The 72089-nt window shown below is 37.3% G+C and overlaps 2 protein-coding genes across 5 annotated transcripts; both read right to left on the bottom strand.

The window, feature by feature from the left end:
- Nucleotides 1-36686: 36686 nt before the first annotated feature.
- On the bottom strand, nucleotides 36687-65637 carry LOC307153514 (uncharacterized protein). 3 transcript variants are annotated; one of them, XR_013820168.1, is made up of 3 exons: nucleotides 65510-65622; nucleotides 39729-39961; nucleotides 36687-38880 (listed from the first exon to the last, which is right to left on the bottom strand). XR_013820168.1 is itself a non-coding variant. In XM_079863005.1 (3 exons), the coding sequence occupies exons 1-3, from the start codon at nucleotides 65550-65552 to the stop codon at nucleotides 39799-39801; spliced, it is 345 nt and encodes a 114-aa protein (XP_079719131.1). In that variant the 5' UTR covers nucleotides 65553-65619; the 3' UTR covers nucleotides 39734-39798. The 3 variants fall into 3 exon arrangements, 1 of the variants encoding a protein (XP_079719131.1); XM_079863005.1 differs by lacking the exon at nucleotides 36687-38880 and adding an exon at nucleotides 61897-62035 and having other exon boundaries at nucleotides 39734-39961; nucleotides 65510-65619; XR_013820167.1 differs by lacking the exon at nucleotides 36687-38880 and having other exon boundaries at nucleotides 39293-39961; nucleotides 65510-65637.
- A 2987-nt stretch (nucleotides 65638-68624) lies between these two features.
- myca (MYC proto-oncogene, bHLH transcription factor a) lies at nucleotides 68625-71550 on the bottom strand. 2 transcript variants are annotated; one of them, XM_079862690.1, is made up of 3 exons: nucleotides 71314-71518; nucleotides 70334-70959; nucleotides 68625-69890 (listed from the first exon to the last, which is right to left on the bottom strand). In XM_079862690.1, exons 2-3 carry the CDS (start codon nucleotides 70950-70952, stop codon nucleotides 69292-69294), a joined length of 1218 nt encoding a protein of 405 aa, XP_079718816.1. In that variant the 5' UTR covers nucleotides 70953-70959; nucleotides 71314-71518; the 3' UTR covers nucleotides 68625-69291. The 2 variants fall into 2 exon arrangements, with proteins under 2 accessions (XP_079718816.1, XP_079718815.1); XM_079862689.1 differs by having other exon boundaries at nucleotides 68869-69893; nucleotides 71314-71550.
- Between the last annotated feature and the right edge of the window lie 539 nt (nucleotides 71551-72089).

Raw genomic sequence — 72089 nt, 5'->3', positions numbered from 1 at the left:
GAGTTATGGGTCAGAGCTGTTCCATCTGTTTGGAAAATTTACTTCACACTTATTATCAAACCTTTGAATTAAACTCTCTTGAGAGTTTTATTTTTCAAATCCAGTAAGTGAATCTTATCAATGTCACTGAGAATTTGAATTGATCACATGATCAATTTTGGCATCAATTCAGTTCAATTCCCATCCAAGATCTGCACTGTCCACTGTGGGTCACTGCAACACTGAAGCTACATATAAACAACATCAACATCAAAAGAGAGCAGCACAAACAGAGTGGAGCAGAGGTCAAGGAGGTTCTCGTCACACACACACACATATCGATTCCCCATTACCTCATGTCTGCTGCTATTGCCGGCTGAGGCACACCATACAACCAATCTGGTGCAGTTTTATTTTATTTCAATGAAATTAATGTACAATATTTTAGTTCAATAATGTTTTTTATTTTATTTAATATTGTATTTTTAGGGGATTTTATGGCACTAAATTATATTTCTAAAACAGTTATTATCCCTTTACTACCAGTTAATCACTTTTTGACTTGGCAAGACTTGGCAGATTATTGCTGAAATGCAAAAATGTATTTTTATTAAAAATGCATAAAAATACTTTTTTTTAAAATTTTATATTTACATTTAATCATAAATTAATCATAGTCAAAGCGACTATGTTTGAATCATAGTCAAAGTGACTTACAAATGAGGAAAGCAATAGAAGATATCAAGCTAACAATAGGACAACAAAAAAAATGCAAGTGCTGTGACCCTTCCGAGTTTAGTCTAACGCAGGATAGATAGATAGATAGATAGATAGATAGATAGATAGATAGATAGATAGATAGATAGATAGATAGATAGATAGATAGATAGATAGATAGATAGATAGATAGATAGATAGATAGAAAAGAAAAGAAAAGAAAAGAAAAGAAAAGAAAAGAAAAGAAAGTGTTAGTATTATTGGATCAAGTGTTGCTGAAAAAGATGAGTTTTCAGCCGTTTGTTGAAAATGGCTACGGTCTCAGCAGCTCGGGTTGAATTAGGCAGGTCATTCCACCAGCAGGGCACAGTCCAGGTGAAGGTCCATGAAAGTGATTTTGTGCCTCTTTGAGGCGGCGTTCACTTGCAGAACGCAAGCTTCTGAATGGCATGTGAGTCTAGAGTAATGAGTTTAGGTAAAAGGGAGCAGAGCCAGTGGGTGTTCTGTAGGCAAGCATCAGTGCCTTGAATTTGATGCGAGTGACAATTGTCAACCAGTGCGATTTTGTGAGGAGAGGTGTGACGTGCGCTCTCTTCGGCTTGTTAAAGTGCACTCTAGCTGCAGTACTCTGGATCAGTTGCAGAGGTTTGACAGTGCATGCTGGAAGGCTTGCCAAGAGAGCATTACAATAGTCCAGTCTGGATAGAACAAGCGCTTGGACAAGGAGTTGTGTAGCATGCTCTGATAGGAAGGGCCTGATCCTCCTAATGTTGTATAAGGCAAATATGCAGGACCAGGCAATTCTAGCAATGTGGTCTGTGAAGTTCAATTGATCATCAATCACAACTCCAAGGTTCCTGGCTGACCTTGATGTAGTTTGGGATTGGCTGGGATCACAAGCAGCTCAGTCTTCGCAAAGTTTAGTTGAAGGTGGTGGTTTTGAAGATGGTTTTGAAGGTGGATTAAGTTTAGTTCATCCAGCAAGAAATGTCTGTCAGGCAGGTTGAGATGCGGGCAGCTACCGTCTGATCCTCTGGTTGGAATGAGAGGTAGAGTGTGTCGTCAGCATAACAGGGATAGGAAAAACTATGTTTCTGAATGACAGATCCTGGTGATGTCATGTAGATGGAGAAGAAAAGTGGTCCAAGCACTGAGCCCTGAGGCACCCCAGTAGCTAGATGTTGAACTTAGACACCATAAAGGACCTATCTTAGAGGTTTCTGTGTTTCTGTGCAATTGCTTAAGGTGTTCTAGGTGGTTTTTAACATGTTACTCTGCAGCTGCTAAGATGGTATTTTTTTAGGAATTAGATTGTTGCTTTATTGTTTCTATAGTGTTCTGAGTGGGTTTTAAAATGTTACTATGCAGCTGCTAAGGTGGTCTAAATGTTAGAAGTTATGCTGTGAAGATGTTAAGGTGTTTGGAGCTTGTTGAATCAGTTGTTAAGGCATTTTGAGTGGTTTTAGCTTGTTGCTTTTTGGTTGCTTAGTTGTTCTGGGTGTTCTTTAGCATGTTGATATGCAGCTGAAACTGTTGGAGTGTTTTTTTAATTATTATTATTTAGCATGTTGTTATGTGGTTTCTAAAATGTTTTGCGTGTTTTAGCATGTTGCTAATACGTTGGTTAAGCCATGCTACAGTATTCAATAGCCCTAGTTGGACAGGATTAACTTCACAAGGGTAGATGGAGTAATGTAGTTTTACCACAGGACATCTGTTATACTAATGGCCAATTCGTATCAAGATATTCGTAATAAGATATCTCAGTAAAACTAGCAGGAGGGGTAACTCGATTTGCGCATTGCCGTCACCCTCATGTCGTCATGTGTGTATTGCATTGCTTCCTGATATCACTATATTTATATATATAAAACAGTTATGTCTGGTCGAATGATGTATAACTTCAGTTTGGATTGTATTGGTAATAGGCACTTACCTAACGCCAAAAGATGTTTCGTGCCTCTAACAAGTGCTTTCAATCTTCTTTCTGATATGAATGGTATGTGGAAAACACTTGAGGTTTGCCAGAGACTTCTCCCAGTGCCTAGAACGCAACTGAATGCTTTTTCAAGCGTCTCCATACTTGAAAAAAACGCAGAAAACTACTTTTAAACAGGAAATGACGAAATATTTACGTACATATTTACAGCGGGTCTATTCACACTGGATTAGTATTACCTGAGGTAATTTTTCTGGACATTTTTACTGAAGGTAAAAGTCGCCGTAATCTTGACTGACATTGTCTTTAATGATTACTGAGATGGCACATTCAGACGGACTAAAATCACCGAGAAGCTCTGGTAATTGTTACTTTACCCTAGCCTGACTACGTCAGACTTCGTACTTCCGCTCAATTTCATTTCGCTTCTGTACTCAGTCTGAGACAGCGTAATAGCTTTCCGTTTTCCTCCAGCCTGAAAACAGCCGGCCAATCAACGAACAGAGGGCGGGCTGAGAGCCGTGACGACATAGACACTGATTGTACCGTGGATGCGTAGATTTACTTCACATAATCTGCAAAAGTCGTTCACAGCCATGTTCACTCCGGTATTTTGCTCGATGGTTTTGTTTTCGCATCATACATGTGCTTACAGTGGAAGTTAGATGCGGCTGAGCATGCACATAACACACGCCATAACCAAACGTTATGTGATTGGCTTCGGGTAACCAATGATTTTAAACTTCAGACAAGCGCCCCCCCCCCCCCCCCCCCCCCCCTCGAGAAAGAAAACGCTTTTCTATTATGCCCTTCCAGACTCTGTCTACGAAGGAAAGCGAAGTAGCAGAGTTTGGTATTACCAGGCAAACTTTACCCCACCTCTCCATGTTAAACTAGTCCCGTCCGAATAGGGCTTAAGTGGTTGCTCTTCTCAGAGAAATGCTATATTAACATCTTAGCAAACAACACTAATAATATTTATAAATTAAGTTTTAATTGAACTTCAAATGAAAAAAAAAAAAGCTTATGGGTGGCTTACAATGAACAAAACACATTATTTGATAGCAAGTAAGTTATCTAATAGCAAGTAAATCCTTTTTTTAAAGTTATCAAATGAAAAATTGAGGCATTATGTAGTTTGGTTGTAAGTTGGTATTTGCTGATGGAAATTCATCATTGAAATAAATCACAAGGAAACTCAAGTTTGCATGTGCAAATGTAAATCTGGATAAATCCGGTTTATCCATATTATTTCCATAAACTTCTGCATATGTGCATGTCAATATGTGCTTGTGTGTGGTGCGTCATCTGACATTTCTGACCTCTCAAAGCCAGATTCTGTGGTTTACCTCCGTGTGATATGATATATCTGAATGTGTGAAAGTATGTATGTATCTGCATGCATTAGCTAACTATCCTCACTAGATCCATTCATAGTTCTGGACTCTGGAAACGCTTGTGTGGAATCTACGGAATGTGCCACATCTCTCGCTCTCCTCTCCCTCCCCTTTCTCTCCCGCTTATGTGTGGAGCTTGTTGAATATTAACCTTGTGGACCCAATGACCAGACTCCTAAGGGCTCATTCGCCAAGTTCAAGGGTTTCCAGGAACACCACTAAGGTCACACTGAGTGGTTACACGTGAGCGTCTCAAACATTAGAACGCTGAACTTTCTTTAAAAAAATAAAAATAAAATGGAGATTTTCCATCAAACACGATACACACATTAGCATGATCTCTCATTCACACAGCAATTTGCTTTCACTTTATAATGGCAATAAGCTAAAAGAGGCCGAAATTACAGTGCTTCTTCCACAGAGCACAAAGTGGAAAGCTATAGAATCCTGTTTCTGCCTCATATCTCATAACTGCAGCTCTATTTTTCATAGTTGTGACTTTATATTTCAGAATTGCAACTATTTCTTGTTGCAGCTCATTATCTCTGAATGAGTCTCAAGTCCAGCAGTTTTGCAAAGTTTCATTCACTTACAGCATATCTCAAGAGAACAATGGACAAGTGTCTGTACTGAGAGATAATTAGAATTGCATGTTCTAATCATGTTAACTGTGTTCTAAACATTGGAACTTTGAATTATCAGCTTTCTGTAACATTTATCAGCATAACTCAGGTGATACAGTCAGGACCAACCCCTTCAAATTTGTTAGTTTTATCAAGATTACTGCCAGTTCTGCTTACTATGCTGAAAACTTTCTGACTGATTGAATAGCAGTGTGTGAGTTTGTATGTGTCTAAAAGAATTATACAGCAGCTGTGCGTGTCTGTCAGCGAACATAGACAGCTTCCTGGTAAGACACACAGCAGATTTACAGCAAAGTCAGGGCAGGATGCCCTACAAGGACTGCCGGAAGTGTTTGTGTGTGAGAGTGTGTGTTTGAGTGTGTATGTGTGTGTAAGTGTGTGTTTGAGTGTGTGCTCTCATCCCAGGAGCTTCTACAATGATGTCATTGTTAGACTTGCTACTGTTTCTTTAATGAAACGGGCTGTGTGTGTGTTTCTGTATGTGTGCAGTCCTGAACTATAAGAGAGATGACATCATCCCAGAGTACTGACTGTCCATCAGCTGTTTGATTTCCTGTTTAATACAATGAACAATGAGAAGTGGTGCAGTGAGTCCTCTTCTCCTACTACACTGAACAAAATTATAAATGCAACACTTTTGTTTTGCCCCCATTTTTCATGAGCTGAACTCAAAGATCTAAGACTTTTTCTATGTACACAAAAAGCCTATTTCTCTCAAATATTGTTCACAAATCTGTCTAAATCTGTGTTAGTGAGCACTTCTCCTTTGCCGAGATAATCCATCCTCCTCACAGGTGTGGCATATCAAGATGCTGATTAGACAGCATGATTATTGCACAGGTGTGCCTTAGGTTGGCCACAATAAAAGGCCACTCTAAAATGTGCAGCTTTACTGTATTGGGGGGGTCTGGGGGCCATGCAAGAACTGGGATGTTTTCAGCTTCCAAGAATTGAGTTCAGATCCTTGCAACATGGGGCCGTGCATTATCATGCTGCAACATGAGGTGATGGTCGTGGATGAATGGCACAACAGTGGGCCTCAGGATCTCGTCACGGTATCTCTGTGCATTCAAAATGCCATCAATAAAATGCACCTGTGTTCTTTGTCCATAACATATGCCTGTCCATACCATAACCCCACCGCCACCATGGGCCACTTGATCCACAACGTTGACATCAGCAAACCGCTCACCCAAACGACGCCATACACGCTGTCTGCCATCTGCCCTGTACAGTGAAAACTGGGATTAATCCGTGAAGAGAACACCTCTCCAAAGTGCCAGATGAGCATTTGCTCACTCAAGACGGTTTTGACGACGAACTGCAGTCAGATCGAGTCCCCGATGAGGACGACGGGCATGCAGACGAGCTTCCCTGAGACAGTTTCTGACAGTTTGTGCAGAAATTCTTTGGTTATGCAAACCGATTGTTGCAGCAGCTGTCCAGATGGCTGGTCTCAGACAATCTTGGAGGTGAATATGCTGGATGTGGAGGTCCTGGGCTGGTGTGGTTACACGTGGTTTGCAGTTGTGAGGCCGGTTGGATGTACTGCCAAATTCTCTGAAACACATTTGGAGACGGCTTATGGTAGAAAAATGAACATTCAATTCACGGGCAACCGCTCTGGTGGACATTCCTACAGTCAGCATGCCAATTGCACGCTCCCTAAAAATTTGCGTCATCTTTGGCATTGTGCTGTGTGATAAAACTGCACATTTTAGAGTGGCCTTTTATTGTGGCCAGCCTAAGGCACACCTGTGCAATAATCATGCTGTCTAATCAGCATCTTGATATGCCACACCTGTGAGGTGGATGGATTATCTCGGCAAAGGAGAAGTGCTCACTAACACAGATGTGATTTTTATTTTTTATTTTTTTTTAAGGCAGACGAAAGTTTCAGAGGCACTGTGTAAACGTAATTGACACAACGTGAGGTCGTATTTATTTTTTAACATGCGAAAATTTCGGACTCAGTGTGCAAGGAACTTTAGGCTACTGTGAGGAAAAATATATCAAGTTGAAACTCTGAAGACGTTTTCCAGTCAGTGGGTTGTATTTTAATGCTGTATAAAGAGGACCTTTCCCGTAATTAAAAATTATAGTTGGGTATATGTGAGGTTTGGATGTTTCAGCTTCTACGAAGCTGACAGACTTCTCTTGTTCACTGTAATAGTGGAAGACCCCTAGTCTACTAATCTTCCACCTCCTTCCATTCCTCCTTCCTTTCCTTACAGAGCTGCTCTTTCACAGTAAAGAGAGTCAGTCATTCAGTGGCCGTCGTGGCGCGTGATTATGACCCACAACCTCAATAATCGCTAACTCATGGAAACAAACAAACAAAGAGTTACAACCGCACTGCTGGAGACAAAGACAGAAGCCTTCAATCTGCTCATAGTTCCACTCTGAATGAGGTTTTCTTTTCTTTTTTTCAGAGAAGAAGAAACACATGAGCATTGATTCCAAGAGCCTGCGCCAGGTTTTAAAAAGTTTATATTTTTGTTAGTTAGTTTTACAGTTATACACAGTCTATGGTGCAAGGCAATTCATCAGGTTAAACATTAAAGTACATTTTTGTCTTTTTAAGTGTTAAGTAAATCCAGTACTCAATAATTTTCAAATGATATGTTCAAAGATACCAGAAAGGGACTGTTTACATGAATTTATAGAACCAAAAGTTATAACCAGAAGTAACCAGACACAAAACCAGAAGTCCATCCATCTTAAACAGTAGTTCCCCTGAAAAAAGGGTGATTTAAACTCCTTTACAAATCAAATAACATATTTTCGTGCACAAACACACACACACACAAAAATAATAATTTTATATATATATATATATATATATATATATATTATAATAATAATTATAATAATTATAATTATATATAACTTTTGAGCAGCACATTTCTGCTTTCAAACCCTCTAGGAATGTCTTATATGTAGTATTTAATTACAATGAGATTTATTTTCACTCTATTCTGTTTGTGAAGTTAACATGAAGCAAATTAACTCATTGACCTCTAACATTCAAAGTGGTTATGACCAATTTAAGGCTTTTTTTTATGGTCTGGATTTTTCAGTCTTCTGTGAGGAAAGAATAGGAGGCAGAAGTGCGAACGTCACAGAGCCTCAGAGCTACGTGACTCTGAACCCACAGGTATTCCACAGCACCATAGAGCAGCTCGTGGGCGGGCAGCCAGCCCAACACACACAAGCACATACTTCTGGCTTTCCAGACCTCTGTGTTTGTGTGCTCTTTTACCAGTTTGGAAGTGTTTATAGTGATGAATATAAAAAAGACTTGCATTAAAAGGACTCCGCCATACTGCTTGAAGGATAAACATTTTAAAAAAGTAACTCATTGAAACACTTAAATCACTCTTAAAGGGACATTACACCCGAGAAAAAAAAAATATCCTTAAAGGGATAGTTCACCCAAAAATGAAAATTAGCCCATGATTTACTCACCCTGAAGCCATCCTAGATGTATATGACATTCTTCTTTCAGACGAATACAATCGGAGTTAAATTAAAAAATGTCCTGGCTCTTGCAAGCCTGATAAAGGGAATGAAGTAACAGTAACAGTAACCTAGAATACTGTCTAACACTTGATGGCTGCTCTGTTAAGTCATTTACATTTACATTTATTCATTTAGCTGACGCTTTTATCCAAAGCGACTTACAATTGCTATATATGTCAGAGGTCGCACGCCTCTGGAGCAACTAGGGGTTAAGTGTCTTGCTCAGGGACACATTGGTGTCTCACAGTGGATTCGAACCCGGGTCTCTCACACCAAAGGCATGTGTCTTATCCACTGCGCCATCACCACCCGCTCTTCGTCGTCGGTTAGGAACCTGGGTGTGCTCTTTGATACCAATCTTTCATTTGAAAGTCATGTGTCTAGTATCTGTAAAACTGCATTTTTCCATCTTAAAAATATATCTAAATTATGTCATATGCTCTCATTGACAAATGCGGAACAATTAGTTCATGCGTTCATGTCATCAAGGCTAGATTATTGTAATGCTCTACTGGGTGGTTGCCCCGCACGCTTAATAAACAAACTACAGCTAGTTCAAAACGCAGCAGTTCGAGTTCTTACCAGAACCAGGAAGTATGACCATATTAGCCCGATTCTGTCAAAACTTCACTGGCTCCCTATTAAACATCACATCAATTTTTAAATATTGCTGATTACTTACAAAGCACTAAATGGTTTAGCTCCGCAGTACTTGAGCGAGCTCTTAATGCATTATAGTCGTTCACGTCTATTGCAATCTCAAAATTCCGGCCAGTTGGTAATACCTAGAATATCAAAATCGACTGCTGGCGGTAGATCCTTCTCCTATTTAGCAGCAAAACTTTAGAACAGTCTTCCTACCATTGTCCGGGAAGCAGACACACTCTGTCAGTTCAAAGCTAGACTAAAGACACATCTCTTTGATCTAGCATTCACATAATACATTATAGACTTCTATAATTCAGTGTTAGGCTGCATAGATTAGGTCAGATGGAACCGGGAACACTTCCCATAAATCCTGATGTACTCGTTACATCATAAGAAGAATGGCATCTACGCTAATTTTAGTGTCTTTTGTTTATCCCGAGGTTTTCCCGCAGCCTGCCGGATCCAGGCCGTATCCAGATCTGATGAAGGACCTGCGCCTGGACCCGATAACAACGCAGTGCTGAAGTGCCAACTAGTCTCTCCCTATGGAGGATCCCTTTACCACTATACAGATAAAGCGTCGTCGGGAAACTCAATTTGCGTATCTACCCCGAATTGATAAAATAAAATAAAATTCTGTATCAAAAATTATAAGGAAACACCAGTACTTTGTTTAGGCTTGGTTTGTAGGGAATTCCAAACCTGCGCACATATATTCAAACGCACATAACTATAGAACCAATTCTTAATGCGCATGTGACCACCATCAGCGTTTCTCACAGGTTTGCGTTTAAAGTCTGTGTAGAGAGAATGGTGTCGTCTTAGCGGCCCCTAATTTAATAACAAATGATTGTTGCGACGGAAGCGAATCAATCAAAACTAACTTTAGCTGGAAAATAACTTTATTAAAGAACCGCTATAAAGCCAAAACAATCTAAATTATACGTTTGTCTCTGTAAAGCTGCTTTGAAACAATCTACATTGTTAAAAGCGCTATATAAATGAAGATGACTTGAGATGACTCGTGAATGGCTGTTTGACTTTAGAAGTCCATTAAAGTGCATCTATTCATGATTAAAGTACTCGACACAGCTCTGCGGGGGTTAATAAAGGCCTTCTGAAGTGAAGCGATGCGTTCGTGTAAGAAAAATATCCATATTTAAAACTTTATCGACTAAAATAACTAGCTTCCGGCAGACGGCCGTACGCGTGGATTTACGCCAAAAGAGTAACACTTGAACTTGACGCACAACGTAATGATGAACACGGTTGCCCAGCCCTGTTTGTTTGAACCGCGAGTGGTGTCAATTGCTGTCATTACATTACAGGTGTGTGTCTCGAAATGTCCCGTTCACACAGCAACTTTCTCGAATACTGTCTGTATGAACGTGAAATGGGAGTCAAACCTGTATTCTCTTACCAGTAACCATTGTGACAGTGACCAAAGTAATATCAAAGATGGCGACTGGATCTAAAACCTCCAGATGACACACAGCTTATATCTCCATTACCGTAAGTTACCGAAACCACACATGAAAACCCGCAACACACAGTAGACACGCGTTTGTGCATTGCAGAGCAGCTTTCTCCCATTCTTCCATTCCTGTTCTGTTCACATAGTGCGGGGTTTTCGGTGAATGCAGTTGTGAGTCTTGAAAATGTAGTTTGGTTAATGCGGTTGTCACTCTCGTAAATAATGGAACTGTGTGTGAACACTGAACATAACTGTATTAAGGACTCAAATACAGAACTGACAACCGTATTCTGTTTCTGTGTAAAAGTGGCCTTACTCATCTTCATTCCAAACCTAGCCTATATAACTTTATTTTATCAACACAAAAAAACAAGAGAAGTATTCAGAAAAATGCCTGTTTTTTTGTTTGTTTGTGTAACGTATAGGCAAGGATGAAGCGGAGAGAGAATCCACATGCAAGCACGACTTTAATAAAACAAACAGGTAATCCAGGGCAAACAACGGAACTCAGGACAGGAACATGAAACAGGTACAACGACCGACAACCAACAACTGAAGCACAGAGGTTTAAATACACAGGCAAACAAGCTAAACAAGCTAACAAGGGGGCGTGGCTAATCAGACACACCTGGGGAGACTAATAAACAAGAAAAACTACAAAGGACTACAAAACTTGGCACAAAACAGGAAATAACATAAAAGTCCACACAAGACAAGGGGAACACAAGACCGGAATCATGACAGTTTGTTTGTTTGTTTGTTTGTTTGTGCAGTTAAAGTTAATTGGAGCCAATGTTATTTTGGACCCCACTGACTTTTATTGTATGGACAAAAAAATAATGTGTGTTGTTCCATAGAACAAAGAAAGTCATACAGGTTTAAGATGACGCGATGAAAGATTTTTTTTTTTATTTTTTTTTTTTTATTTTTTTTTTTTAGATGAACTATACATTTATAAATATCAGGTGCCTCTCTGTTTGGTAAGAAATTATACTTCTTATTTTCTCATGACCAACTTTTTTTTCAGTGACTTTTAACCAGCTGGTCTGAAGGTAATTTGAAGGGAATGTTCACTAAAGTTTGACCACATGTGTCCTTCTTTTAAACAGTTTTATAATTTCAAGTTTAACAAACTTCCTTTCATAAAAAGTTTTGCTTGAAAAGTGTGCTTGTGATTTCTGTCTTTAAAAAAATAATAATAAATAAATAATAATAATAATAAAAAAAAAAATATATATATATATATATATATATATATATATATATATATATATATATATATATATATATATATATATATATATATATATATATATATATATATATATTAGGGCTGTCATAAGATTAATCGCGATTAATCGCATCCAAAATAAAAGTTTTAAAAGTTTGTGTTTACATAATATATGTGTGTGTACTGTGTATAATTATTTTGTATATATAAATACACACACATGCATGTTGTATATATTTAAGAAAAATGTTGATTTTTGTATAATTTATATATAAAAAAAATACAATTATTTTTAACAATTAACAATTATACACAGTACACACACATATATTATGCAAACACAAACTTTTATTTTGGATGCGATTAATCGCGATGAATCTTTTGACAGCCCTAATATATATTATTATTATTTTTTATTTTTTTATTTTTTTTATATATTACTTGTTTGATATTGTATATGTAATACAGTGATCTTCATACATTTGAAGTGTGCATGGCTTAATGTTGTACAGGAGATCCATATCCATGATCATAACATTGTAATATTCATCATACTGTACTCTATATTGCTAAATCTACCCGATTTTTGATATCAACAGAAAAAAAATATTGGGATAGCATGGCTTCTCTTGAGACTACCTTGCTTCACGGCATAGTAATGATATGCTAAAGCCCGTCCCCCTCGTGGCGTGATTGGTTACAAGGTAGTTTGTGACGTCAGAAACACCAGCGATTTCAAACTGCGTTTTTGAGACTGTCTTTAGATCACTGCAGTTTTAAACAGAAATACTCAGCAATGCTGTTGACTTATGAATTTGCACATGGTTTGTCTTAAAGTATATTAAAAACACTGCATAGATATATAAACAACAATAAAAACTTGATTTTCACTACAGGGGGACTTCAAGGAAACTAATGAGGTTTTATCAGCAATGTATTCAAATCATTTGCCAGAAGTTTCACCCACTTGAGAGTTTGGGATTTCCCTAAAACATGCATCACATTTTTGTGCTAGCTTCTATAACTTTCAACTTCTTAAAAATGATTACGACTCAGTGGGTATCAAAACTATCTAATCAGCTGATCTCACAGGGACACCTTTGAGTTCCTGCCTCTCAGTGGCTTAAGTTTAACTAATTAACTCCTGTGTTCTTTATGTAAATGAAACCAGCTTGAAGCATCCTTTGATGACCACTTACGCCCAGTTTAACTAGTAGGGTAAATCCCCCAAAGCTCAGCTCAAACCACAGGTGATTTCTCCTCAAAGAGTCTCTGAGAAACTCTGCCCTGCAAATATTAATTATCACTTTAAAAAAATATATACAATTTTTGAGTTGATAGCTCAGCAAATAACAGCATGGAGATTATGCGGCCTGTTCCTTTCCTTGTGTTATCATCCAAAACTCACTCTCATTCACACTTTCTCTCTCTTCCTCACCTCCAAGTAAGCCACATGGGCGTCTGGCTCAGCCAAAAAAGCTGAGGGACAACAGACACGAGAAAACGCACCCCAGGCTCCGCTTACAAAATCATCTCATAGACACGCACACAGCTTCACAGCTTTTCTATTACTCAAAAAGTCTTTGAGATATGCCTTGCAGCTTGAAGCGACTCAAAAAAAGTTTGCCAAGTGACAAACCTCACGCTGTGAGACTCGCAAGTACTGCACAATCTCTCACTCACACCTGCACACCTTTATTCAGCATGATGCCAACCTCAAGAATGACTATTTTCGGCTTTTCCTATATGTAACATCATTGTAGCAGTGACTTTTGCATGGGCAAGACCCGCATTCTTATAAAAAAGCTTACATTTATTGCACAACTCAAATGATGTCACTTGCATAATGTAAAGCAGTGATGCAAAACGAGTCTGAAGTTCTGGCAAAGCTCCAGTGAACTCTATCTCTACATCTTATCTCAGTTCTGATTACTGATTACATACGCTCATGACACAGGCAACCGTGAGCCTCAGCTGACAGCACTGCTGATGTCCTGATGTGTGCACAGTGCTTTCAAAGTCTGTTTTATTGAGGACACTCTGATGTAGACACACAAACGGCAGCGCTATTTTAGGTGAGGCTGTGGTTCGGTCTTATAGCTATAGTGCGCTGGATTCTTAGAAACTGACACAGTTACTACACTCACTACACGTGCAAACGTCGTTGCTGAGAGGCACCATGGCTGGTTGTAACCGCTGTTTTGAGACGGTCTGTTGGGTTTACTATAATGAGATAAAAGGTCTGTTGGGTTTATCTTGCTGAGAGAAATGTCTGCAGACAGGTTTAGCACAAGGAAGCTGATAGCTTTTTCTGGGTCTAAAGTGAACTTCCTTTACTTTGAGATGTGCTGTACTGACATCTGAAAATATAACCACAGGAAGTATTTCTTGACATTTTTGTGAGGCTTCTTCATAATTTTGGATATGAATAGCATGAAAAAATATGCTGTCTTCGTGGAATCAGTCAAACCTTGTACTAATATTGTTCAGTGCTGTTTTAATGAGGCACTTGACAAACATACAGCAGTGCTTTCAGTCAGGGGGTGCGGAGTTTCTGTAGGGAAGTTTTTGAGTCACATCATTTCATTATTTGTATCCCTCAACTCATTCATGTAAAACATTCAAATAGAAAGAAACCCGAGAGTGAATAAACAAAGGTGAGAGTTCATATGCATGAGGACACTACACAATTTAACAATTACAAACCTTACCAAATAGTTATTGCTTGGCAAGCATGGCCAGTCATTATGCTCATACCTTAGAGTTTGAGAAGAACCATCAGAAAAGGTCACTTAAATTACGTTATCAAAAACTCACATAAAAAAAAAAAAAAAAAAGATGCTTTGTGGTTGGTTAATGTTGTCAGTTACATCATTTTTCAACTCTCAAGTCAGTGGAAATGCAGGCACCATTTCTGTAGAGAGGTGGACTTGTTTGGCTTGAACAATTGAGCAATAACCTAGCAACCACCCAGAACATCCTAGCAACCACTTTGCAGAAATCAAGTTTATTAGAATAAAATAAAATTTTAATATGATTTATATTTTTAAATAAATTGATTTCCATTGAGGCTATTAATTATCATGTTAAAAGTACTTACAAATTAATAATATAAGTGGCAAGTGTAGTAATAACATGATAATAACATGGTTACAAGCAAAACATTGAAATGTTGCAAATTCAAGTTATTCATCAGATACGAAACTGACCCGTAAAATAATCTGTATTTTATGTAATTTTTATTAAAAAAAGATTTAAGACTCTTCATCTCAATCAGAAGAGAATGGATGGCTGCTAAAGATTAACACTTGTCATTCAGTGAGAATCCTGGCGCTCTTTCCTTTTCCTAAACTAACATTAACACTTTCACACACTGTTTTTCTGTTTAGAATCTCTCCTCCCTTCACACTGTTCTGTCAATTATACCACATAAATGATACCATCTGTGTAAACAGACAGGTTTGTTAGCCACTCATATTGTCTTTAATGATGAACCACACTTCTAGTCCTAATGAGATAGGCTGAACGGTGGGAAAAACAACGAAAAAGAGAGAAAGTGAGAAAGAGAGAGCGTAAAACCACTACATCAGGATGTGGGCTGTTTTTCTTTCCTCCCTTTTAATGTGCTTTCTTTTATTGGGCTTGTAGCTTTCTCTTGTCATCTTGTTCACTCACTCTTTTTTTCTCCTTTCTACTATATATGATTAGCTACAGTCTTATTGGTTAGTATTTATGCTGACAGACACATTTCTTTTGACAGCAGGTAAACAGGGGGATCTTGAGTAAGTTTCTTTGATATGCGAACTGGGACAAAACCGGCTACGCAGAACCAGAGAAAATACAGACCAGAAAGTCCACACAAAAAAAAAAGTTCCCATCTGCCCACCCATTGTGCTGTAATCTAAAACAAAGAAATGTAAAGCAACATGTTGACAGCGGTTTTCCACCGCTGGTGAAGTGTGGACGTAATGTCAACCTCAAATCAAAACACCATCACCTAAACATACTGTAAAATGTCAACAGATTGTTCAAAACAGCAGAAAAATGTCCTCTGTACCATATTCACCCATATGTGCTTGTTTCCGAAGTTAAAATGCTAGCCATAGGGTTTTTACTTGTCCAGAGAAAGGTAGTTTGAGAGAAAAGGTGTTCCCTAACAAGAACAAGTGTTAAATTTCCTGTGGTTTGAGCCCACGTGCCAAAAGAGATGTTGAAGTTGTGAACAACAAAGACGTCTAACGTTTGACAATGGAGAAGTGAGGGGGATTTTACTGTAAGTAACAGTTCCATCTCTTCCTCTGTATCTCTGCCCACCCTTCTGCCTGGTTTACTGCCTGTTAAATCCAGTTTCTAGCTTTTGCTTTTGGAGTTTTCATTTGGAAATGAATCAGAAAAATGTATTATTAAAAGACAAAATAGAACATTTGTCTTAATTTACTAACATTCCAACATTTGTCTGTGGCATTTTAACTGATATTCATGACAATTGTTTATTGTGACAATAACTCATAACAGTGGCACATACAGTATGAATTGTGCAATTTGTTTTTGTTTTTGGTCATGAGAAATGCAACAAGTCAAGGACAAATAGCTATGGCAGGGTATGATTTTCTTTGAATAATGATTTAAAGTTCATCACACTTTAGATTAAAGTGTGTTTCCTTGTGTTTCTTTTTTTTTTTTTTTTTTTTTTTGTTCCATATTAAAGAAAGTTTTTAATAAAAAAAAATAAAAAATCATATTTCTTGCAAACATGTACACAGATATACAGGATACAGGATAATACAGGATACACTGTTATATAAGCATGTAGTGACTCATTGAGCTACTAAGTTAACAATTATGCATTTGAAAGGCATCATTATTGATACAGCCAGATGTTTCCAACACCTGTGTTATTAATCTGTGTAATTCAAGTGAAGCATTTAGCTGGCGGTACTGAGAAGGAAGGAAAGGAAAAGGTGAGCGAAGGTGCATAGAGAGGTAACAGTGCGTGATTCCTGCTGGAGTTCTCACATACGGGTGGATCTGCAGGGACACGAGGAGCAGGTATCTGCCTGTTCAGCTGGCATGGAGATGGGATTCGGGAATCTTGAAACTCTGAGTTTGCCAAGCGGCCTGGCTGGCTCCACGCACAACTTTTTTAGCAGCTGCCGGCTCTGTGAGTTGGCGGTCAACCAGTGCAAGACACGGTCAGTGAGGTCAACAACTTCACCTCAGGGTAGCTTTGAGGAGCTGCCAGAACAGAGCCTGTTTCTAACAGCTGTAGGTGAACTATGAAGGCTGAATTCAGTCCAAAAGTTGTAAAGAAAAAAAGAAGAAGAAAAAAGAAAAAGAAAGTCACATCAAATGAGTCACATTAATGATACACAAAGTATAGGAGAACACACACACAGTTTAGATCTGTGTAGCCAGGCATTAGCCTTTCAGATAACAAGATTAAATGAGTGATATCCTGCCCTGCAACAGTAATTGACGATTAGCTGATAACGATATATTAAGGCTTAATGGGCTGGTGCTATTTATACATCATTGACGATTACACAAGTGATTCTGCACTTAAAACTCAAAGACATGTGCTGACATCGCAACATCTGTGCTGATTTACAACACCACAGACTCAAATTATGGTTCACATATTATGGTTAACACTTTACAATAAGATTTAGTTTTGTTAACATTAGTTAATGTATTAACTAACTAAACTAATAATTAGCAATACATTTGTTACTGTATCTTTTTAAACGTTAAATACTGTTGTTCATTATTTGTTCATGTTAGTTCAGTGCAAAAAATAATGTTAACAAATACATGAACAAAGATTAATAAATGTTGTAGAAGTGCAGTTCATTATTATTTCATGTTAATTAATGTACTTAACTATGAAACCTTATATCATTATTGTTACCATATATATATATATATATATATATATACATATACTGTATAGTCCTTGGTAAAAAATTTTACTTGATTTTATTTTCAAAAGTCAACGAATTTGAGACCGCTGAATGTAACATTTTTGACAAGCCAAATATGTAAGTCTCTGAGTAATATGAAAATAAAATAAACTTCATTCTGTAAAATAAGTATTTTACAGGCAGCACATTTTATAATGTGCAAAAATAAAACATAGTTCATTGCTTTTTTTCATTGTTCATTATACTTATTTTACAGAATTAAGTTTATTTTACGGGTTAAATTACATTACACAGAGACTCACATATTTGGCTTGTCAAAAATGTTACATACAGCTGTCGCAAATTCGTTGACTTTTGAAAATCAAGTTAATTTTTTACCAGGAAAGGAGTGGTTTTGATGCGCAAATTCATTTTTCTTGTCACTTGTAACAAAAATCTTTTATTTAAACCCAGTAAAATGCAGATCCTGTTGTAAATAATAGTGCAAAAACACTTTTTAAAATTGTTGTTGCTACCCCTTAGCAGATTTTGACTGAAATTAAAGAAAATATATTTAAGTATAATGTAAGTCTATATTATAAATGCATTATATTTTGACAACCTGTTATGGATGTCGTAATTATATAATTTTTGAACAAATCTTAGCAAAAAAGATTAGATTTGTTGGAATTTAAAAAAAAAAAATAGTTTGGAATCTTAAAAAAAAAAAATTGTTTGGAATCTTCAAAATCTCCAAAAACATGGTTTTATGACAGCCACCATATAAATGATTGCATCTTGTCAACGGTTTGGAAACACCATAATTGTATAATTAGACAGAGACTTCCCTTTTTCATTAATTCAGTTCAATGGATTTCTGGGTCAAAACGACTCAAAATAATGGAGCAGGTCACATAAATTTCATCAGATCAAATTCTGGTGCATTTTTTTTTTTTTTTTTTTTTTTTCAGGCCTGAGCACAAATTGTCTTAACGTCCACTTTTTTCTACTTCCTGTCATCTGTCATTTTCTGCACTCCCATTGGATGCCTCATGTGTTGTTTAGTTTCAAATCTGTTAACGTGAGGGTAGGTAGGGTAACCAGTGACCTCAAATTATTCAAACCGATACTATTGAAATGAGTGTTGAGGTTTGTTACAGCACCCCAGGAACGTGAACTGTGACACCCACGTCCATTCAAAATGAGAGTGTTGAATGAAACAGATATGTCCATATATAGCTTCCAGTCACAGCATGATAAGACTTGGACGTATTAAAATAAAAACTAATTTATAAAATAATGCAAATTTAGATAGATTTGCATTATTTTATAAATTAGATTATTATTATTAGATTATTTAATCGTGCCTGTACAAAAGTGACTTTATTAAAATGTTTGATTGGTAAATTGAGCTATACTCTGCAGGCAAATTTCTTCTGCACAAGAGATTTGTGAATGCTTGTTTCACAAAACATTTGCTAATAAGGAACTGATCATGTTGCTGCTAAAATGGGTGTTGAAAGTGACACATGAGTTGAAGATGAATGTAAACCACACTCTCCAAAGATACACATCAAAAGATTCAGTATGAGCATTCATGAGTATGCACCAAAATGTGCATGTTCATGTGCATCCAATCTAGCGGACCCCACTGTGCACTGTAAACCCTAACGCCCAAAATAAGTAATTGGTTTGAGAAGGGCAAACATAAATTAAACAAATTAAATCAAATGAGTTTTTAGAGCTTTCTTTTTCTTTTGAGTTCACAAAACTGACACATTTTAAGTAATCTGAATTGTTTCATTGGTTTGAGTTTTATGAGATTGTTTCTTTTAATTTAGAAACTTCAATTTAATTGAAACTGGTTGGGATTTCCATTTCCTTTATGCTTTGTCATGGCACATAAAAGGAAAATGAAATGCTTACATTAACTGTTATATAATGATTTTTGTGCAAGATTAATGTTAAGTTGGATATTTTGTTTAATGTGCTAATTTAGAGTGCTAATTTAGAAGAGGTTATGTTATGTTGGGTTTTTTGGGGGGTTACCTCAAATATTTTGGTTTCACATATACAGTGTGTCATTGCTAGGCATTAGAATTACAGAATATTAAGATAATGTAATAAAGATTTCAAGACTAAAAGGAAAAAAGTTTCACTTATACTTATAAAAAATCCCCCATATTTTTTCAGTTTAAGAGCTACAAGATGTGCGATTTGATTCAGAGACCACTATGAGAATGATTCATCAAGTTTTTTTTTCCCAGCATTAAATCAATTCTATTAAAGTCCTTGTACTCATCTTCTATTCTTGTTTTTCATTTCTTGAGAAATGTTTTGATGGTTTTTTTTTTTATTTTATTCATCATATTGTGGTTCACCCTCTGAAATGTGATTTTTAAATAACTGTTGTGAATGAAGCTCAATATGTAAACATGTATCTGCAGATCTACTGTTTACCCAAGAGCAGCATTCAACTCATAAACAAATTATCGGCTGATGGATCAAGAACAGGCTGTGCTTTAGTTTTTCAGAATTTCATTATGAAGTGTCTGAAGGCTTCTCTCGATTCTTTACCATTCAAAGCCGTGTGGTTTCCCTTCATCATGGACTTAATGCTTCTTGTATCAACATGTCTGTTAAAAGTCAGAACTTTAATCTAATATAATATTAGAAGATATTTCATTTCTATCTTCTAAATGATGGACACCTCCCAAAACATTTCTTTTATTGTTATAATTTAGGAAAAACTGGAGGGAAGTTTTTCACCACTGGCAATAACGTTCAAACGGTTTCATTAAACAATCCTCTTTTCAAACACAGGATCAAAACAGTGGATGATATCCGGCTGCTGTATATCAACAGGCTTGTTTAAGACATTGAGAAATACCTGAGTAAACATCACGTGATCCTGATCTACATCAGAGGATTGTTATTCTGATAAGTCTCCCACGGTCCATCATTATTGTGAGCTTGTCGCTCTCATTGTGTTTGTAGTTTACCGAGGGACTGATTGTAAACTCATTTCCTTCTGCTTGTCATGTAGTTATACATTACTGCAGGTCACACTCACTCACAAGAACACTGACCTTGACACAGTCATCAAACACACCGCCATAGGCCTCTAATCTGAGAAGAAAAAACAATGGAAAAAATGTGGCACAAGTGAAAAGAGACTGTGGTGAAGACCTGATATCATTGCAAGAATTGCTTTTATTTCTGTTATTTAGATTTTTTTTTTACAGTGGTAAAACTTTTCACTTTGGTTTATCTTTGACATCTTTTAGGTTTTTTGAAGAATTTTGAAGAATGTTTACACTGTCTATTAATCAGCTGCCAAACTCCAAAAAGGAGTATAGGCTATTTAAATATATAAAAATATAAATATATCCACTATATTTTTTACAAAAACTTCTGTTATTGTGTCATGGAACGAAGTTTTAAGAGTTTTTCAGGCGAGAATGTAGTTATTTAGACCTCATAGGTAATTTTTGACTCTATTTTACCACTTGTTTTGACACTTTCGTAGATGTGAGCTCCAGACAGTCATTCAGCACTTATGTACCACTTATTTTATACGTTTTAAATGTGTAACGAAGGCTTGGGCTCAACTGTCAATCTGTCAACTTGCGATTTTAATCCGTGGCAGAAGTAGTTCCGCACAAAATATTTTTATTTTAGTTTTTAATGACACTCCATTGTTGTTTCTTTTTTATTTACACACTTGTGCCATCGTATGCATAGTATAATCCCTCACAACACCTCAAAACAGGTGTTGTCTCAAGTGCATGTTAGAAATATGGTCAAAAGAATGGTCCACAAAGTTAAGAGAAGAAATAATTGCCCTTTACAAACAAGGAACAGGATACAAAAAGTTTGCAAGTTCAAAGTTAAAGGTGGTTACACTACCTCAATGGGACAGAATAAGGAAGCTATCAATGGTTGCAACCAGATTTCAGGTTCAGAAAAACACTCGCGTGTCTGCAAAAGACCTGCAGTAACATTGGTAGCAACAAGTAGGTTTCAGCTTGCAAAGTAGGGCACGTACTAAACACACGCACATGCTCTAAGACTACTGACCCAAAAGCACAAGAAAAGTCGGCTCCAATTTGCTTAAAATCAGATAAATAAGCTACAGAAGTTTTGTGAAGGCAAGATGGGTTTGGAAGGCAAGATGGGTTCGTTGAATTGCGTTTGGAAGGCAATTTTGCGTTTGGAAGGTTCGTTGAATTGCGTTTGGAATTGCTGCAGCGTTTGGAAGGCAAGATGGGTTCGTTGAATTATCAGGAAATAGGAGAAAACGTCATGCTGTCAGTGAGGAAGTTATTGGACCTTCCAACAGGACAATGACCCCAAGCATACCTCAGATTCCACCAAGGCTTGGTTGCAGAAGAAGTTCTAGAACAGGGTTCACCAATCTCGGTCCTGGAGGGCCGCTGTCCTGCAGAGTTTAGCTCCAACCAGCTCCAACACACCTGTTTGAAAGTTTCTAGTATGCCTAGTGAGACCTTGATTAGCTGGTTCAGGTGTGTTTAATTGGGGTTGGAGCTAAACTCTGCAGGACAGCGGCCCTCCAGGACCGAGATTGGTGAACCCTGTTCTAGAAGATTCCACAGTGGCCATCACACTCACCTGACTCACTGACCCAAGAATATTACTGAACTGGAGGACATTGCTCATGAGGAACGGGCTAAGATTCCTCAGAAATGCTGCCAGAAGCTGCTGTCTGGTTGTACATCTCATTTGCATCAGGTCATAACAGAAAACATTGTTTCTACTAAGTACTAAATAAGCTTACCATGAAGAGGTTGAATAATTTTGAGATGTCATGTCAAAGTGCCATTTTCAGTTGAATTTGGGGAAACATTTGTTGTGTTGAGCTATTTCAATTACTTTTGTTTGATTGTTCATTGCAAACAGCTGAAAGTCTGTACATTTTGCCAATAAACCTGATTTGCAATGGGGGTAGAATCATTTCGATTACAACTGTACATACACAGTCCCATTTCCAGAAAAATGGGACATTTTGTAAAATGCAATTAAATCAAGAATCTGTGATGTGTTAATATTCTTTAACCTATATTAAACTGACAAAAGTACAAAGAAAAGATTTTCAATATTTTCACTGATGACGGTATTTTGTAAATATAGTCAAATTCTGTTTTGTTTTTTACCACTGTCACATCACCTTTCCTTTTAATTACTCTTTTTAATAATTTGGGAATTGAGGATACTTATTGTTGCAGTTCTGCAAGTGGAATTTTTGCCCGATTTCTCACCTGATACAAAACAGCTGCTCAACAGTCTGTGGTCGTCTCTGTCTGATTCAACTTTTCATGATGGGCCATACATTTTCAATAAGAGACATGTCTGAACTGCACGCAGACCAGTCAAGCACATCCACTCTATTCTGTAGTGTCTCTACAAAACTACTCTTTTGTAGCATGTGTAGAATGAGGTCTGGCATTGCCTTGCTTCCCAGGATGGCAGTATATGTCTCTGTACCTAGAATATCAAAATCGACTGCTGGCTGTAGATCCTTTTCCTATTTAGCACCAAAACTCTGGAACAGTCTTCCTACCATTGTCCGGGAAGCAGACACATTCTGTCAATTCAAAGCAAGATTAAAGACACATCTCTTTGACCTAGCATTCACATAATACATTATAGACTTCTATAATTCAACGTTAGGCTGCATAGATTAGGTCAGCCGGAACCGGGAACACTTCCCATAAATCCTGATGTACTCTAACTATAGAACCAATTCTTAATGCGCATGTGACCACCATCAGCGTTTCTCACAGGTTCGCGTTTAAAGTCTGTGTAGAGAGAATGGTGTCGTCTTAGCGGCCCCTAATTTAATAACAAATGATCGTTGCGACGGAAGCGAATCAATCAAAACTAACTTTAGCTGGAAAATAACTTTATTATAGAACCGCTATAAAGCCAAAACAATCTCTGTTACCTTAAATTATATGTTTATCTCTGTAGAGCTGCTTTGAAACAATCTACATTGTTAAAAGTGCTATATAAATGAAGATGACTTGACTTGACTTGACTTCAATCCCAATATACACCTCCACTTCAATGGTACATTTACTCATTTTGAAGTCACCCATGCAGTTTGCAGTAATGCATCCCCATACCATGACAGATGTTTTCTTTTGCACCTGTTGCTAATGCTGCACCTTTTGTCTTTGGGTCTGAGAACTCGATGTAATGTGCTAGCCAAAGAACAACTGAACAACTGCTAGCCAAAGAATCGTACAATATACGGTCAAACTCGTAACATGAAACATTATATAAAAAATTCACATACAACATATGTTCACATTCATGGCACAATTCAAACGGAAAAACATGAAACAATTCCCATTCACTTGCATTGACGATTTTTCAACCTAGAGGTCCAGTGGGGTTTTACGGATGTGAGGGACTTACCAGCTCTATAGAATTGACTGACTGCCTTTTCCAATAGATGGACCCAATCTAATATTTACACAAACAAAGGTTTTCTGTCCTTTTTACGTCCAGTTATGGCATATTTTACTCGTCAGTTAAATGTGTGGCGTTTTGAAGTAACGTTAAGTTAGGCCTAGCGCGTTTTCCCAAAGGCACTCTCTCGCGCTCTCTCTGCCCCAGGCCCGGTTCTATGGGGGTGCTATGCACCCTCAAACGCAAGCAAGAGATTGCTACTTTGATACTGTTACTTGAAACTGTTATAATATATTGGCGAAACAGATTTGCCAAACCAAACGCGCCAGTGCATATTTGTGCTTATTTGTTTTCGCGCTTCTGGAGAACGCAGGAGTTTTTATTCAGTGCAGGCTCGCGAAAACTCTCATTAACAAAGTGTAACTTAGACACGATGTAAGAGATGTGACAGCTACGTATAAATGCTGGATTCACACAGGACCGAAATATGACATGTTAAAATAGTAAGGCATTTAAAGCAATGTAAAGGCAGACTAATTTAAAAATATTCATGGCAAAATATTTTTTTAAATTCTATGCCAATTATTGGTAAAACTGTCATCTGATTGTGTAATTGATCAATCTAGCAGTAATCCTAGATCTGTCATTTATCATGTTCATAACATATAATCATTTGACAATAATCATTGATGAAAAATAATGTTTCTTCTATTTCTTCTATTCTTGTTTCCCTGTGTCAACAGGAGCTAACTACAGCCCAAAGGCTCTTTTAAGAGCACAGCACTGAGCATCTTTGGCTTTGTAAGTATGTTTTGACTAACTATCAGATGCATTATGTGATTAACATATTGTAATGCAGAACTTGCAGCATAACTTTTTCTAGGAGCACTTGTGTGAATCAAGAAACATTTCTGATTATTTCCAGTTGTACACTTTTTTTTCAGGATTCTTTGAATAGAAAGTTCAAAAGAACAGCATTTATCTGAAATAGAAAGCACTACTGTTCAGTCAGTATTTTTTTATTTTTTTATTTTTTTTGGTTGTTGAATGAAATTAATACTTTAATTTGGCAAGGATGCATTAAATTGACTTGAAGTGACAGTAAAAACATTTGTAATGTTACAAAAGCTTTCTATTTCAGATTTAAGTTTGAAGGGCCATAAAGTTACTCAGTGTACCTTTAACATAATTGTACATTCAGGCAATTAACAGAGTTCCCTAACAAGGGATGTGCAATAAAGCTATACTATTTAAACTAACTCGACTGGTAATAACTGCTGTTGCACAAGTTGATTCCTCGTCTGTCCATGAGCAAATTTAGATTAAATAAACCCCACAACTCCAAACTCAACCATTTCTCACACATTTTCTCTTTTTTTTTTTTTTTCAGATCAGCCATCAGTGGTTTACCGGTATGGAGGCCAGTCAAGACCAACTGGGATGCTTTTTCATTCTTCATGCTTTTTTTGCGTATTGTCATGATCCCTGCTTTGATTTGTTAAGAATTCAGTTCTCTTTTTGTATCCTCCTTTTGATTCTAAACTGAACTCAAATGTCACTGCGAATTGGGTAAGAGACAAACATAAATTACTTAATTGGGTAAATTGAGAGATGAAACCATGCTGATGACCTCTGTCTGTGGTGAAGTAGTGAGTTTGACGTGTAATTACACTCGAGGTTCTGTGGGGTGTGGACTGGATCGATTCCATTCCTAGAGCTTCCGGACAAATCTTTGGGGTGCGGACTGATGGGGCAGTGAACCCGAGGTTACCCCGTGAGTCAGTCCTAGAGCTTCTCATGTATGATTTTGGGGGGAAATCAGGTTTTTTGGATACGCTGATTTCTTAGGCGTGCCGCAAGAACACCACAGACACAGTGTAATCACCATGGGAAAATCTCAGAGTAAAACTGGGAGTTGTGAAAAATATGATACACCAGTGTATTGCCAGATGAGAAGTTTATTTATGTATTATCTTTTTACTCTTTTAATTCATTTTATAACTGTACTGTACATCTTTTTAAGTTGTTTTTATAACTGTTTTAAAGTGCCCCTATTATGCTATTTACTACTGAATTTTCTCATAATATACATTTGCACATCACCACATTTTTCAAAGATTCTTAAACGGCTCGTCAGATGAATCAATCTCTCTAAATCCCTCCTTTCCACATGCTACTGGCCAGACAGCTCAGTCTGTTGTGATTGGTTTACTGCGTACAGCGCGCGTGTCTTCAACAAAAACACCCATTACCATAACAACATCAGCTGTCCTGAGGCTTCCTACACCGTAAACTAAACACAGTAACGAACAATGACATCGATTTTACCATATCAATCCGAACGCGAGTCCAATAATGAAACTCTGGAAGAACTAGTTATTCAACCCGAACCTCCATCACAAGGACGACTCAAGCAGGACGTTTCTCAGTGATACACTGCATTAATAGACACAGTTATAGATAATCGTGGCCCACAAACTGATTAGCATAGTATTTAAAGGGTTAGTTTCAAGGGTTTGCGCATATGCTTCAGTTATTGTGTGAAAGAGAGATCTCAGGACTGCTTGGAGCATATTGTGGCGAGCTTTAACGAGAAGCAGTGGGTCCGAAATTTTAGGATGAGCAAGCCAACCTTTGATATGTTGTGTCAACGTTTGCCCACGTTCCTTTCCTACGACGACACAACGTTTCGACAGGCCATCCGTCCCTTTGCAGACACGCATCGGGGTTGCTCTTGTCATTAAACCGCGGAGAAGTAGCCTAATGTCTCAGAAAATCCGATCAGCCTGTTTACATGACAGTCGCATTGGCACATATCCGATTTATATCTGATTTATTTTCACATATGAATGAGGCCTGAAACCGATCTCGAAATATCTGAATGCATGTGTTTTTTTCCTGTTTACACTGGCATAGAACACATCCGATCTGTGTCACATATGAGCAAAAAATCTGAATTGGGTTACATTTCACTTGTAAACGAGGCCTTAGAGCTGTTACACACTACATGAAAGGTCATTTTCAGAAATCCATAATAGGGGCACTTTAATTTTCCTTGCTTTTATTTTGTGATTATTTTAATTTCTTACTGTGTAAAGCACTTTTAATTGCCAAAGTGTATGACTTGCTATATAAATAAAACTGCCTTGCCTAATGTTGCATCACAATAAATAAATAAAATGGATGTAATTGATTGTGAGAGTGAATAAAGAATATGCTGATGTACATGGACTCAAGTCGCTTTTTTGGAATTTATTAAATTCAATAGCATTCATGTAAAATATAAATAATAAAATAGTGTAAAATGGGCATACTACTGTAAAATTAAATTGCGGTACTGTAAAATTTAATTGCGGTAAGGGCATCATACTGTAAAATGAAATTGCGGTAAGGGCATCTTACTGTAAAATGAAATTGCGGTAAGAGCATCTTACTGTAAAATGAAATTGCGGCAAGAGCATCATACCGTATAACACATTTACAGTAAGTTACTGTAAAGGGGAACTTACAGTAACTTACTGGCAATAGTGCTGCCAGTAAGTTACCGCAAAAATACGATAAAATGTCTAACAGTGTACGTGACAATGGTTTTTAAAGAAATACCAAGCCCATGTGGCTATTTTTAACACAGTAGCATCTTGGTTCCTCTTACAATGAGGCTTGAAGGTCAGCCACGCACATTCAACAAAGTTTTCCTGCCTTGCCTTATACAGCCTGATATTTCTCTGGATTCCCTGAATCTTTTCACAATATTATGTATAGTAATGGTGAAAGACCTAAATGCTTTGCAATCTTGCCTTGAGAAGTGTGATTTTTTAATTGTTTGACAATTCTCTCATGAAATTTGGCACAAAGTGGTGAGCCATGACTCATCTTTGCTTTCAAAGACTGAGCCTTTATGGATGTTCTTTTTATACCTAATCCCGATACTGCCACAGTTCATGGATTCATTGACTCATCCTCTCTCCCTGTGTGTGCATGTGCTTGTGGGTGTGTCTGCTGATTGTGGCTGATCAGCTCATTGGCGCCAACTGTGGTTCGTCAGCTCGACTATTTAATGTCTGTGTATTCCATCCTGTGTTGTCAGATCGTTTTTGGTTATCCTGTGGTCAATTCCTGTCCCGTCTGTGTTCCTTGGACACTATTCGCTTCTCTGCTGCTTCTCGGTCCCTGGCTTCCTAAATGTTCCTATGGTGACTACAGAGGATCTGTTTTTTGCCCATTGCTGGTCTGTTACCTGCCATCCTACTGATCTGACTCTTTCTATCATCATTGTTGTTTATTCAATAAACAGTTGTTCACTCACTACTGAATCTGCCTCTACTTCCTGACAGATACCCTCACCTATTACCAATTCACCTGCTAATTGTGGACTGTTTCAAAAGAGTTTAACTAGGAAATTCTGTAATCTTTTCACTGTCATTTTGCCTCCCTCCCAACTTTTTTGGAGTGTTGTCGCCATCAAAATCTAAATTTGTTATATTCACAACATACAAATTAATTTACAAATACAATTATTGTTTATATATAAGAGTCTTTTTAGAGCTTGATATTAAATGAAAAACAATAGTGTACATTCCGATTAACTTTTTTTTTTTTTTTTTTTTTTATGGAAGATGGACAATCAGGACGATATGAGGGTGATTTAATAATGACAGAATTGTCAACTTTTTGATGAACACTTTCTTGATATTTTTTTTTTTTTTTTTTTTTTTTTTTTACGGTGTGGTTTTGGAGTCCACAGTCATCTCATGGTCACTTTAAATGAAACTAATAAGGTCGTCATAGTGCAATTCACCAACCTGGAGAAATTCTTGGAAGAGTGTTTTTTGGGTTCAGTAAGCTGGTAAGCTTTGGCTGAGTGCTAACTTTTGGCAGAATTCCAGCAAGGCTTCTTCCCTTAATCCTTAAGCTTTTACAAAGAGTTTGAGGGGGGAAAAAAAGAGCAAGAGGTGTCAAACGTGTAAACCTGCTGTCACTGCAGCACCTGTTTCATGACACAGCTGTGTGAGTGAAGGCAACGAGGATTGAGAGTGGGGATTTCAGTTTCCCCTGACCCGGATCAGGGTTACTAAGACAAAGAGACTGCTTGCTTGTTTCTCTTTCATGTCTGACTCACTTTCTCTACCAACTGTTTTTAAACAAACCAGGACCTTGAGGGCGATTGACCATTTCTGCTGTTACACTCCCATTAGCCTGACAGGAGAAACCACTTTTCAGCTTCTGAACAGGATCTGTTTAAGCATGGAATGGAATAGGTGTTTAATGCTGAGCTTTTGAAGCCCCCTTAGGTGCAATGACCCCATGACTGAAACATCTTCTGAACATAAGCTGGAACAACCATCCCCTTCCTATTATGAATCACTTCTTTCCATTCATTCTCACTCACCACTCTTAACTGCACAGTATATACTGTTTACTGCCAACTATTTTACTACATCACCTACTATTTTGTGAAACAGTCGGCAATACTCTAAAATGCACATTTCAAATAGCAATATGCTATAGTATACATAAGCCCTATTCTGGCGGGATTAGTTTTACAAGGGTATATGGAGTAGTGTAATTTTACCACAGGACGTCTGTAACCAATACGCAGGGGATAAGAAATCTCAGTAAAACTACCAAAAGAGAGAGGGGTAACTTGATTAACACACAGCATGTCATCATGTGCATATTATGTTGATTACTGATACAATACTGTACTACCCCTGGACCATATTAGAAAACATTAACTATATATAAAACAGTTAGATCCGGTCGAGCGATTAATTAATTAATTAAATTCTGATTGCATTCTGTTGGTAATAGGCACTTACCTAAAGTTAAAAGAAGTTGTGTCTCTAACAAGTGCTTTTGACCTTTTTTTCGATCTGTATGCGGAAAACATTTGAGTTGAAAAAAACTGAATGTTTCTTCAAGCCCCTCATACTAAAAAAAAAAACATTTTTAAACAGGAAATGATGAGGTACCTGGACAATACCTGAGGTAATTTGTCCAGACCTTTTTACAGAACATAAAAGTTGTCATAATCTTTATTGACTTTGTCCATTACTGAGATGGCACATTCGGACGGGACTAAAATCACTGAGATGCTCTGATAATAATTACTTTACCCCACCTCTCCATGTAAAACTAATCCCATCCGAATAGGGTATGCTATATGAACTTACCACATTGCATGTTTAATTCAGAGAACTGTCCATCATTTTGGAAATAACATTTTTTATTTTGCATTTCTATTCAATTTTGTGTAATAAATAACTAATAATAAAAAAGTATTCTATGCATCTTAAACAAAACATTTGCATAATTTACATAGTATGCATACTATATGCACCAATAATAAGAGTAGTATGGTATTACACTTTTATGACTGGAACATTCAATACACCGAAAAATAATTGAATCCAGATTTAGTGTACATAATTCCCTTGTTATTTCAAAGTGTAACTAAAGTCTAAAATGTACACCAAAATGAATACATTCTCCAATATACATAAACACTAAGCACAAGCATTCATGAGCCAGTTCGCTTTGACGGACACCTCAGTCACAGATGACACACAATTACATTTCTTGAGTCCTGTGCTTTTACAGAAGTCAGTGTACCGTTGCAAGACGCATACTAACTAACAGTTAATCTCACATCCTGAAACAGGTCCAACCTGCATGACTCACCCTAAACGGCATCCGTACATCAACCGCTCACACAGGAAACAGACAACTTCACAGAGGCTCATTTCTTATCTTTCCACTTAAGAAATCCCTCGTCCTACACTTTTTCCAATAGACTGTGTCCAACGTTCTGTTGCCATTTTGTATAAGTGCACATGTGAGGGGTATATTATGAGGATTGCATTAGGATTAGACCCTCTTTTACTGTTATAAAGCATTAATAACAAGGCTCATGAGTTGTTATTACACCTTTATAACACAAGACCATGACAGCATATGATGTAGAAGTATCACAGAGAGGTCGTAGTTGCAATGAAAGTTTTAAATTATATTAAAAATGTTTATATACATATATGGAAAGAGTAGTAGCTGGTCCGGTAGCTGGTCACAGTTTATTTAATTTTTTAAGCTCAGTTAAAACTGTCATGTCAGCTACGACCTTTGTGTGCGTGAATAACTGTACAATCAGCGATTAGCTTTACAATAAGTTTAAAATGCCTGGAATTTTTTCTTCTTTTTTATCTGTTGTGGTCAGTTTCATTTTAGTTTATTTCCAATGGCATGGGACATCCCCTGAGCGGGCAGTCGTCTGCTTACATAGACATATACTGAACAGTTTGAGTAATCACCAAGTCAAACAGAGAAGAAGGGGAGAGCCCTGTGCATTACAGATTACAGAGACATAGCTGAGAAACCTCACAAGAGCCAAGTGGGAATCTGAATGATTCACTAAGTTTACTGCTCTACTTTCTTTTTAGAGAGTATTTTTACCGTGCAAATGTTTGCTAACGTTTTCTCACTGTGACTGTTGTTTCCTGCCCTGCAAACATTTATAATCAAATGTATCCCTGCATGGTTCTAGTTACATGGAGTATATTATATCAAAAATGCTTCCCATCTAATTGTATTTTCAAGAAAATAGATACAATTTACATGTCTGTGAGTATGTGCATTCCTACCTGTGTCTGCGGATGAAGCCTTCGGTGGGCTGTACTCTAAAAGGTAGGGATGGTATGCAGAGGCTGGTGGGAAAATCAGTCACCCACTTCCACCCTCTCTATCAGGTAGACAGGTTACTGTTGAGTGGCCATCACTCACTTACCCATATTCTTTACCCCCTCATATTATCTCTCACACACATACGCATTCCTCCTGAGCTGCACCATACACAAACCCTCCAGCCTGACTCTGTGTAGGAAGGACATTTTTGTAATGTTGGGAAAATACTTTTTTTTTTTTTCCTGAGAGCGTGAGAGAGTTGTGAACAGAACAGATAAAGGCAGAAAGAAGTAAACGACAAGCCATGACAGAATGACGTTAGCAGGCATGAGGTAAATCAAATCAAATCAACTTTTATTTATATAGCACAATAAAAGCAACAGTAGTTGCTGAACAACAGGAACAAGAAAAGACAGCAAAACAAATGATAAAGGGAGTTTACATCAAACACACCAATCAGAAAATTCAGCATTAAAAATAATGTTGCAAAATCAAAAGATCAAGCGCAATTCAAAGGGAGATGTTCCTTGACCACAGGCAGTTCATTAGGGGAAATTCAGATCGTTTCTGCGGTCAAAAACGAGTGATGAACCACATCTAACTAAGATCTATTGCACAAGTTTTCTGACTAACTAAGGAGGGCAGTGTCCATCCATGTCATGTTGGTGGTGGAGGTAATGTGATTTGGATGTTGAATTTCTTCCAGAGCGTTTTGGATGAACTGGTCCGCTATTGAACAAATCAGACTTTCCAACCTAACAAATGAGAGTTGACCATTTTGGACAAACTGTTTCACTTGAATCAATGAATCAAACTTTATAATGCAGCATACAGTGTGAGGATGTTTGGAATGAACTGTTTTGCTAGAATGAATCTGGCTTTTCAACAAAATACTTGAGAGATGACTGGAATGAATCAATCAATCAGACTTGTTCAATGCTATAAACATTATGAAATAGAGGACTCTTTAGCACAAACTGATTCGCTAGAATGTATCAGACTTTTCAACGCTTGTAAGAGATGACCGTTTAGCACAAAACGACTGACTAGAATGAACTTGCATTTGTAGTGTGGGAAAGTCTAAAGACTGTTTAGGATTAATCGATTTACTAGAATTAATCAGTTATTCAAGCTTTCCAACACAGCATACAGTGTCAGAGAGAAGACTGTTTAGCACAACTTGATTCAGTAGAATGAATCAGACTTTCCACCAAAATAAGAAAGGATAATTTAGCACATATGATTCACTAGAATGAATTGGACTTTCCCTGCAATATTTACTTTTAAGTAGTTTTACTCAAGTATTCCTCAACATATAGGTGTGAAAGCGTATCGGTACACATTGATCTACTGTGTGTGTGTGAGATAAAAAAAAATAACACCTTCAATCGTGTGTACAAGTAAAGAGGAAATCTGTAGAGCCTAATTGAAAAGCTTGTCATAGACATCAGTTTATTCATTTTTACATTGCACACTCACGATTACGAGTCATCTGAAAAGAATTCTGGGGATGATCAAACCTGATGACAGCAACTGAGACATCTGAGGTATATGCAAAACACTTGAGAATTAAAAACACAAAATGAGGCAGAATAACTTGACATCAATCTCACACAGACACACACACACTTAAAACAACAAATACACACTAACATAAACTTCCAGTAAACCTGATTATGCAACTCATATCCTCTTTTTTACATCCGTGTGTTTCACTAGTAATATGCAGCTTTTTAGCATTAACTGGAAAACAAGATTCTATTTCTCAACTTGAAAGTTGAGAAAGTGTCGGGTTAATAGTTGATTATGCTTAGTAGAAACAATGGTCACACTTTAAATTAAGTGTCTTTAACTATTATGTACTTGCATAAAAAAACTGTTAGGTACAACATACTTATTGTGTTCATGTTGTATTGCAAAACTTTTGCTGCTATTGAGGTGAGATGGTTAGAGATAGGGTAGAGATGGGATGGATAGAGATTTCATGATTAGTTTTTAGGATGGGTTAAGGTGTAAGGGAAGGTTCAACAGTTTAATTAAAGATGTAATTTATTTTAATTAATTACAGCTCTAATTACATGCAGGTATTTTTTTTATACCTGTACAGTGTAAAAACGTGTATGTACAGTACACAATAAGTGCATTGTATCGATTAATTTAAATGTTAGTACATTAAGACAATCAATTCTGAAACACTGCGGCAAGACTTCATGAACCTATGAACAATATGTTTTCATAACATCACAGTGACTTAATCGTGTTCTGGGATTTCCATATCCGTATAACCATGAGAAAGTTCAGATAAAATCTTACCTGTGATAAAAATAAAAGATGAGTATGAAAGTCGCAAGAGCATGTTTTGAAATTGCAATGTAGTGTTTCTGCAACGTTGAACATACGACTGGGAATGGGACACTCCTTGGGAAAGGTTTATCAACCGCTAATGCGCTAAACCAACATGCAAAGCAGTTATTTCTTCAGTACAGACTGCATATGGGTGCAGTGTGCTCCCCTTACACAGAGATTTCAAATGAATTATAACAGATGAGAGAGTTTCTCAAACATCTCAATGCTTGAGGCTAAAACTGTTATGCAAAACCCCACATTCCATCTTATTTCAAATACTGTCTTTCTATATAATAATAATAATAATAACAATAATAATAATGCTCTTGAATATCCTCCAATCAATGATTGGCTTTCTGCAGTCTCAAATCACAGATCATGCTTTCATTAAAGTTAATGCTCCAATTTAAAACTTTTAAGACTCTTCGTGAGAATTTTGTTGACATTTGCATTGCTACACGTTTTGAAATCACAGATCTCAGTGTACTCAAGGAGAAAGGGAGTGGCTGAGTCATATCCACATCAGCAAGACAGAAAGAACAGAAAGGACAGAAAACACAATCAAAGAGGATGTGAAACTCAGCTCTGACCTGACGTACACATACAAATATACTTGCAGTGGATTTTTTTTTTTTTTTAGATTTCCTTGTCTGGCCCTGTTTTATGCCTGATACACATAGGACAGACATTTTGGACTGTCCCAAACGAAAGATGACCAACCCTGGAGATTTCTAAATGATGGTCCTACGTCATACAAAGAGAGAGGTTCAAATATGGCCGTTGTCACGTTCTTGCGACCAAAGATAGCCTGCGATAATTTGTAGCATGTAATGTAGCATGATCATCTCACAGTGTGTTTGCTGCTATGACCTACATCTATACTGACTAGCCAATAAAAATGCAACATGAAATATGTTGATCAACGCGACATGGAGCTAAAACTTAAAACTACTTATACCTCAAGCTCCATTTGCAAAATTGGCATGCCAATTTGGCCTCTTTTCCCTACAGCCAAGACCATATTCTCCCTTTAGTTTCCTCTTTTTTCCAGCACACATTAAAAATTCATTTTGTTCTATTTGTTTAACACTAGCGCATGCTGATGACGTTATATTCTTCTTATAAAACTTATGCCCTTTGATTCAATAGGTGTCACAATCATACAATCTACATACATGTCATACCCAAGTTTATTAGATACATGTGTCTGCAACCATCAGTGTGATTTGTATTTATCTTCTAGGACTGCCGGAATCGCACAGGCATTAAGAGCACCCTAAGCCATATAAAGACCTAAAGATCTCATTCAACCACATTTTCATATGAAACACAAACTAAGATATTGCTAGAAATCTATTAAAATACACCCCAAAGCATTCTTCAAACATCTCAATGCTTGAGGCTAAAACTGTTATGAAGTCAATGAAAAGAAATCTCAAAGCATCATTCTTCAGCTATTGTGCAGGATACTAAATGTCTACCAACATCATCTGTTTTGTCTAAACACAGGTGATGCCATTCATCTCCTGGGAATCAGCTGCTACCGTCTTTCAACATTCTGGCAGCCTTTCATCGTCCACTCACGTGTCTAATTGCAGTGAGGGAAAGAGAGAGACACTAAGGGAAAGTTTATCCCAAAAAATTACTGCTCACTTAAACAAGTTCTGTCATGAAAGCACTTCAAACCGCTTTAACAGGTTGTAAAAGAACTTGCTTCTGTAACCCTGTGTGCTATATAGAACCTGTGAGAGATCTCTCAAACAATTAAACTACAGATAGACTGAGAGAAAGAGCTGTTCTTACTAACAACAGCAAAGGGAATTTTCACTCAGAATTACATTAATTCTAAACTTTATTTTGTACATGGGACAGAAGAAGATATTTTGAAGAATGTTCATGCTGCTTTTCTTTCAAACCATAAAAGTATATATAGTGACCAACTGCTGTCAAACTCTAAAGAGAACGAACACTAGTAGTCCATGAAGTGTTCTGAAGTCACATGACAGCATTGTGTGAGGAAAAGACCTTTTAAGTCATTATTCACTGAAAACTGTAGCTCTAAAATGTCTTTGCTTGCAGATATTCAAACTGGGAACATTTTGAAATTAATTGTAATTTGTATTTTTATTTTAAATATATTTACACTGCCCAGCAAAAAAAAAAAAAAAAAAAAAAAAAAAAAAAAGTCGCTGTTTGGATTTAAATAGGAAAATGCTTAGATTGGATTGTTATTGCAGTGATTATTATGTTTATATGTTTGGCAACAGTTCTTCTAACCCTAATTGATGGAGTGTTCAGCTTTTCATTTGTTAAACAACTGTGTAGGATTCAAGATCTTGACCAAAAATGTATGCACCTTCTGATGGAAATAAATGTTGAGACGTTATTTCCATCAAAGGGGTGCATCAATTTTTGATCAAGATCTTGTATTGGCAATGCAAGTGTCCAGCACTCTGTAAAGTCTATTCCAGCACATCCCAATGACTTTCAATGAATTTAAGGTCTGGATTCAAAGGTGCCAATTCATGTGTGAAAAAGATTTGTCATGCTCCCTCCCAACCATTCTTTCACAATTCGAGCCTGATGAATCTTGACATTGTCATCCTGGAATATGGCCATGATGTATCAACAGTGTGTCAAAGTGTCATGAAGTGTCGGACTGAATCTTTCTTCGCCTGATCAAATAGTACCGCCAATCAACAATAAAAACACAGAACCATAAAACTTCAAACTGTTCAATATAAAAGAGAAGGAAATGGTGTTCATTTTGTTTTATTACTTTACAACCAAATGAATACAATAAAGCTTTTCATCTCTTTCACATGTACCGCTGTAACTGCTGTAAAAAAAAAATACTGATAAAGGTTTAATCTATTTTTAGGGTAAAAATCTGTCAATATTTGAAATATATTTGACCAATATTTGGCCCCATATGTCTACAAAGTGTGTATTATGCTTTGACAGGTCACTCTGTGTGGTGTCCTGATGATATATTGCACTTCACATTTGATTTTTCCTCACACATTCATTTATTTTCGCAGGAGTTTACAAACTGTATTTCACCACTCTTTTACATTTATTTGTTAACCCCTGACGTGTGTAAAAATGCCACACTGCAGGTTCACAAGTCATACGTGTCAACAATAAGAGCATGTGAGGGGCTGATGGGTGTGAAAGCATCGCTACCGATGCAGAGATAGTGTTGCAAAGACATGCTGGCTGCGCGATATTCCTGGGATGGCGATGAGGTTTTGTCAGGAATGTGAATGAAAGGGAGAGGCTGTATAAAAAAAGGACCAGCCTGACATGTTCACACGCACACACATGGACGCACTCAATATTTCTTGCCTCTGCCCTGATATATGGGGACTGCTTATTGACAATAAACCTACAGAAGTTGCCGGTGTCATTCAAATATACATGACTCACAGGAAAGATAGACACTTTCTCTCACTTCACTGCAGCAGAATAACATCTGAAATGTTGGGGATTTTCTCGGGAAAGCAGAGGGACACATTTACCTACATTTGCTGTCCATTGATGTGTAGAAGAAACAATTGAAATTTTAAATTATTATTATCATTTGGACCTATGGGCTGAAATAAAAGCAATGATATGATACTGGATGTTAACAAGACCATGCAATATATTATAAGCAGAGTGAAATCCCATTCAGCCCCATTTATTTGCTCCTTTTGGAGCTGTAACATGTTGAGCCTTGGGGCTTATTTGGTTCATGGCAGTTTAACTCTGGCTTGCAACAAATCCACTGTTTTTTGTCTTCTGCTAATTCTACTTGTACACTGAAAAAACATATTAAACATTTCTGAAGGATCATGTGGCAGCTGCTGAAAATTAATCTATGCCATGACAGGAATAAATACAATTTTAACATGCATTACAATTGAAGTTATTTTAAACAGTAATAATATTTCACAATATTACTGTTTTTACTGTATATCAAACATTTTACTGTTTTAGAGTAGTATCAAATAGCTTTGGTGAACATGAGACTTCTTTGAAAAACATTTAAAAAATCTAACTGACCCCAAACTTTTGAACAGTGGTCTATATATAATTATTATGAACTTATATTGTGATTAATAAAGTACACACATTCATATTCAACCCCTCTTCTATCACAGACTATAAAATCATTCAAAAAGCACACTCCACAAACACACCAATATACATGATCAGTACATTATCCATATTACACTTGAATGAAACAAAAGTGTTCCTGGATCCTGTTTGCAAATTCCAAGTAAACTTAACCACAAGATAAAAGATCTTGAGATTCTCCTGAGGTAATTCAGACCGCAGACTAGACGTTGTATCTTAATGGCATGTTTTATCAAAGCAGGTGTATTTTGTTAGGAACATATAATTTCTGTATATAAACTTTGGAAATATTCTCAAGATTACCATAGCAAATTTGCTATTCCAGCAAACCTGAACTCAAGCCTCTGGGATGCATTTGCATACTTGGAAACTGTGTCCGTGAAGATCTGTTGACTTAGGACTACAAATCTAGAGCAGAACTGCAGTGTAATGATCTTTTCTCTTCTCTGTGGTTCCGCAGGACAAGACCAGTTCTGTCAGGTCAGCAACGGAGCTGAATAAACCCGACTATTTATGGAACAGGCTGTAAAGGAAGTAGAGATAAAAAAAAACGAAAAGAAAAACCCCATCCCATGAAACCTTATAGCAGGGGGGTTTGTGAAAGACAAGCAAGGTGACGTATGTGTGTATGCATGCATGTGAGGAGGCCGTTCTGTGAAACAGAAGAGTCAGCCATTCGCAGCAGGCTTTTCATCCACTCAACTTTCATCAAATGACTCCTGGTGAAATGTGATAGGACAGGAATGTGCGCCAGTCAGCCCCGTCCAATCACAGATAGGCAAACGTAATAGAGCACCATCAATGATGAGGAAGGTCTCATTCATCGGCTCTCTGCTCATTCACACGGACCTTGCATATATAAATGAACTAAATGAATAACTTTTTTAAAACAATAATGTAACATCACTGAACTTACTTAAGCTGGACTGTGACGCTATTTTCTTCTGTAAACAAACTTTTTTGCATGATTTTCCTGTTTTCTATGTAAAGCTGCTTTGAAAATCTATATTGTAAAAAGCACTATATACATAAATGTGACTTGACTTGACTTGCAAAGAGTTACAGAAATGAAGGTCTGACCTCCCAAAATGTGACACCCGGAATATATATATATATATATATATATATATATATATATATATATATATATATATATATTTCATACACACATACATATGATCAAATAAAATAAAATGAATAGACTAGTATTCAATCAAATTCAATCTACAATTTAATTATTAAAAATGACAAAACAATATTTGAAAAGAGAAAAAGTTTATTATTCATTCAGCCAAAGAAGATTGCTTATTGGTAGATGCCAATTACAACAAAGCTTAGTCTGTACTCAAACTATAAGTATGTTTGTAAAGGCAAAATGCATGTAATTAATCACACAAAAAGCACCCAGTACCAATTTCTCAAATTGCAATCATCATTCCATCATTTATAAATAATTATAATAAGTATTGGAGTGAAAATCTCCAAAATATATTAGTATATAATAATAGTATAATAGTTTAAGGTTGTTGCAATGAGTTTTTATTTGGTTACATTGCAGATTCAACAGCTGAATCTTGAATATAGATATACAAAATTGTATTTAGAAATGCATTATAAGATATTTTGTGAAAAATAAAAATAGTACGGTGCCCCGATATTGATTTCATGCTAACTCCAAATGCCAGAGCATTCCTTACCCTCTTCCACATCTTTACAGCCATTGTGTAAAACCCAGCTGTCCGCAGGCAACAGCAGATCCCCATCTATTCACAGCAAAGCGGCATCGTTGACTTTGATGGCAAGAAGCTGTCGGCTCACGGGGGGGCAGAACGTGTAGGTCTTTTCCTGAAAAGTTTGGCATTCCCTCATGGCTCCGGTTTCAGGCTTCCAACAAGAGAATGACAGGCTGAGTAGCAGCTGTTCTGAAGGTCTGTGAGGAAATGAGGGAGGCAAGTCATCAGTTTATGGGGATGAATGGGCATGACTAAGTGATACTAAAACTGAAAATGTCCACTAATTAAGTTTCTAAAATTTCCACAGTGCATTAGGGGGAGGAACTACTTAAAGTATCTTTTGTAAAGATCACTCTCGCTTAGGCAGAAGAAATTACCCGAAGTGAGGAATTGAAAGGCTTTGTTTCTAAAATTACCCCCCAGCTGTTTCACTGGAGGCCAAACACTTGCACTCTTAAAAATACAGGTTTTTTTTATTGGCATCTATGTTCCATGAAGAAAATGTAATATCCATGGAACCTTTTCAATGCTCGAAAGGTTCTTTGGAAAAAGGTTTTTTTTAAGAAAAAAAATTGTTGCTTTAAGAACTGAAAAGTTCTCTAGGGAATCCAACATTCTTCTATGGCATTACTGCAAAAACCACCTTTGGAATTTTTATTTTTAAGAGTGTACATTGCTTTTTATTTCTCCCTTCTAGCCTTTCAACCTTTCCTCAACAGTTTTAGCTAAATTATGCTGTGTTTGCTCCAGCTCTATTTACTGAGGCAGGGCTAATATGAGGTTTCATTTCATCTTTGATCTGTTTTCCTGTAAGAACTCAACGTGACCTGAAGCATTTCCTTCATTCGACTGCACTAAAGCTTGAACAGGTTTGTCAGGACTTATTGATGCTTTTGAAGTGCATTAACACCACATTATCATGCATTTAACTTGTTTTAGATGTCAAGAAAAGCATGTGAACGAGGCCAAGGAGACACAATGACTCACTAAGCTCCAGCTTACTAATGACAAGAAAAAATAATATATTCTTGGGAACAGCGTGTAATTTACCAAGAGAGCTTTTAAGTGTGAGTTAAACGTCAGTTAAATGTTCACTAAGTCAGACTGTCATCGTCACCTTGGAATTTCAAAACAGGTCAACACACGCTGTTATTGCATTAAGCTTCATTCACTTAGATTGTAAAACAAAGAGTTTGTGAAGATGTTTAGGAAGATGACTGTTACAAGGTATATATTACTGCTTAGTCACATGCAATGACAGACAAAACAATTGTCTAAATCAATATAATTAAGGTGTAAATCTGTAAACTAGGCCTGTGCGGTGTAAAATTAATCACTGTGAGAACAGTTTCATTATAGTAACTCAACAGAAAATGAGTGTCCTAGTTCTAAGTGTGCTGCTCTCGGCTGTGTGCGACTATTGGGACTATACAACTGCAAAGACTGCTCATTTAAAAGATGGGGAGTTATATATGCAGCTGCAGCCTATAAATTAGTGGTGTTAAACTTGGACAGGCATTTCACACAACAGGTGCATTGCCTGAATGGAGCTATGCTGCTCGGAGTAGTACTGAGATGTTTCAGGGGATTTTTGCAAAAGCATCAGAGTGAATTCTTAACCCATATCTGATAATAAACTCTGATGATTATCTGATCATCACTATAGATTATATAACAGTGTTACTGATATACAGGCATCTGTGGTTTAAATAATTACTAGAGTACTAGAGTGAGTGAAAGTGTGTGTGTGTGTGCGCGCGTGTGTGTGTGTGTGTGTGTGTGTGTGTGTGTGTGTGTGTGTGTGTGTGTGTGTGTGTGTGTGTGTGTGTGTGTGTGTGTGTGTGTGTGTGTTTGTGTGTGTGTGTGTGTGTGTGTGTTTGTGTGTGTGTGTGAGAGAGAGAGAGAGAGAGAGAGAGAGAGAGAGAGAGAGAGAGAGAGAGAGAGAGAGAGAGAGAGAGAGAGAGAGAGAGAGAGAGAGTTTCAATACAGATTGCTTCAAAGCAGCTTTACAGTGATAACAGGAAAATAGCAGTAGTAAAAAAGTTTTAGTTTATTTTTAGTTCATTTATATATATAGCTGCTCTGGAGAAAACCGTGCTGTCATCATCCAGCTCAGTTCAGTTCTCATATAATGGTGTCAGATAAATAATATTGTTGAATATTACATTTAAAGAAAGTTAAAAGAAAAGAAAATTAAAAAGAAAGTCAACCAAAAAGACAGACAGAAATACAGCAAGATAGAAAATAGACAGTCAAAAGAGCACATAAATACAACTTCTCCCTTAGAAAAGTTAGGTGAACTGCACCATTCTAGGTCTGAGTCTGCACCAGTACAGTGACAACAGTATCTAGGACCAGACAACTTCCTGTCAGTCTCAATTCAAGTTAATACTTTTGGGTGAAAGTGTAACACTGACTGTACCAGCAGTAGTTGCAGTAGACTATACTGTAAAAGCACTACAATACTTACAGTAAAATGTACGGTGGTACCGACTACAGTATGGAAAGTGTTCGGCATGTTCTACCGTACTAAAACGTAACGTATCTGCAGTTAAAGTGTGCAGTACTTTCCTTCCCTTTTTTTTGTGAAAATCTGCAAGAAACATGCTTAAAATCTATAGCTACATATAGCCAACCCGTTCTCATTCCCAGAGCGTCACATACTTACGCTTTTGTCACGTCCGTTGGCATCTACTACCAACGTACATGGCACCCTTTAGCGTCAATATCAGACGCACAGAGCTTTCCACTAACTCCAATGCAAACCCATCCGCGGTACTATTGGACACCCAGGGCAACTTTGTCAGTCATCAACTCATTCCAATATAAACCGGATGATGGATAATGATATCCTTAATAAAAAATGTGCTTGATAATTCTACAAAATATTATGATAATGTTATGGACATATATTTTTTTAATTATTTACCTTTTGATGCAGAGAAATAAAGGAATTTGTTCACAGTTTTCGACAGATGCATGCTATTTTAATGTATTTTGTTTTAATATCCTCAACATTTTATAACTTAATAACACGAAAGTGTGCTTAATAATTCAACAATGCAATACGATAATATAACAGTTATTATTTTCGATCATAAGCTCTGTGCGTCTCATATTGACGCTAAAGGGTGCGATGTGCGTTGGAAGTAGACGCCGACGGACGTGACAAAAGCGTAAGTATCTGATGCCCTGGGAATGAGAACGGGTTGCTATAGCTCAATAGTACTTGCACAGGAAGTCGGTCCGACACTAATAGCAAGAGCTGCTGGGAGAACATGAAGGACAGCATTCAGAAATGGTTTTGACAAACACGTCCACATCCTCTCTTTAATGAATATAATGTGGATGTTATGCCACAGGGGCTTACGATGTAGCCTGGAGGAATGATGTCACAGAATAACCCTGTTGTCTAAGCAAGACTCTGAGAGGTGATTCAGAATACACAGGCCACGACCCCATCCATCTGTCCTCTAATTAATTGTCTTTTCCATTCATTACAACTCTTCCTGTCATTTATGTCTGATGCAAACCAACTGAAAAAGTTGACTTTAAACGGGTTGTCATGTGTACTGTACACTATATGGGAAAACAATATGGACACATAAATACCATAAGCGCATACTGAACATTTAATTTCAAAACAAGATAAATAAGGAGTTGCATGAAGATACAATGCATGAGAAAATTTTGTATCTTGGGCATAACGTGCAATAAACCAATCAGATATGTCGCAATTGATTGGATCCACACAATTGATTTTAGCTACATTTAAACAAATGCATTAAGTTGAACTTAGTTCAACGTAATGCATTTGTTTAAATGTAGCTAAAATCAATTATGTGGATCCAATTAACATATTTTTTTTTTTGTAAATTCAACTAGTCAATGAATAATTTTTTTCTGTGTATCTACCCCGAATTGATAAAATAAAATAAAATTCTGTATCAAAAATTATAAGGAAACACCAGTACTTTGTTTAGGCTTGGTTTGTAGGGAATTCCAAACCTGCGCACATATATTCAAACGCACATAACTATAGAACCAATTCTTAATGCGCATGTGAACGCCATCAGCGTTTCTCACAGGTTCGCGTTTAAAGTCTGTGTAGAGAGAATGGTGTCGTCTTAGCGGCCCCTAATTTAATAACAAATGATTGTTGTGATGGAAGTGAATCAATCAAAACTAACTTTAGCTGGAAAATAACTTTATTAAAGAACCGCTATAAAGCCAAAACAATCTCTGTTACCTTAAATTATACTTTTATCTCTGTAAAGCTGCTTTGAAACAATCTACATTGTTAAAAGCGCTATATAAATGAAGATGACTTGACTTGACTTGAATAACAATCTATTCATCTCAATTAATAATTGTGCCACTGTTGGCACAGTGTTTGAAAACTTCACTCCATCCTCCGGAGCACATGTCAGTGACAGTGATGAGCCAATGTGATACATTCCAGACGTCCCTCTCTGCGACTGGCAGTTGAGTTGATCAGTGTTTCAGCGGGAGCAGCAGATAAAATGCCAGGTAATTTCTCACACCACTGCTTCTTGTCAGGATGTGCCGAGGACACAAGCCCTCTGACATAAATGGTAAAACTTCTTGATTAAATTCTTTCCTAATTTAATCTTCTTCAAATTATAGCGCTAACTATTGAGAGTGTTAGCAAAAGAGTGAATTATGATGATATGATAATGTATACTAAAAAACTCATATCTGTATTTTTGCAGCAGTAGAGCTTTAATAATGATAACAGGGAAACACTGGATTAACAGAAACCACACATTAAGGCTACCAGGTCAGAGACAAAACATATATGCCGATACCGAGGGCTATATATGCACACAAGGCTGAATGAGGCACCAAACAAGACACAGGTGAATGTAATCAATTAGCAAATCAGAAACCATAGAAACAAACTAGCAAAGGAAACTAAATCAGTAGGTGTGTTAGACTTGATGCAGTGCAGTGCAGACTGATCGGCCTCTGACTTGCAGTGTTTGCCGGTTAGAAATTGACCTGAGACGGCACCGACATCACATGACTGTGACGTATGCCATCAAAGTACTGCAAGTGCGTTTCAAGAGCAGTCAGCTGGCTCATACTGTGCAGCTTCTCCTGAGTGGCTGCCGAGCTCTGATGACGACACATCTGTTTCACAATTGGCTGGATTCACAGATGACAACGATCAAATATAGGCACGTACTGATTTTGCAGAGATGTCTTCCTGGGTCAACATATTTTATTGATCCTGGAACAACATTCTAGTCTGAAAATTTTGTCCTAACCATATCCCTACCCCTAAACCTAACACTAACCATGAGCCATCCCTAAAATCAGAGGGAAATGATATGTGAATAACACTGACGTTGAAGCACTTAACCCTGGTTGTATGCCTAAACTTGACATAAACTGTAAACATGTCCCTCAAATCTGATTGGTTAATTGGAATGCTCCTCCAGGATCAACAAAGATGTTGAACCAAGAACATGTTGCATTTGGTGAAATCAATATAGACCCCAATTTGGGGTACATACAAGCACTGTATTAAGCAGTACATAAAATATTGAATGAAAAGTGTTTATGTTGCTTCATGAAACATGTCTGTGTATTTGATAAATATTGAATCTAATTCACTTAATCTGTGATAAAGTACTCAAACACGGCGCAAGTGTCACTAGAGGGAAGCAAAAAGTGTCTGACTTCATGTCTCAGTTTTAAACTCCTCCCCGACAGCAAATGGCAAATCTCACCAATTGGTTACATCCAGCCGCAGCCGAAGTTGAACACACATAGTATATATACGACAGAGGAAAGAGAGAACTGAAAATACTCAAAATAAGAGTCCCTGACAATTACAATAAAATGTAATAATGTCAAACAATATGACTGTTTTCTTTAAATTAACTTACCATAATACCATGTAAATCCAAAGATATATAACTACTATGGCAATCATACAGAACCATAGTATGTAATAAAGTACTGTGGTATTCCCATCTCATACCATCACTGTACAAATGGTACTAGTATTTGTTTTAAGAGATAAAACATGAATATACAAAAAAACTTTAACAAGCATCAGAAAACAGAACATCAAAATATATAGACAGAAAAAAAACCATGAGAAAATTGCCAAATTTAATGGATGGAGAGCTGTGACACCAACTGCTTTAACAACACAGACAGATACACACTCAAGCAGACAGACGCATCTCATTTTCCGAGCAGTGGGGAGGATATGAAATTCAGAGATGATGACACTACGAGACCACAGATGCTATGCTTCACTGTAGTTTTGGGATGGGCTGGGTCTCAGCACTCTATTTTAAAATCGTCCTGACCTCAGAACCTAGTTTAAAAGTGAAATTGGCCTCACTTTGCTTCATTTCGCTTTCAGATTTGAACAAACTGATCACTTCTTCCTCCCTTTTTTTCCCACAATCTCACAGGGAGAGCTGGGTGTCGGAAACAGAGAGGTCAACTGGATCATTGAGGGTTGTCAGGGTGTTTTGATCAAGCCAAACAGATGGAAAACATGAACATAGAAATGTCTGCACATCAAAGACATGTTTAATTTAATATTTAATCATAATTTGATCACATATAATGTTAATACATGGATGAAATGATCAAAGAAATTCAAGCATCTGGTTCTCTCTTGTGCAAATATTCCCTACAGTCATTCATCCAGCACTTCTCTTCACTGAGCTTTTGTCTAACTGTCCTGTTTAGAGGTGAGTGCAGAGAAAATCCTTCATTCATTTCTCTAGAAGCCTTTGAACGCTCCCACAAGAGCGCTAAATATTTACTTGAGGTGCCTCTGTTTGTTTAAAGTTAGGAGACACACCAGAGAAGCTGAAGGGGCCAATCGCGGGGGAACAACTTCTTCAAAACACCTCTTTGGTTGTGATGACTGCCAGACCACCATCAGGTTGGTCTCGCCTGTCTTACTTTTGAGGGACGTCATCTATTTGCCTCCTTTTGAGGGCATGAGGAAGTGTAGACATCAGGCCTGCATTAACACATCTCTCTTTTGAGGGAATCAGACTGGTCTTAAGATTATACATTTCAAAATCACGGTATGGATTCCACACGAAATGAAGAGTAAATATTGCATACATCCAATTATGTTAGTCAAACTGTACATTCAGTAATCTCTTAAAGTACTTCATTTAGATACAGGGATATTTCAAACATTCCTGTGGGTCAAAGAGTAGAACATGACATTTGCAATGCAAGATCATGGATTCGATTCAATAGGAGTCCATTCATTAACTAAAATATCAGGGCATCAAGTGCCTTGGACAAAATTAAGTAAAGGAACTTATTGGAACTAAGCTGTCTAACACTTTTAAACTCAATCTAATTCTTTAAAGTCAACAATCAACAGAATTGACTTCAATTACTTAATACATATTGGTCTTATAGATCTTTGGGGAGTGGCATATTTACTTTTGACAAGAACTGAAACAAGACTGTGAGGGATAGAAGTACAGTGGGTTCAATGGAGTGAACTGTTGTTTTACAACATGCCAATTGTTCAGCTGATAAAAAGTATTTCCAAAAAACTTTCAGTATACAAAACCCCCTTTACATTACATGTGATCTAGTTTTATATGGTGCTTGCCATTGTAAAGACTGTAAATATATCCTTTACAGCTTCAATTTAATCAACGTAAAATTCAACATGGTGTTAACACTAACTAAAATCTATTATACATGGTTCATCGGTGCATGTTATTCCACAGAAATTAATTTTTGGAATAACCAATCTCTCTTATTTTTCAGCCCTTTTCCTCCAACCTGCTAGCTACGTTTCGGTATGAAACATCCATTGATTGATAACAATTAAGTCCTCTATTTCATTCAGAAATATGTCAGATAACAGAAGTTTAGCATTACCAAAATAATATAATGAATGTGAACAATAATGTTTACAAGACATATGTCAACAGAAAAAGTCACACTACACAAATTCGTATCACATGTAGACCAATAGAAGACCGATAAGCCATGGCTTGACCGCTGAATTAAAAGAACGCACATTTTTTGGAATGTAGATTGTTTTACTTTTGGGATGTATTATTATTTGTTATATGTTGAATTTATGTTTATAAAAAAAGATGCCAAAGAGTGTGACGTCACATCACAACCGTTAAAGTGCTCTGAGAAATGTTGCGTGCTCAATGTCTAGTGTGACTACAGCTTAAGAATTTTTAAAAAATAAATGAATACTTTTATACAGTAAAGATGCAGTAAACTGATCATAAGTCACAGTAAAGGCTTGAATATGGTTATTTTGACCTTCACACAAAAAAATTCAGCAGCACAACTGTTTTCAACATTGATAATACGAATTGGCTGCTTAAAATTCAGCTTTGCCAACACAGGAATAAATTACATTTCAAAAGTTATTAACAAAGAAAACTGATTTTTTTACATTGCATTGCAAATAAATGCAGCCTTGCTGAGCATAAGAGACTTGTTTCAAAAACATTTTAAAAAAAAATCCAAGTGACCACAAACTTTTGAAAGATAGTGTTCTTAAGCCAGGTATTAATCATCTGTGCTAATCATCTACAGAGTAACTGTATACATAGTTATACAGGGATACATAGTTCATGACAATCATGTTCCAAGTCAATGCATCAAGGTTTTCTGCCTGTTTTTATCTAGACTCTCAGACCTTACCAGTAACTGCTGAGTTCACCACAATGGGACAGTTAATCGGAGACCGACACATATAGTGATTCAGCATCAACGGAAAACTGCTCCATCCCTCACTGTTCTCAAATGTTTAACAGTGAGCTAATCAAATATTTAACAGACATCAACAATCTGGCAAATGAGAGAACAAGATGCTTTACTCAACGGTTTCAGCACTGTTACAGTCATAAACAGTGCTATTTACACAAGACCCTTTACCAAATTACAGTATCAGATGGTAATAGCAAAGTATTGATACTTTGGTATCATGGTAATGAATGACTGCCATATTAATATACCATGGTATTTACAAAGAATACCATGATACACAAACAAAAAAAGACAACAACAACATGGTATAACCATGTCATTATATAATGTTTAAAACAGTATGGTAGTAATAGTGTAGTACTTTTTAAGTACTTTCTTTATTGTCTTTATTAGTGAGAAATGCATGCAGAAAAATTTAATTTCCCATTGGAACAGTGGAAAAAGTGTTACATTGGAAAAATACCCAACTATAGGGTGATTAAAAACATATGACAAAAAGACTCCTCTGTAGAGATAATTGCTTTTACAGTGTCTGTGAACATGTTGCTTCATGGATCAGTTAATTCGATTTGTAGAGCCATTATTGAGGAATGTACTGAATTAATGCATTACAGTATTTGGCCTAAAGAGCTGAGAATTACTAACTGACAATGACTTCAATGGGACTGACTCTGCTCTGTGGCAAGTCTTCTCAGAGCAGCTGACATGAAGTTATTTGCTAGACTTGTCAAGGCTCCATTTTGTGCAAATGAATAGAACAATTCATGTTGACAAGCCTTAACAAGACAAAAATTCAGATATGAAAGCCATACAGTTCCCAGTCCCTCTCTCTTTTTTCTGTCCTCCCACTCATCTCCTGTTAACTTGTACCGTAACACGAAAGCACACGGCTCAATTTCTTTATTGTTCCTCACACTTTCGTCCTTGCGTATAATCTCTCACACACTGTCATGCTGAGAAGCTCCAAATGTTTATGTCCCATCAGTCTTTTTCTCCTCTGACCCTGCCGAGCCCCCGCCGAGTGACTTCTGACCTCCCACCTGTTACTTCCTGTCATTGAGTTGGAAAAATGGGCTTTGGAGGGATCACCCCCCAAATAATGGATTAAATATTAATATATTTATTTTCTGCTTTCAACATTAGAATGTTGAATCAATGAGTACTAAAACACAGGAATTCACTTTTTGGAGCATTTTTATGCACTTATAGTTCCATCTTCTTTTTTTACTAAACGCCATCATATACCGTAAACTCCGCTTTTTCAGTCACATTGTGTTTATGCTCGCACTCTTGCAAACTATTCTAACTCAAACTTTACAACTTGTGGATCGAGTTGTCAGAAGGTTAGTGACAGTTCGTTTACCGGCTAACTTTAGCTTTTTACTTCTGACGATTGTATTTTGGCTTCAAACTTCGTTTGAACTACGTACTTCGTACTACTACGTACTTCATACTACTACCAGTAAATGCTACCTGTATCACTCTTTCTTATTTAAAGAGTATTTAATTGTCTGTCCTTGTGACTTGATTTAGATTTTTTTTTTTTTATGTAATGCAAAATCATTGTGTAATTTAAATAAGCAATGTGTTCAAATTAAAAAAAGCTATGTGTATATATATATCAGGTATATCTTATTTATCATTATTGTATTATTATTATTTATATATTATTTATTGAGAACATAGTACTAGATAAGAAAGCCTAAAGCCAAAGCTTGAAAGCCAAAAAGCCAAGACATCTGTGAAACCTATGTCTCCAAAACATTTCACTAAGCCATAAGAAATAGACCAAGCAGCTTCTTAGATGTTCATTGATACTATTTGGTCAAAAAGCAAATCAACAGCAACACTATGCTGAGAAAAGGTGATTTTAATTTTATTGAAGGGTTTAGTTTTATTGAATTTGGATTTTATATGTTTTCACCCTTAGTTTTCTTTAATTCTTTAGCTATAATAGTTTAGTCAAACTCTGTCTTTGTCACATAAGAAAGCTTTCTAGATAAGTGCTGACAAATAAGGTTCAGAATCCCAAGATGGTGTATATTAGCACCTACATTGTACAAGTGTACTGTCCCACTGACAAGCTCTCATAAGAGAAAAGATATACATAATGGGAAGTTTAAAGTAGTTTGTTGCCATTGTGAGGTCCTTATGACATCCAGTAGTCAAAATAAATTCTGACTACGGAACAGATTACAGTTCATTGAATATTTCACATCGACACTAATAAATAATAATCAGATTATCTGCATCTTTACATTGACCTGGTCTGGTTTAACATAGTCGCCAGGACAGGTTTATCTGTTTACATTGAGAGTGTAGATGTGGCGGTCATGTAAGGATTCAGTCTGCTCTCTGTGAACTCAATCCCAGCAGGTTTTCTCTGACATATTCGGAGGACAGAGAGAGTTTCTGTGAAAAGAATTAACCAGATTCCTCTCTCAGAGGAGTCGAGATAAGACAGACCGCTCTTCTATACAGAGACAAAGAGACAGAGAGAGTAAGACACAATAAGAAGAAGAAAGACAACACTATGATTCAGCAGAGAACGTCACTTCCTCCATATGGTGGCCGTTCTCCTCAGTGGGACTATGAAAGGGGTAATAAATCCCTCTGTGGAACAGAGAGGAGAGCACTGAAAGAAGCCCTCAGACGGGGCACATCAGAATACGTATCTCCTCTTCAGATGTCGGGCTTCAGGAAGATAGAAAGTACTGAAGTCAATATGGCCCTAGGAGATTAGAAAATAATCACATTGAAGTTTCAGTAAAGCCTAGGTATTCAGTGCTTTAGAGATAGACCAAAATTAGTGCTGGTGCTCAGCTGGGATGATCTAGGTACCTCTCAGAACCAGCCCATATTTCTGATTTGAAAAACTAAATCGTGACTATCAAAAATGCACATCCTATAGTTTTATCAGCTGTAAACATCAGAAGTAACTTAAATCAGCATCTTACAACATCACAACTGGCTTTAATGTAACAGTTATTTAAAATACAAGTATTATTTGCTTTATTGTATTTTATTATTATTTTAAATGGAGGAGGGGTTGGGGGGTCATGACATTCACATGACAGACACAATATTCCTGTCTGAAAATGTAGTCCAAACCCTAATCACATAACGTATATAAAATCAGAGGGAAATGATAGGTGTATGACACTAATGTAGAAGCACCTAAATGTGGTTGTAAGCCTAAACTTGACAACTGCAAACTTGTCTCTCAAATCTGATTGGTTGATTAGAATGTTGTTCCAGGGTCAACAAAGATGTTTGCACTTGGTAAATGTGAACTAGAAAACTTGTTAAGGACTCCTAAGGAATCATAAGGACTTCAGTGATTCTGGTTCTGATTGTGATACCATGTAATGATTCCATCAATGATTATTGTAGCAGTTACAGAAGAATCCCCCAATTATTAATTACAGTAAAACTAAAACATTTGTTTTCCACAATTGAAAATACAATAAAATATAAATATTAGATGAAAAAACTTGAACTTAAAAAAACCTCAAATGTTACCTTAAAAATAGACATGTTGCCTAAGTTATAAATGAATAAAACTATAACTAAAAAGCTAAATAAAAATCATAAAAAAATCAATATTAAAAAATTATATTAAAATTACTATAAATATACTAAAATTAAAATTAAAACATAAATGAATTAACAACATGCCTTGGGAAAAAAATCCAGCTTAAATGAAAGGTTTCTAAAAAGTTTGTACATGGAAAAAAAACACACTTTCAACTCAGTTGTGGAAACAATCGAAACGCAATTACTTTCAATTTAAATTAACTTGTGGTCCAATATGTCAAGAACTGCTTTGACCCCTTCAGTCAATGCATTTTTTTTAGTGAGTCAATTCATTAAAACAAACTAGCTCATAGAAGTCAATGGTTCGCAAATCTGCACTGGTCTGCACGGGTCCTGTGAGCTTCACTTCCTTTATAGACAGATCCTTATGACTGTCATTGAAGAAGAAAGAAATCAGACGTTCCCTTTAATAACGTTTTGTAACTGTCATTTCTGCTCCAGATCAAGTTTCAGAGTCAAACGTCCAAAACAACAGTTATCAGATAACAACTCTAAACAAACATTTGGTTTTACTGCTGCTTAAATTTTGTCTCCTTCAGTGATGTCATCTCAAGACATTACTCTATGCACACTGAGAAAAAAGGAATTTAAATGTCCTATTAAAAAGGAATTCATGCTGTTGTCTGGTTTATTATGGTGACCAGTCAAGTCCTGTGAGTGTGCATTTACTCCAGTGTGAAAGAAGTTCTCACCCAAACAATGAGAGTTGTCATTATGAGAGTTTAATCTTGGGGGTTCAAACTTTTGGTCACACTTTAGTTCGGGGAACTCTTTCTCACTATTAACTATGACTTTTGCCTCAATAAACTCCTAATTTACTGCTTATTAATAGTTAGTAAGGTAGCTGTTGTAGTGGTTAAGTTTAGGTATAGGATAGAATTAAGGGATGTAGAATATGGTCATGCAGAATAAGGCATTAATATGTACTTTCTAATAAACAGTCAATATGCTAGTAATATGCAAGCTAATTAGATTAATAGTGAAAACTAAAGTGATACTAAACTTTTTTTAATGCCACAGACCCCCAAATATGATACTCTCCTTCTCTGTGGACAACTTTTCAGATGTGATGTTATTACTGTGTTATTTCTCCGTTAACACACTAACCTGCATTGAACCACATAGTTCAAAAAAGCAGTGGTTAGAAAATGGAAAGAGGAATAAATATATTTTTAATCACTGATTCTTCAGTTCCTCTACCTTTGAAAGTAATGATGTTTTGCCCTCACAGTGAAAAAAGTGATAAACTCTTCCTGGTCTTATATAACTACCTTTGTTTAAAGGATTAGTTCACTTCCGAATTAAAATTTCCTGATAATTGACTCAACCCCAAGTCATCCAAGATGTTCATGTCTTTCTTTGTTTAGTTGAAAAGAATTAAGGAAATTAGGAAAATATTCCAGGATTGTTCTCCATATAGTGGACTTCAATGGGGTACAACCAGGGTAGAACAGTTTGAAGGTCCAAATTGCAGTTTCAATGCAGCTTCAAAGGGCTCTACATGATCCCAGCTGAGGAATAAGTGTCTTATCTAGCGAAATGATCAATGACCCCATTGAAGTCCACTATATGGAGAAAAATCCTGGAATGTTTTCCTCAAAAACCTTCGTTTCTTAAGAAAGAAAGACATGGACATCTTGGATGACGTGGGGGTGAGTAAATTATCAGGAAATTTTAATTCTGTAGTGAACTAATCCTTTAAGGACGAGCCAGCAGGTAGCCAGCAGGTGGGCATTATGCAAATTTGTTACACAGTGACATCAAGGATATAATGGCAGGACTATAAATAAAGTCACCCACATACTACAAGTTAGTCCCGGCGATTTTGGGCCCAATTCCCCTGTTCTACAGATTAACTTTTCAGATTTTAGTGTGGTGTGAGGTGTGTTAAGACCAAGGGCCCTATTTTAACGATCTAAGCGCATGGTCTAAAGCGCAGGGCGCAAGTGCAAGTAGGGCGTGTCCGAATCCACTTTTGCTAGTTTAACGACAGGAAAAATGGTCGGCGCACCTGGCGCATGGTCTAAAAGGGTTGTCCCTATTCTCTTAATGAGTAATGGGTCTGTTTTGGGCGTAACGTGAAATAAACCAACCAGAGTCTCATCTCCCATTCCCTTTAAAAGCCAGTTGCGCTCGCGCCATGGCGGATTGCTATTTACATGACGGAATATGCAAGCGGAAAGACTGAACGGATCTGCTCGTGCGCAGAGTGTACGCGCGTTGTGCACCCACCTCTAGGTGCACATTACTTACTCGCTTTAACCCCTTGCTCATCACCCCCAATTTTGGCAAGTGCTGCATACATGAAATGCCCAAAATAAAAAGGTTACTGCTCATAAGTAATTCTGAATAGAAACATAACACACATACATTTAGAAAGCCAACCCTTGAGAGTTTATAGTTCAAGACTCAAAATTAACCAGACTGTTATTAATATTGAGATATATAAGCTCAAACATATTTTGAACTAAAATAATCTGGGATCACCAGTGATCCCTGTCAGGTAAGGGGTTAAATAACAAAAACAATATTGCGCCATTGACTTTAGACCAGGTTTTTGTTGGTCAATGGCGCAGTCTATTTCTGTAGCCAACAATGCACCCAACACACCTCGTTTTCAGACCAGCACGCCCATTGGCGCACAAATAGGCGCAAATGGATTTGCTATTTAAACAATGTAGCGCAGGACATGAAAATGATAACTGCGTCGGGCTGAAACTAGCAAAAGATACTTGCGTCCTAACTAAGAATGTTTGAATCTGCACAGAAGTCGGTGCTGCACCAATCTCAAATAGTACATATCCAATATGTAGATTATTTACGATCAGAAATCCTGTTGTGTGGGGGGAACCCCGAGGACAAATGTGCACGCACTCTGTAGATTATCACATGAAACGAAACAATACCAAATCAGAAAGCGAGCTGATGGAAGAATAACACGACTTCATCCAAACCTTTTTCTTTTTTCCCCCACAAATTTTCTGTATAAAAGCAGTCTAAACACTATTATTGCCATTTCTTTTTGCCCATCGTCCGCCATGTTTGTTAACTCTAAAGGCACGATTGACCGTGAGAGATTTTGCGAGATTTCCAGTGTTCACAGTCAGGAATCTGGTTGTTTGTGAATGGAATCTGTTAGAGTGCTGTCTTGGTCACATCGCGGCACTCCACACACTATAGGAACAAAACTCTTAAATCTATGATTTTTTTTATCATCATGTTTGTGGTCTCTCAGATTTTGAAATCTGTGAAAGTGTGGGCCAGCCTTAAAGTGATTCGGGCAGGTGTTTTCAGTTGGAAAAATGAACTCCCTGTGGGGTGGACTTTGTGCTTTGTAATTTTGCAGATTGTTTATATGACCAATAGCTATATTACACACTAAAGGAAAGATAAAATAAAACAAAACATAATAGGTCCCCTTTAAAATGTCATAACTTGATCTTCCGTTGACTTCTTTCTGGTGATGTTTGCCAGACATCTCCAATAATTTTGTCCTCGTAAACGCCAGCACTTTCAACAGCAAGATCGCATTCAGATCTCCCTCCATACAATCAACAACCAGTGGAATGAATCAAGTCTGCACCCAAATTGTTTTGTTTTTTTCAATAATCTGCTTCCCTCATATGTACATCACAATATGGAAGAAAAGATTTGTCACTACTTTCATTACATCACAACTTTAAACTTTTTTTTCTTAGCCCAAGACAAAAGAGTTCACCTTTAATTCTCAACAATATTCTAGTCTCAATATTCTATCTTCTAGATATCACCCATTTGTTTTGAAAAGTAATAGAATACCTTTCCTAAGCTGCACAATCATTCATGTCCAATTAAAATATCATAAGTTTGATGCTTAATGTCAAGTTTGAATGAATGAATGAGCAATATTAGTAGTAATAGTAAACACCACAATTTAAAAGTACATAAGCCATGGCCAAAGCACACAAATCATCTGCTACCGTTTCATACATAACAATCAAAACAACGTTCTTAAAAACATCCACTTGTTTAATACCTGAGCTTTCCAAATGGATAAATGCTCTGGTGTCCTGTTCAACCGCCCTTCCTCTTTAGTGCACCATCTATGTAGGTCAGTCATACAGTTTGAATTTGAATAACTCTTTAGTTTAATATTGCATGTCAGTGTGTAGTTCTTTGTCCATCAGTGTCTGTTGTCCTGGCACGCAGTGTGTTGGCAGGGAAACAAACACACTGTTTGTAGTAGCAATGACTCACAAATTAACAGAAGCTGAAAAATGGACCAGTGAGACCAGCCCATCATCGGTCTATGGCTTTTTCAATCCATCTCTTTTCAACCTCCGCAGCTGCTGACTTTCAACTGGTTTGACTCACACTCACAATCTGAGTCTTAAAGATGTAAGCAGTGTGCCAGTGTGTGCTGAAGGTCTACCTGAATAGAACAGACTATTCAGTGAATTCAAACCATTCAACATCTAACCAATATGTCTCTTAATTGCTCTCTTCTTCTCTTTCATTGCGTCCTTTTTCTCAAACCTAATGCACCTATTTTATGACAATGTTGCGGTTCAGAGTCCCCATTTGACCCACAATGGCTGTTCTTTGTTTTCATCAGAGCCTTGCCAGTTGTAACTTTCATTTTCATTGCAAATTACATCACTATGACACACCCATATGGGAACTGACTGGTCAATGAGAACTAAATTCTGTTAACACGCAGGTGAATGAATGGAGAGGAGATTAGAAGATGAGTTACAACTTGATTTTTTTGTGTCAAAGGGCGTGAGAAAGGGCGGGTGTCTGCCTGTGGCAATGTTATCTCACAATTTTTAAGATGTCAATTTGGCTCCTAAACTTGAAAAGTACAGAGGAACCTGTTTCACACCACAAACATAAGCAAACCGTATTTATTTCTTTGGCCGTATTAACAGTTTTCAGCATTTTCGCTGTGCTCATTGTGTTTGTGAGGCTATCAGAGTTTTGCTGAGCCTTATTTTGCCATTCACAGTGTGCTAAATGTGTAAGAAAACACAGAAAATTAATTATAAGCCTAACACGATCTCATGACAAAACGTAACTATTTTACAAGTTGGTGACTTTCTTATGAATTCATATGATTTGTACAAAAACACAATTTTGAGAAAAAAAAAAAGAGCCTGAAGGTCAACCCCTAACCTACAGTACCCTAAACCTAAGCCAACAAATTGCCATGAAAGTGTGTTATTTAAGTCCATTTATCAACAATTGTTTTGTAAAATAGGCTTGTATGTATGAAGCATCATAATATTATGTAGGGAACTACTCACCCATTTATTCACAAAAGATGCCTGTTGGTGTCACCATTATAGTTAGTTAGTTTGAGGGTACGTTTACATGACAATGATATGCTTAAAACTGAGAAGTTTTTCGCGTACGAATGACACCATTGTCAAAACGATCCCCATTCACACGGATACATGAAAACGACTAAAAACGCTGTGTTCCATTGCCAGGCCATTAGATGGCGATGAAACACTATAGATTGTACACATAATACGCATGTGCGTGAAGTCATCATCTTCAGAGATTCACGTTTTTGATGTTTACACGGAGACTGTTTTTAAAAACTTGTACTTTGAAACCCGTTTTCAAAACTTTGCGTTTTCAGGCACCCAAAACGCCGTTGTCGTGTAAATGAACGGCCAAAACGCATAAAAGGTTTTACGTTTTTAGTTGAAAACGGTGTTGTGTAAACAGCTCCTTAGTTTTTAATGGACTCTTAGTTTGTATTTCATTCATTTCTGTTTTCCTTTGTCTAGATTCCCGCAAAAATTGGAATTTTATTCTTCTGTGTCTTCGTCCGTCTGCCTGCACACACGCGTTACAGTTGAGTTTGATGCAAGTTCTACATATAGCGATGACTGCATAACCAGCTGATTCTATTCAGATCATATAAGCAGTTTGCGAAGATTTGATTAAGTAAATGCGGGTTTCAGATTGAGACGCTGAAACGCCGGTTCATTAAAGCTCACATGTAAATGAACACAGTACCACACTAAAATAAACGTTTGTTGGTTTGTTTGAAAATGGTTTGGTTTGGTTTTTCTTTGTTAAGACATAAATATTATTACATATATAGTATTGTAATCTTGGCAGATTTAAGTTTAATAGTAGTTGTACTATAAAACTGAACTATTTTTTTATTATTATATTAAACCCTCAATTTTTATTATACAGTCAAACAGTATTACAATATATTTCTTAGTTTTTTAAAGCGTTTTCTCCGTATAGTCCTATGCTGTGACTGACAATAGAACCATAAAATACGGCAAAAACGCAATAATTTTAATCATTTTATTTGCGCGCTATAATCCACATCTTTAGAATCCAAATGTTTGCAAAGAACAGACCCAAATTAAACAATGAAACAAATCTCCATTCTCAGCAGCGACTGCAAATGTCAAATCCTGCGCTAGTTAGAAATTCAAAAAATTGCCGCCCCAGGAAGCTTAAACTTATAGACAGAAACCATAGACAGTAAAAGAAATGGACACAGCGACCCCATTGGATTCAATGGAGAAAAGTGAAGTCAATTAGAAGCACTCACTTCCTGATGGCCGAGCGTACTGCGCAGACTCAAACTGAGCTTGACGACGTAGATGTGACGTGAGCAACCCATCTGTCTTCTAGTTGCTGTGCCAAGAGAAATCTGAATCATTCCCTTCTGAAACTTGCAGGACGTGAGTAGGAGGTGTCCATGAGCTAGGAGCAGGAGAAACTTTTGCTAAGTATTCTGATTAATTATTTTGTCATTTTGCCTCCACATCCCCCCGATTGCCCGCGAGCTTCTCCTCCTGTCCATACGGTAATTTCTCTACTGTGCGACAGAGAGTTGCGTGGTTATGACGCAATCGTTAGCCTATTTTACAAAAAATGCATCTACGGGGCCATAACGTAAGATACAAGGTAATGGAGCCTTTTATACATTTTCGTGTTTCTTTAGAAATAAATAATGGACAAATGGAGTCTTTAAACGCCTCAGATGTAAAGTTATTCGCTGTCAAAGTGACGCCAAAATGAATGGGAGTCAATGGAATGCTAACAGCAGGTCTGCTAATCAATGGCGGCGTCCGGGGAAGCTTCAGTGTTTTCCGAAACATTGGCCCCCTGCTTAAAACACAATTTACGGCAGTGATATGAAAAGCTCATTGGTTCTCACTTGCTTCGTCACAGATTGTGACATGCCGCGTTTTGGGTGATATGCGTTTGAATGAGAAATGAATACAAATTCGTACATTTTTATTCGTAAAGATTCCTAAATAATTTACGTTTCTTTAGCTGTAAATACATAATGTTTACGTTTAAATGTTGTCAGTACGTCCATATTGTATGTTTCAGCATCTTTCCAAACGAACAAAAATGTACGTTTTGCACATGAAAACGTTACGTACTAATACCTACATATTAACCATGAGACCAGACTGACAGGAGCCCGCTGTTTCAGGTACGCTGCTGCTTCACTTACACGCTGCTTATGCTTGCAGTGTTAAAACAGTCAGAGCATGTGTGCTGAAGCTCAACTCTCTATAAACTAATCCCACAGCTCTCCCAGTCAGGTCATCCCAGGTCAGGCATCAGATGCCTGCCTATTCTTCAAACACCAGTTGCACAATGTTTTTCATTTTGAGCAGAACCGGTATAATGCAAATATATTTAAAAAGAAGAATTCAAATGCAATCAGAAATGAAATTATTTGTCCATTCACTAGGCTGTTTATTTCCTTACCTGGTTTCTCATATGTCAATATAACAGTGGAAAATCAAATTTACTTATGCTCAAGCACAAATAGTCCTTAGATATTTCCATATTGCTTGGAATTGTTGCGTCAGTCTGAGTCTGTTTGAGCTGCTTACATACTGTCACAAGCGCTAGTCTATACTAAGTCTTTAGCAGCTTACACTGAGGTACCTATTGCATATACAAATACCCTTTCATTTAAGCCTGAGACAGACATAAATAGTCTCTACTGCAGAGTACTGACACATCACAGATCACATAGTAGAGAGTCTCAGGGCTTGACAATAAGGACGCACAGAAAGCTGTGTGCAAATATTGAATTGACTTCTCATTCGCATCTTCTTGCGCATGAACTGGCAACTACACATAAATATGTCAAAATGCCTGTCTTGGCGAGGCATAGACCGGCATACTGGACCCGTGCATTAGCTCTTAAAGAGACAGCATATATCTGCTGCTACTGTCTGGGTCCTTAAAGGGATAGTTCACCCAAAAAATCAAAATTCTGTCATTAATTACTCACCCTCATGTCGTTCCAAACCCATAAGACTTTTCGTTCATCTTCGAAACACAAATGAAGATATTTTTGATCAAATTTGAGCGATTTCTGTCTCTCCATTGACAGCTACGCAACTACAGGTAACACTTTGAGGCTTTATAAAGAGATTGGCATTAAGAGATTGTAAAACTAATGCATATGAATTGAGTGGTTTAGTCCACATTTTTTGAGGAGACACGATGAACAGATTGAATTTAGGATTTTAAACATTCATCAATCCTCACATCTGTTATGATAAACGAAGCTCAATCATGCTTGTCATGCCAGAACCAATGAGGTTCATTCTCATGTGTTACGCAGCACGTTTGAACTTCTGCCAGAACCAATTGTTCTCGTGTGTCAAGCAGGATCGGTTGAGCTTCTGTTTATGTTCACTGATCAATGTGTATATGTGAATAAAAGCTTAAATTCAATCTGTTAATCATATAAAGCAATTGTGTCTCTACAGAAAATTTGGACTAAACCACTCAATTCATGTGTATTAGTTTTGCGATCTCTTTATGAACTTTTTGAAGCGTCAAATTGGTAGTCGTGTGGACTGTGAATGAATGCTCTCCATAAAGAGAGTAAAGAACTGGCTCAGATGTTATTAAACATATCTTTGTGTTTCAAAGATGAACGAAAGTCTTATGGGTTTGTAGCAACATGAGGGTGAGTAAATGATGACTGAATTTTCATTTTTGGGTGAACTATCCCATTAATGTTAAACAAAGAAAAGAAGAAGAGAAAATCACTTACTCCTCTTGATTAAATAACTTTTGTGACATTAAGGGTTAATCTATATTTAATTTATACAGTAAAGACTCTGCAGTGTTATTTTATATTTGATAGTTCAATTTCTATACCTGAATACTACTGTTATATCAAGCCTACATTAAAACTGTTTTTTTTTTTTTTTGTATTTTTTTTTTTTTTTTTGTTCTACTGCTTTCATTTATACTATTACATTTGCACTATTATTACTGACTTTATATTATTTAGGCTATAAATATTATTTAGGCTAGTAGTTTTTAGAATTAAATGGCTCAATAACAATTTTTCTTTTGATTGTTTTAGTTTTCTTAGACAAGGCCAGTGAAAATTTTGGCAGGGCAAGTAAAAAATGTGAACCACTGGACTGACTGGGCCAGAAGACAAAATCCTTAGTGTTGAGCCCTAAGTACATAAACATAATTCAGTCTATAATTCTGAAAAACAAGCTTGTTTTTGGAGTAGAGTCTGACATCACAGACTGTTTCCTCAACATCTGTTTGAAAAAGACAGGCATGTGCTTTCGCGCATGTATCCGTCTGCATGTTTGTCTTGGGGAGGTCTGCTTAAATATTCACAGAGGTGCCTTGCGCTCCCAGACTATAAATGAGCAGGCTTACAGCGGGAGTCCTGAACTCTGGTGGTCCAAACATGTCTCTTTAAGTGTGTAAATCTGGAGGGTTTAATTTGCCAGTTCTGTTTTTATACCTAGAATGCACTCTGTGAACGCCAGCTCTCACATAGCTAACACGACCAGAGGAAAAGCAGAAAGCCACTTGGCAGTTTGACAGCACGGGGTCAGCAGGGCCAGGCAAAACACAGACGCCGCCACCACCGTCACTGCCGTCTGATGGAAAGTGTGAGAAAAGGGCGAGGGCAACTGATTAAAAGAAAGACAGAGAGAGAGAGCATGCTTGCATCATGATATGTTAAAAATGATTCGCTGGTGATATAAAATGTTATAAGTTAATGAATTGTGTATTGATTTTAATTCACATATAGGGCCAGATTTACTAACAGTTTGCGCCAGCGCAAACCCTCTTTTGGTGTTAGAAAACTACTGTCAGGATTTACTAAAGACAGGATGCATTTGTAGGAGTTTCCCTTTCAGATGCAAAATTTATGGGAGGAGAATTTAAATGATTCATAAAAGGTGATTTACTAAGGTTTGCGCTAGTCAATTTACTGGTATTTGCACTAATTTGTGCTGCTCTTGGTAGATCTGGCTGTGTCTGTGTTCTTTAATTTGTGCGTCGTCAGTAGATTATGAGCAGAACTTTCCCCTCTCGTTAACTTTTAGTAAAAGCCCTAAGTTTCCTAAAGAAATTTGTAACTATAGTTTTTCAAACTGGGGTCTCGCGTTTTAGCATTGTCACTGTGATTAACTTCAGTAACAAAAACAACGATCGTGTCTCTTCAGAAAATTTGGACTAAATTGAATTTTTCAATCTCTTTATGAACTTTTTGAAGCAACAAAGTAGTTGCATGGACTGTCAATGGAGGGACAGAAATCTCTCCGGTTTCTTGAAAATATCTACATTTGTGTTTACCGCAAAACGGAAGTTCAAAGACAATGTTCTAAAGATAACTGTTTCTCTGGCGCGTAAGGTCTATAGGCAGAGAGAAGAGTGATGTCAGCAGGAAGTGATGTCATTGTTTACAGGGGCCAGAGTGAGGGGGGAAGAGGTTAAAGAAAGAGACGGCAAATACAAAGACACAGTTCTGCAGTGTGCTCAGATCTTGCCGTAGTGGAGAACTCCATTCCAAACTGGGGGGAGGGATTACATAACACATGGAAAATCATCCAAAGAACGAAAACAGGCCGGCCTCTGTGTTGCCAAAGGAGCCTGTTCCACCCTCTCTCACAGCCTATAACACAGCTGATGGATCCAATTTATCTGCACTGCAGTTCAACAGAGTTCTTGGAGTCCACTTGCATACGTCATATAGCAAAAGTTATACACAGAACTATATTTAATAGACTTTGTTCCCCAAAACAGATGCACTAATAAAGATCAGATGAAGGTTTTTAAAAAGGGTGCAATACAAAGTTAAATGTGAGCGGTTACCCATGTAAACTGAGCCACTACAAAAACATCAAAGAAGGCGAAGACCCAGAGCAAACTTACCTATTGCGTCATCGCCACAGACCAAAGGTACTTTACAATCTAAAGCAAACTTTTCCAGAAAGTTCGAACTCCAAACGAACTTTGTTTAGGCCTGATTTTGTTTGGAATGACGTCACACCAGGTCGTTCTTTGATTTTCATGTATCTGAGATTTTTTCACCCATTTTATGGTCTACTGGATGAAAACCATACGTCTGGTCAAATAGAATAGTAATAGTAGTAGTACACCTTTCCTCAACAAGCTGCAAGATTCACGTCATCATTCTCATACAAAGCACGTTTATTATACGTTGAAGTTCCAAACGTAAGTTCGGGAGGAGCCTAACATTCAGTCCTGTCCATCATCATTACGAACGTACTATATAAACAGCAGACACCACGTCATCCCATTGACAAATTCTTCTGGCAGCCCTCCTCCTCCAGTAAACTATCTCTATCCTCTTATGCGCGATTCCATCATAGGGGGGTTTTAACACAGAGTTCAAGCCTACAAGGACAGCAAGCCAAGTTAGTTTACTATTAACCTTTCAAGCTGAATGGGCAGGCGAACTGGTGAATTCCAGTTAGGGGTTTGTTCAAAGTTTGCCAGTACATTTAATCTGCATGCACAAACTTAGGGAATCCAACAAGACAAGAAGGTATTCAAATGACGCACCAATGTGCTCTTAATGTGCAGCAGGTCACTTGATAAAAAGGGTCTGTCAAGAGAATGTCTATTAGCACTTATTGGTTGCATTTGTGGATCGCAATCAATATATAATAGCTTATTATTTCAGTCCTATCTGAGGCGCCCTGTATTTACATTTATATTCCTAGCAAAAACAACTGACATGTGGTCTTCACTCCAGGATTTGCCTCTGTCTCAGACTAACCCTGAGGCCAGAACAGACCTTGACTGTGTTAGTGTGTGGTCTACCTCCCTCAGTCAGACCTGTGCTGCCATTGCCAAGGGGAACCATGTGACCCTGGAGAGGGATGGGTTAAGGGAACCAATTTCTTTCTGCTTACAAGCAACTGCTTACTTTTTCTGTAATAGAATACTTATAATGAGCCTAAAGGTATTAGACATGGTGTTCTTCTTTGCACACAACTGTATTAATGTACACTCTAGGTGTTTAATATTGCAGAATAAAATGTATAGAAATAGTCTAAGCTGTACATACTGTACAAATCTGTGCCAACATTTGCATACACCTTAACAACATACACCTGTTAGTCAACTTTGCAATGTATCTGCATGCATACACGTATCAGCTGACAAAACAGATACCGAAAAAGATGCTCTATTCTGATCTATGCAAAGATTTACAAACACACCTGAAATGCACAGACTGTTCATGCTAAAACTCAAATATAAACAATCAATGCATTCTATATTGTCTACAAAACTATTATGCCCTGTGCTGGAGATGAAACATGCTTTGTTCATACCTTATATGAAAACTGAAATTTGTTTATTAATGCAAAATGCTTGCAAGCATTTCTCAGAATACATAATATGGTAAATTAAGGTTTATGTTAGGACGGTAAAAAAATAGATTAATCAGCACATCCTATTGAGATGCTATGAAGAATATTTTAATGCAGGGGGAATATAAAACAATGAAAGCGTAGTGGTGCAATATGGCTGCACACAACCTCTTTGTCAAATGACATATAGACAAAAGGAACTCGATCAAACAAATTGCAGCTGTTGGTAGTGAAAAAAAATATTTTTTGGTATCAAAGTTTAAGCAATCTATAATACAGATGAAATGACAGATAATAGATAGGTTTAACTCATGATCAAACATAAATCAAATAGAATAAATACAATCTCAGATTAACAGCAGGCATAATATAACAACATTTTAAAGAAGATAACACTGGATTGAAAAAATGTGTTACAAGAATAATAGCCTTTCTTTTACCTTTGGCAGGTGAGAATATAAAATTGCTCTTTATTTCTATACAAGGAGACTGACATACATTCGACTTAATATCTTATAAACAATGTAGGCTATTCCTAGTTGCCTGATATGAATAGGTATTATAAAACCATTAAGCAAGAATATATCTAACATTTCTAATACCATGCACATATACCCTATTGTCAAAGAATCAATGTTATGCATCAATAATAAGATGAACACGTGTGTGCTTAAAAAAAAAAAAAAAATATCGCAGTGCAATGGAAAATAATGCAACACCTACCCCTTTTACTCCAGATTTGATTCAGTTGTAACTGATATTCCATTTCAGGTGTGTGGTTATTCTTTGGGCACTTTGTCTCGAGCCCTTTTCCATGTGCTCAGAGCACGCGCTCCGCGGCACGCGCTGGATACAGTCACATACAGTCGATGACGTCACGTTGCCCTAATACAGCTGCGTCGGGAAAAATCACAGCTTTGTCAGTCGGCATGGAAATAGATTCGTGCAAAAAAACAGATATTGCATTTAATAGAGCTCAGCGCTGAGCATTTTGACAAAGGAGAAAGAGTGCAAAGCTGTGACAAGCATGCTCCTTGATGCAGGAATTGTCTGAACTGGCTAATCATACAGCTAAATCATACCATCATTATCATCATCATCATCATCATCATCATCACATAAAATGCTTTATAATCAGACATCTAATGTCTATATACATTATCTGTTTCCAAATAAAGTGTGAATTATGGGGTGTCATGATAATTTCAATTAGAGTTTCAAACATTTTAGTAGGCTAAATACAAAAGATGGGTTAGCCTATTAGTCAGTCAGTTCGCCTATTTATATTTTCAGTAAATAGACGTCTGCAATCCGAAATCCCGTTCCCTTTAAGTAACCATAGCAACAGCAGATCAAACAGAATAGTATGGAACATTGTTAAAACATAAACACTGCCATGTTGATTTATAATAAAAAAATATATTTTAAAAACGTTATTGTGAGCAAACCTATTAAGGTGGCTCGGGGCGAACTTTCGAATATCTTTTTTTTTTTTATGTTAGGCTACTCTTAAAAAAAAACAAAAAAAAAACAACTAACATCTTAAAGACGTCTATCAGATGTTAGCAAACAGATGCTTTCCAGATGAAGTGATCTTTACCAGACATCTTGCAGACCTACGTGTGCTATCTAGTTTTCGCTTGAAGACACTTTTAAAGGAACACCCAATTTGAGGGCAAATGAGGTTTGCCCTCAGTTATTTTTACTAGGGTTGCACAATCAATGTAAGACAAATTCATCTTTACACTTCCGTTTTGCGGTAGCTGTTTAAGGCTAGGCTATAGCTGTGTCATCGCTGTCTAAAGGTGATGATATACACAGGGCAACTTTTTGAGCAATGTTCCTGGGCAATGTTGCTGTCAACGGGCAACCAGATGAGACACAGGGCCCACGACCCATCTAAATTATCCAGATAGAAATGTATTGCATTTTCAACGTGAAAGTGCCCAAGGAACAATCGCTCGGCAAGATTGCCCTTCAACATTGCTCAAAAAGTTGCCCTGTGTGTCATCACCTTAAGAGTATAATTATCTGGTGAAGTGGATTTAGAGTTAACAAAAGTTATCATGGGCGTTGCAATGTTTGAAGCGGATGTCATAATAAATGTCGGTAGACCTGGAAGATTTTAAAACAAGCAATTAATTAAAAAATCCGTGAGTTTCATGCTCTGGAAATATAAACCGGAAGAGGTCTATACACCTGATGGTGCATACTATTATTTTTAAAATAGTACAATTTTAAAGTGAGTGGACCTTGGTGAAATAGGAACAATGCCTACTCTCAAACTACAGCATTTTACAATTAAGACAGTTAGTTAAAATGTGATTTATTGTCAGCCAACAGTTTCATAAAAAACAACAGAATCCATTCATAAATAAAATATCAAATGAACAGAATAAGAACAAATAACAAAGATATGATATGCTACGTAATAATCGCATATTAGCGATTTGCCAAATAATCCCGTGCATATCTATTTACAACATATTTTTGCAGCGTAGAGCAATGTAGCCAATCACAGACATGCTAATGGCCAATCAGATGTGTAGAATTCACTTAGGCAACCACTCAAAGCTGGAGTTCGTCCAGTGCTGAGTTCTGCACGCTCATAAATCCTCTCATTATAACCAAGAGTATAGACATTATGTAAATTATTATGTAATTATGTAAATAATGCCACATACATGCTGCAAAGTTTCGGGAGTGACATTGTCTAAATTAATGTATTTGAGCGATTATTATTGTCATGTATGCGTCATTTTTTTCTCCTTTCCCACAAAAAATTATTTTGTGTCTCAATTGATTGGGTGGACCAGACGTCAATCAGAGTGGGCCCTTATGTAGCCTCGCCACTGCTATGTACAGGCAAGCTGATGAACCCAGAATATAAACGCAATAACCAATTCAGTATGTTGCATTCATATTCTGGGCTCATCTGTTCACCTGTATATAGTTTGCATCATCAGTACGGTGCATACTGAATTTGATCTTTTAATATAGCTGTTTTAGTAGGCTACTACTTTAAGTGTTTTTATAATGTCCTGCTATTTGTATTGTTTACTGCAGCAGGTGCTGTACGTGGATCACAAGTGGATCACAGTTCACATATTTATGTTTCGATAGGTGATCTAAATATTCATGGCTTGAAACAGATGTAAAATTGCAAAGATATACAAAGATATTTTGAAGAATGTCAGCAACCAGACAGTTGATGGCTACCCCATTGACTTCCATAGTAGGAAAAAAATGGGGTCCATCAACTGTTTGGTACCGATATTATTAAAAATATCATATTTTGTGTTCAGCAGAAGAAAAAAGTTCATACAGGTTTGAAACAACTTGAGGATGAGTAAATTAAGACAGAATTTTCATTTTTAAGTGAACTAGCCTACTCCTTTAAAATGTCATTTAAAAATCTATAGTCTAAAATCTAAAAAAATATAAATCTATAATTCACACACTGTCCACAATTATACCTGCAGTGTTGCTGCACTGATTTCTGAGTGTTTGCAGCTCAAGTAAACAGCTCAGACTGCATTAGCAGGGCTTTGCCGCATCCATGACAGATGCTCTAGAGCCACATGAGCCCTGCTTCTAAACTATTGAGGGCTGTGGCATGTGACTCATCATCACCTCTAAAATCTGAGGTGAATCATCTGAAAGTGGCTTCTCTTTCTGTCAAAATTCCCTTTGCTTGGTTTCCAGGCAGCGGTCCTCACAATAACTTTGCATTGCCTTTCATTTTTGGGCACTGTTGCTTATTGAATGCCAAATATGAAAGAGCTCAACTTTAGCTGAAATCTAGCTGGGTGGGGATGCAATTGAATATTTTTGTTTTGTGTGCGCTTGATTTCATGCAAGAAAGTGCAATTATACATTTAATTTTAGACGGGTGAAAACTTACTGACCTTTATAACTTGGAAAATCCCTGAAATGATTGACAATTTGTGATGTAAAACAAAGTTACAGTATCATACTTGGTTAACTGTAACAAGCAAAGATCAAATTTCTCTGAATGAATACTCCCCAAACAGTGTCTGAACTGAGGAGATCAGCGCAAAGAGACCAAAAAGAGTCAAGTTCAGAAAGAAATTCATTTATGAATAAGTGAAAACATGGAAAAACCATATAGTGAAACAGAATATGGTTTATGAGAACACAGTAGCTGATACAGATTCAAAAATACATTTCTTAGGAAATATTAATTCATTATATACAAAAACATACAAAAGATTTTACTTTAGGGTTGTGCAGCCCTATTTTTTACTTATTTTCTTAATAAAAATAAATGACTTAAATACAAATTATTTTAACCACCTTAAATTTTAAACTTCGGCAGTTTCGAACATGGAAAAACTGACAATATCCAAAAGAAAAAGAATGCATTGGACATGCAACATCATCACAACTATACAGAGCAACAGTCTTTAACTTGCATAAAAAAGCTTGGGGGGGGGGGGATTCTTTAAAAGTCTTTTCGCTTTAACTCTTGTGACACAGATTCATTAATGTGAACTCCGCAGCTGCTGCAGCCTGTGTTTTAACTGTTCGCTCTTTCGCCTCAGCTGTTCCTTGATGGACAGCAGCCTCTGCTCATCCATCTGCATGCTGTGGATGCACTCTGTCGCCTTCTTTAAGATAACCACTTTAGCGGCTTTCTCGTTATTCGCAACCTCGGGAATCTCATCCCGTAGTGCAAAAAAGCTGAGTTTGAGTTCGTTTCTGCGCTGGCGCTCCAGCACATTGTGAGTCCTGCGTTTGTCATTGTCCTCAGAATCCGACGTTCGGGGACTCGAGCACTTGCGTTGCTTCACGTGCCTGTTGCTGCTGCTGTTGCTGCTGCTGCTGCTGCTGCTGGTTTCCAGTCGTAGCCTCTTGACAGCCGGCTGGTCATGCCGCGTGGAGGGGTGGGCGGCGTAGTTGTGCTGGTGGGTGGAGACGTGACAGCGCTTCAACACCAGGGGACTGGGGTGCCTCGAATCCGACACCTCCGTCTCACTCCTTTTCTGTCGCTTTTCCACTGTCACCACATCAATTTCTTCCTCTTCTTCTTCTTCCTCCTCCTCCTCCTCCTCTTCCTCCTCCTCCTCTTCTTCTTCATCATCTTCTGGAATTGCATAAAAACAAGAGAATTATTAACTATAATAAACATCAGTTCATTTAAATGAATAAAACCCCATACTACAGCAGAATGGGAATATAATGGAATTTGGCAAGTGGCTTTCCACAAAGGGTGGGGTGTTGGGGTGGGGTGGGGTGGGGGGGGTGCTCTGCATTCCAATCCCCTCCCACTTTCCCTGTCAGCTGATATTTGAACATTGCAGACTTTCCTACAGATCTGACTCGGGTCGAGCAGGGGGGAGGTGGAGACTGAGAGATCTTATGCAACTACAACTTGCATCAAGGGTACGAGGATAAAGTCCTGTGACCAGCACACCACCTCACCTTTGACAAGTAACGGTTACTTAAATGAAAGCACTCGCACATGCAGATACCGGCTAGATCATGCGTGTCATAGAGGTCTAAATGACATAATGCATTACATACCTGAATCGCTGCCACTGCTGCTGGAGCTGTTAGGTGGAGTGTCCAGGATCAGCATGGGCTGCGATGGTGCAACCTTGCTGGTTTTGCCGGACTCAGTGAGGGGATAAGGGAAGACCACAGAGGGATCGATGCATTCTGATGCAGAGGTGCTCAGATCCTGCAAATAATGTGCATTGAGTCGATTCGAGCTGCTGTCAGAAATCAGTTCCTTCCTAGCAGCATGCAGGGACTTCAGTCTCTCGGAAACCACTTTCTCTAACTTGGCAGCGGCGGAAAAGCCGCTCCACATGCAGTCCTGGATGATGATGGACTTGATGAAGGACTGGGAGTAGTCCGCGTCGCAGATGAAGCTCTGGTTGACCACGTCGTCTCCCAGGAACTCGCTGACCATCTCCAGCTGTTCGGCGGTGGAGAGCGACTGTCTCCGGCTGGGCGAGAGGGGTGGTGTGGGCAGAAGCTCGAATTTCTTCCAAATGTCCTCGCTGGGAGCCGGAGGTTGAGTCTGTCCTTGCTGATGGTGATAGAAATCCTCATCTTCGTTGTCGAAGTAGAAATACGGCTGGATGGAGTCGTAGTCATAATCGTAGTTTTTATACACCAAACTCGCACTCACCGGCATTTTGACACTTGTGGGAAAAATACAACTTGAAATTAGCATAGTGCATATGCAACGTTCACCTAAACTGCACATATTTAGACTACGCATGACATGCATGGAATGGGAAAATTAGGTAAATAATGCAACTAAAAGACAGCATGTGTAAAAAGGGGGCGAATAAATCCCAAAGCGGGGTTAATACCAAAACATTTCATAGCATCCCTGATTCTAGTGTTGTTGTTTTTTGAGCGTGCAACATGCACAATTCCAAAAGAAAAGATAATCGCACAAAAGACAATTATTTTTGCATACATATCATCACAAACGCATGCTGCTCTTTAAGTCAAAAAGATGCATGCAACATCAGAGACCGGATACCTACCGTGTATTTAACAAATGCAGCTTCAGAATGGCTTCTTTCGAGACGCAATGCAATGAAAAGACAATAAAAAATAAGGAGCAAGAATTAAAATCCAACAGATTACTCCGGTCGCTTGACGCATAAGTGGAATCAGAGTCGCAGTCAAATGGAAAGTGATGTGAAATGTAAAGAAGGCAGTGCGCTTCTGAACCTCTCAGAGGCTGGACAGACTGATCTCTTGTGTGTCAGTGGCAGGATGAATAAGTTCTGTAGCTCCCGCGAGCTCAAGCTGCGCCCACTTACTGCGGTAGTAAAATTTCCCGCCAAACGAAGACACGGTTGTTTGCGTTATTAAATCGACCCGTTAGGCTCACACATCAAATGTAAAACCCACTGCATTCTTTTAAACCATAATTAGTCTTTATTGGCTAAGCAGATATGCTGCATTTATCTCTGAAATCGATAAATGTGGGACTATTTTTTCGCGGAAGGACACACATTTAGGCTTTGACGTCATCGGAGTGCGGAGCGTCTATAGTCAAGCATTGACAGCTCACTTGAAAAAGGGTGATATATATATATATATATATTTTTTTTTTTACTTTAGTAGACAAGGATACAACACAATCAGATCTTTCTTATAGATTTCTGTCTTATTATGTTTTTAATACCACAACAGAGAGGCAAAATGGGTTGAAAGAAAACACCTTTTTGTTATTTTAAATAGAAATACTGCACAGCAATAAAGCACAGAGCAGTATACTTCTGTTTTTTTGTAGGTGTTTTTAAATTTATTT

Source organism: Squalius cephalus (genome assembly GCF_949319135.1).
Source record: "Squalius cephalus genome assembly, chromosome: 25".
Classification (NCBI taxonomy): Eukaryota; Metazoa; Chordata; class Actinopteri; order Cypriniformes; family Leuciscidae; genus Squalius; species Squalius cephalus.
This window is presented reverse-complemented; position numbering and strand designations above follow the sequence as displayed.

Bases quoted from the DNA above. Each gene is read 5' to 3' on its own strand.
- LOC307153514 (XM_079863005.1), bottom strand. From the start codon at position 65,552: ATGGAATATCAGTTACAACTGAATCAAATCTGGAGTAAAAGGG. The intron at 62,036-65,509 runs GTAGGTGTTGCA...ACTTTCCATCAG, and splicing joins TCAAATCTGGAGTAAAAGGG to ACGGCAGTGACGGTGGTGGC. The intron at 39,962-61,896 runs GTATAAAAACAG...ATTTCCTCACAG, and splicing joins GTTCACAGAGTGCATTCTAG to ACCTTCAGAACAGCTGCTAC.
- myca (XM_079862689.1), bottom strand. From the start codon at position 70,952: ATGCCGGTGAGTGCGAGTTTGGTGTATAAAAACTACGATTATGACTAC. The intron at 69,894-70,333 runs GTATGTAATGCA...ATGCAATTCCAG, and splicing joins CAGCAGTGGCAGCGATTCAG to AAGATGATGAAGAAGAAGAG.